Genomic DNA, 72,089 nt, shown 5'->3' on the forward strand with positions numbered 1-72,089 from the left:
AACACACAATATTCTAGATGCGAGTGTGGGACGGTAGAATCCTACCAACTGCGTGTCATATGTCTGCGTGTGCAGGTTTAAAATCAGTCGCGGGAAGAAGGTAGACGCAGCGGTTGAATGGCACCAACAAGTACCTGTTGGGCAATCCATAGATGTGTTGTGTGTGTGTGTGTGTGTGTGTGTGTGTGTGTGTGTGTGTGGTTTGAGGTTTTCGGGCACTAAACAGCATGGTCATCAGCACCCAAATGCATAGAAACAGGAACACATGCGGTGAAGGGACGAAGACGGACAGCGAACAAGGAGAACGGCTAAAAGACACAGACCTGATGCAGTTCCAAATCCTCACATATAAAGGCAAAACAAGAGCAGAAGAAACGCACTAAAAAAGGAAAGGAAACACAAGGAAAAGAGAACAAAAATCGAAGTGAAACAAGTAGGTAATCGTGACTGGCGGACCTCTTACCTAAAACCTGGATGAGCCAGTCACCCAGCAGCACATTAAAATCCTGTCCCTAAAATCTGACGCAACAAATTGGACAGGACACAAAACCATAAGACCTTAACCACAGTCGTTGCGTCGTCTTGCAAAATAGAGGGCAAATCCGGTGGCAAGGAAACCACCGCCCTCTGGTCAGAGAATAAAAGACAGTCAAGTAAAATGTGGCGGACAGTAATCTGGATGCCACAAGCACTGCAGATTGGGGGGTCCTCCCGCCAGAGTAAAAAACCATGCGTTAAGGGACTGAGCACAATGTGGAGGTGAGTGAGGAGAACCTCATCCCACCTGCATGACTGGTAGGACGTACGCCATGGCCGCATGGTGGCCTTGACCAGACGCAGCTTATTTTTGAGCATGTATGGAAGAACCATGGAATCTATATGCAACTTTGTGCTTATTGTGTCACTGACTATTGTTACGTGAAACAAGAACAGTTGAAAAAGTTCTCTTATAGACACCTGACACAGCCTTCGTAGACACAAGATGTATTTTCTGATTCATTTTAAGAAAGTCATGGTAGTCAAGCCAACTTTCTTTTAACTGTAACTAGTTTTGTTTCTAATGTTCGACGGTACGAGATACTTACAGAAAGATACATATGTATGTTGAAAGTGTGAATTATATTGCGCATGAAAGTTAAATACATCATTAACTGACAAAAAGGAAAGTTTGTATGTCTACTCAATTTATAAGCAGAAGGAGGGTACAAAGAGCTCGATTGCCTAGTATGCTGTATAGCACATCTCAATGACTGCCTGTTACACTACATGGACTAAAAAGCATGTCCTACCCAATTATAGTTTCACTGAACTTAACAAATGGGAACTTGTTCTCTTATGTACACTCCCATCCAAACCCTCCTGAATCTTGACTTCCTTAGTGTGCAACACCCCTCCCTCCCCCACCACAATTACACCATCCAGTCACATTAACGTAACCACCCACCAAATGGCTGAATAATCATCTTTTGTAGTAGAGACCACTTCGAGACATACAGGAATTTTGTCAATAATGTTCTTGAAGGTACTGACAGGGATTTGGGGCCATGCTGACTGTGGTGCCATGGCCAGCTCCACTAGGTTTATCAGTTGGGGATCCGTGATCTCATCCCATAGATTGTCGACTGGGTCTAAAGCTGGGGAGTTTGGTTGCCACGGGAGTATGGTTAACTCATCCTGGTGCTCTATGAACCACACACACATACACTGTGAGCTGTGGGACATGCCGCATTGTCGTGCTGGCAGATGCCAGCATGCCTAGGACATTGGGCGGACATGGTCCCCGAGGATAGATACATACTTTTGTTGATGCATTGTTCCTTCCGGAATGGTAAGATCACCCAGGGAATGCCAAGAAAACATTCCCCAAACCATAACACTCCCTTCTCCAACCTAGACCCTTATGACGATTGTTGAAGGGTGTACGCTTTCAGATGTTTCATGCCATAAATGCCAATGGACATCTGTCCGATGGAGCACAAAACACAATTCATCTGGAAGGGTGAGCTGTCGCCACTCAATGAATGTCCAGTTATGGTACTGGCATACAGATTCCAACCTTCATTGACATTGAACAGCAGTCAGCACGGATGCATGAACCAGGCATCTGCTGCTCAGGCCCATACACAGCTAAGTTCGTTGACCGATCATTGAGGAGACACCATTGGTACCCCCTTAGTTCATCTGGGTGGTCTTTTGCTCAAAAACTGCATGTCTATTCACATGACACATCTCCACAGCTGTTGTTCACCCGTTATCTATGACCCATGGCACACCACAGATGCCTCAACATCAACTCTAGATAGCACCATTTTGCATGGTATAGTTTAACCAAGGCAGCATGTGACCAGTTTACAAACTTAGCCATTTCGGAAATCCTTGGTCCAAAAGCCAATGGTCATGCCCTTTCGGGCATCAGATAAATTGCTTGTGAGTGGTTATCGCGTATTGACACTGAACATAGGCGGTAGTCACATTAATGAAACTGGACTGTGTATTATATTTTTATTTATTTACTCAAATTATTATGTCATTTCTTTTATTCCTTTTTTATCTACATTCTCACCTCCTCCTCTATTATGCCCCATCTCATTTACGATTCTTGTCCTCTTTCTGTATCCATCTTTATTTCTCACTCTGTCCTCCTCTAGTCTCTGGACTGAAACTGGCACACTACTTAACAATATTTTTGACCTATTTTCTCTGCCATTTGCCACTTAACTTTTGTTTCCCCTTGTCTTCACAACAGGTGGGTCTTCATCCTGTGATCTCAGTGACCTTCCTCTCCTTTCCAACCTTACCCAACTTATCCATTTTTCCTCCCCGAGGAAGGACCTAATAGTTTCAAAAGCTAGGAATAGTTTTTCCCACACTCTTAAATATGCCTGACAAGAGTACTGGAATTTCACCTTTTGAAGGTTCATTCACTTTTATTTTCAAGTGAGATGGAAGAATTTATTTTTAATTCCTTGACGTTAGTGACCAGTCTTCATGGCAGGTAACTACTCCTTAGATTACTCAAGGCTGCTCCACTATTAAGTTACAATTACGCAGTCTCTTAAATTGAGGAAATTTAAAAGTTTAAATCCTTGTGATGCTGCCTTGACCACTAGAACATTGTTTTAATATCATGTTATTCCTTTAATAGACCCAGCAGTTTCTTCCAAACTTTTGTTGATGTAGAAAGGGGAGGTTTTTATTCTCTTCTCGCTCTTGAGTATTATGAATGAGTGATCACAAACTTGTATCCTTTTAGTTTTCTTAACACAAATAGTATAACTTGTTTTCTCTGGATAGTTCAGTCACGTTCTCATGGTTGATTGGGTATTACTGCTATAACAGTCCATCCTTCCCACTAGAAGTTTATGAAGTACAAACTTTTGCATTCCCATGAGAATGCTGGAGTAGACAGCCAATCAAGCCAGAGGTCTGCAATCTGGATTAACTACGTAATACTGTTCTGCTCAACAGAAGTCCATCCACATAGAACACCTAAATGATCATTTCTTTAAGGCTGCAAGACAAAACATCAGTAAGAAACATCACACTAATACTACTTTTTTTACTGGCTCCTGTTTTGATAATGGTGTCGATTCAGAGAGGAAGAGTGTGTACATGTTTCTTCAGGTATGTCATGTCCAGTTGATTGAAGCAATTGAGGATTAGATCCCATTAAGGGGACCACACCCTGCCTATCTAACCCATGTTAATTTAGGCACTTATTTGACCCATTTCTGAAAAAAACTATTTGATGCAGGACCATAATATTTTTACTGTATGTTACATGATGCTAACAGAGTCAACTGTACTAAAATCAACGTGGCTTTTTATGTTATGCAGAGTCTCTGAAAATTTCATTCATTTATCTATGATAGTTTCTGATATAATGGGGCATATGTACTGAAAATTTTAGTTTGTGGGAAATTGACTTTAAAGAAAAAACTTTTGAAATTTGTTACTTACATTTAATTAAAACTGTCCTGCTGCATATGATGGCCCTTCTTTGGCCTCTAGGACGTCTTCCAGCTTCTTTTTCACCTTCCTGGATGTTTGCCTTGCTTTCTTGGCCATATTAGATGCAGACCTGTCTGCATTGGCTATCCTCATTTTATCGCAATGTTGCAGCCCAGTGATCATATTTTCACCAGGATTAATTCCCAGCTTTTTCAGTACCCAACACTTTCCATTATTACCACAATTGAATGTAATAACAGCATCATGAACTCCTAGTTTCATTCTTTTCATGCCTAAAAATACAGTTTTAGGCAGGTGGTTCCAAATTATGCTGTTAAAACATTCCTTTGGGTTCTGTCTCTGCCGATGCAGACATTTCCTTAGGTCAGGATGAGCCAAGTCTCTGAAAATAGGTTTAATTGCTGTAATAACAGCAGCAGGAAGAGAATGCTGGTGAGAATAAGATTCTCCAGTTGCCTGAGCCCTATTGTATTTGCACCACGAATTTTCTCCTGATGGACACAATCCATGACAAGACTTATCATCAGTAGAGGACTTATGGAAGAATATGGCCCGAACATCTCTCTTCATTGCCTCCAGATTTTCTTTATTCTCCTAATTTCCTGCCCATAGTACACCTGCAAGTTTTCTATTTCAGTTTTAGTTAACCAACCCTGTCTGGTCAACAATTTTCCATCTTCTAATTTTTTTCCTCTCATATCAACAGTTAGTTCTCTCAGCCTTGTTCCCCAATGTTTTTGAACATGGCTTACACATTCTATTTTGCTAATAATGGTATCTCCATATGGTTTAGAGTTCACCACATTGTTGTATGCCTTACTGTCACCATCGCCCAAATATTTGGTGTACTGTACGGCTCTTGTTTCTATGGAGCAATGAAATATTTGTTGTACTCCAGGAACTTCCACACTACCACTTGTTCCTCTAAAATTAGCCACACATTTGTGTTTTTTATGTTCACTGACTTTACAACATTTGCAATATTTAGACATTATCTCCACATCTAACACTTTACCAGTGTCTACACTCGTGACAGTCACTACTCCATTCAGAGAAGTATGTCCTTTTTTTCTGCCAACTTCCATCAAGTGCAACTGCAATATCCGAACATCCATCATTTTCTTCCACTGCTTCCCTAGCAGCCAGTTTCATGCTTTCCTCACTGATCTCACATACAGCTTTCTCTAATATTGCAGTCAGTTTTTCAAATTTATTTGGTGGTTGATGTAAGTTCATCACTGAACAAAATGTTCTCCCTGCAGCCATGCCCTTGCCAATGGATTGTAAGGCATAAACTAATCTAGTATTGATTTCATAATGGCCACTTGCATCTGGTTTTGAAGAACTCAAATGAAATCACAGCTGAGCATTTAGTGCAAATTAAATCCAAAGCAATTGCTAGGCCTTTTCTCCCACTGGCACTCCACATATTTTCACACTCTGTGACTCATCGCACTGTCTACATTGTACAAATTTAGAAATTACATCTGATAATATTTTCAAGTTTATAATAATGTTACTGCACGCCTTGTCACTTACAGTAAATTCGTTGTAACTATCTTGAAATGGTGAGAGCTTCTTTGATAATGCACTTGTTGAAGAATTACAATTAGAATTAGAAACATCATTGCCAGAGGACATAACCTCTTGTACAGAAAGCTTTCTAAACTTGTTTCCTCTAAATCGTCGTTTCTTGAAAATGCCTTTACGTTTCGTCATCTTCAATAAACACAACAAAACACATGTAAATAAGCACTGCAAACGTAAGTATAACAACTACTCGCAATCACACTTTGTCAAAATTGTGTTTGAAAGTGTGTTGTTTACAAACAGCAGAAACAAAAGAATACCAACTGTTGCATTCCAAGGATAGCCAACACACTCGGGAGTAAAAAAAACTCCCTAACGTGCAACATAGGGGATATAAAGATCTAAAATATATGCAGAAAAGTGGGTGACAGGAAAGTGGGCAAGTGGGTGTGGCACAAACACACGTGGTAGGAAAACGCTCTTTAAATGTTGGGAAAAAAATTTTTTTAGCAAAATCGTTTCCAGAGTACTTAAATAAAACCTTAATCTATCAAAATATGATGAAAACTGAAAATTGATTGTTTTCGACCTGAACCACGGTGTGATACCTTCAAGCTATTAAATTGTGGTACTATGTCCGCCTCCATAGCGTAGCGTTTCCGCCTATCACGCAGGGTTCGATTCCTGGCAGGGGACTGGGTGTTGTGTGCCTTTCATCATCACTGATCTGCAAGTCACCGAAGTGGCGTGAACTAAAAAGGACTTGCAATATAGCGGCCGGACTCTCCCAAATGGAGCCTCCCGGCCAACAATACCATATGGTCATTTCTTTTCATTTTGTGGTACTATGTTTCACTCATTGTTCCAAATGGCACTGACATTTTCTAAGAGATTGAGATTTTTCTGGCCAGTCAAGATGCAATACGCTGCTCAAGTGTACGTCACATCAGGAACCAGTCAACACAGCTGTTATCATCTTGGAAGATGGGAGCATTCTCAGAATACTACAAAAACATGGCCACTGAGAACGCTGAAATACACATCCTGATTCATATTCACAGTAACCTGAATGAGTTAGCCCAAAACATGATGTGAAACACATCCCCAAAACATTGCAAAACCATGTCCTGTGTGAACCACACTCCACACACTATGGGTTAAAAATCTCATTGGGTGGTTGGTGCACTTTGTCTTACATCATTTGTAAAGAGGCAAAATTGTGACTTGCTGGACCACATTACATGCCTCCAGTCATCTACTGTCCAGTTTCAGTGTTGGAACCTTTGAAGGCACATAGTTTTTGTGTGTTGCTTTGAGCAATGGCTTTTTGCAAAGTTTCAGACACTAAATGTCCACTGCATGTACTTCTCCTCACTATCTTCACTCTGAAACTGGTTGCAATGGATTTGCATTCACTGGCAGCAGCTATTCCCATCTGTTATCAATTGTCACTGTCAACATGTGACACTTGTCTCTGATCCCTGTTAATAAGTACAGTGCCTTTTTACAACCGCTGTTCTTACACGTTGTTAAATGACTACGAGTGGTACACCATTTCTTTTAAACATGGAGAGTCTGCGTTAATACACTAATACATCCGGCAATTTCCTTCAGAGTGTAGTCATTGGGATGTCCAAACACAATAGCTCCTTTCTGCGCGTGCGCGCACACACACACACACACACACACACACACACCACTTCACTGCCATGCCTTACATCAGCAAAGGAGGGCCCAGTGACTGCCTGGTACTAATTCTCCACCAACTACTGCACTTCATTGTACTCTTTCAAAGGTTCAACTAATATTCTGTCCAGTGGGCTTAGCTTTATCCTCACTATTTGAATTCTCATTCTCCGATGCACACGACATCAACATTCCACTGTCAACCAAAACAGCACTCACTGAAGACGTTCATAATTAAAAATACTAACAGCCAGGTGACACTGATCCCTCAGCATGGGAATCCTGCTGCCACAGAGAGCCATGTCACTCTTAGAGTGAAAACCCTAGGTACCTCCCTTCTTGGCTTCCCTGTTGATGCCAGGAAGGATAATTTTAATAGTAATAATACTGCTGTCAGCATGGATTTCAGCTCCACTGAGGCATTCAGACCTACGTACTGAAGCATTATCTTTTTTTGTGACCTCTAAAGAACTCTGTGGGAAAAGGATATTGAATTCCTAAGTGTATTTCGGTGAGTTTTTTTTTTTTTTTTTTTTTTTTTTTTTTTTTTTGTGAAATGACATTAGTAAAATGCAGATAAACACCTTTCTTCTTTTAAAATCAAAGTACACATGTTAAAAGAGAAGCGTCTAGAATGCATTAGAACTTTTACATTACATCGTTGATAACTTAACAGTAGATAACTCTTCAATTATCATATCATCATATTTCTATCTTTCTTCTGAATGGGCTCCGAGAGAGCGGATGTAGGTTTCAGTGTACTACAATTTGCTGGAAATATATAAATTGTTATTATACTTAATCATGTGTAATTATTTAAAGATCACATACCTTCTCCTTATCTCCTTGTAATGATGATAAATTTTATAGTATTTTTATGTTTTACAGCAAACGAATACTGGAAGCAGATTGATTATGATGAAACAACCGAACACTGTTCATGTTCATTCGTTAAATCTGCTTTAATTGAAGACAGAACCCTTCACTGATATCATTTTAATTATAGTTTTCTTTATTCATGTATCTTTCTGCATAAGAATTTCTCTCAATTGATTGGTCACACATCATCGAAAAATAAGCATCATCCAACATCCTCACTGGCCAGATACAATCCTATTTTATGAAATCTTATTAATGATGGTACACCTGCAAGCTGAGTAATTTTAATTTTCACATTACCAACTTGCTTGCACCATACAGTGTACCACCAAAAGATATTTACACCAACATCACTGGAATATGCCTTCTTGTTGTGACGATTAATTTACTTGAAATCTAGTATTACTCATATTTTGCAGAGTTGCTCATTGAGAAACCTTTCATTGAAATATCTCATTGCCCAAGAAAGGCAAGTTTCACTGCCCTGCACTGAAAGTACTTATGGTATGGCAGTTCTCCATGGAATGGTTCTCTCAAGAGCAAAACAGTTCTAACAGTATTTTTAATACCATCTGAGAAAACTAATAAGCTTGTTAAATCATATACCCATTTGGAAATTCCACAACCCAATATACTCCATCAACTTGTCAAAAATCCCAAACCCTACTTAAGGATCAAAAATTTTCTTCGGCAATATGCATTCTGATCAGCCACTGAATGAGTGTGTTGTTATAATCACACAATTAAACACAACTAACCTGCCTCTAATTTGTCCACAGCAACACTACACAAACTATCTCAATATTGGTAACAAAATATTCAAAAATAAAGTAAAATAAATAATCTGATCATTCTAAATTTTCCATTTAGCTATTAATATCATAAAACACTTAAACAGTCAATTTCTAACAAAATTCAAGAAATAAAGAATAACTACTGTGAAGGTAATTTAAGATACAAGAATGCCAACACACATTATCACATAGATAACTGCTTAATAAGGCCTTAACTTTTCTCCTAGTTGTTCCAAAAATGACAGTGTGTTTTTGACATTCCACAAACATAATGTGTGTGCATTGTCAACAAAGCAGCATTCATTACTACAAATGATTAGACAATGAAACAAGAAGAATACAGATAACATTTTTATTTACATAAAAGTGACTGTACATTTATATTTGACATTGTACTTTAACAAACATAAAAAATAGAGAGTGTTCAAGTAAAAAACACATGTCTTCATGGACATGCAGCATATAAAATGCAACAAAAAATATTCAACTATTAAGTTAAATAACATTGGATATGTAGATTGGAATTCCATCACAGAAATACAATAAAATCACATTTAATTTAATAATATTTACTATCAGTATAAAATTATATAAATATAATACAAAGTGTCTCTGATTTGTTTCTTTGCAGATGGATGCTGCAAGACCTGGAAAAAAAGATCACAAAAAATAAAATTTAACAATGTTTCAATTTCCCTCTCCCCTTACTCTCTTTTTTAAAATTCTAACTGGTATATTTATGGCAGGAATATGTGTGTGACAACTAAGTTATGCAAATCTGATAGGGAATGTAAGCTGCCATTAAACCATACAGCAAACTTATCAGACGAATCTTGAAAAGTGTATAAATTGTGCTGCTAGAGCTATCAGCAAATAAGTAACAGCAAAGCCAGAAAGAACACACCCAAAGTGATTACATGGACCATATCTGACTCTTACATCTGCAACAACAACATTTGTTTATTTATTTATTTATGTATTACCTATGTAAAAATCATTAAGAAAGAGACCAAGCATTGGCATCAAATGAGAGCTTCAGGTACTGACCTTTTAATCATCTGTCTCATACGAAGGAGACGATGGTGAATATGTTGGTGAAGTTGGAGAGTAGCCAGGAGCCCCTCCAGGTGAGTATGTTGGGGATGATGGACTGTAGTTGGGTGATGTAGGGGTGTATGTTGGACTGGTAGGTGAATACTTTGAGCTTGCAGCAGGTGAGTATTGAGGGCTTGTTGGTGAGTACAGAGGGCTTGTAGGTGAATAATTTGGAGATGACGGTGAGTACCGTGTGGATCCACTGGGAGTATGTTTTGGAGAACTTGGTGAGTATGAAGGTGAAGTGGAACTGTAAGCAGGAGAGCTTGGTGAATACTGAGGAGAAGCAGGTGTGAACTGAGGGGATGAGGCAAAAGAGGGTGATGTTGGTGAGTAGGATGGAGATGTTGGTGAATATTTGGGACTACTGGGGGAATAGCTGGGACTTGTTGGTGAATATCTGGGTGAGCTTGGTGAATACGAAGGGCTGGTAGGAGAATATGATGGTGAAGCAGGAGTGTAATTTGGAGAGCTAGGAGAGTAGCTTGGACTAGCAGGACTGTATGAGGGACTTGTGGGTGAATAGGATGGGCTGGTAGGAGAATATGAAGGAGACGTTGGGCTATAGGATGGAGAGGTGGGGCTGTACGAAGGAGATGTTGGACTGTAAGATGGTGAAGTTGGACTGTACGATGGTGAAGTTGGACTGTAGGAAGGAGAAGTTGGGCTGTAAGATGGTGATGTTGGGCTATAAGAAGGAGATGTTGGACTGTAAGATGGAGATGTTGGGCTGTAGGATGGTGATGTAGGGCTGTAGGAAGGAGAAGTGGGACTGTATGAAGGCGAAGTTGGAGAATAAGAAGGACTTGTTGGTGAATAGTGTGGAGAAGTGGGGCTGTATGAAGGGCTTGTTGGACTGTAATGTGGGCTGGAGGGTGTCAAGCTTGGTGATGTTGGAGCATAAGCTGGGCTGGAAGGAGCATATGTGGGAGATGCTGGACTAGGAAGGTATGGGCTCATTGCAGGTCCTGGTGATGATGGACTTCCTGGTGTTGGTGACCATGGAGAGAAGCCTGGTGACATGCCACTTGCATCACTTGCTCCTGATGGTGAGAAACAAGGACCTCCCGGGGTCATGCCACTGCCAAGAACTGTAAAGAATGAACAATAATTACAACAAATGTGTTTACAATGAAAAGTATCTCCAAAATAAAAATAAAATAAATGCTTCTTTAGTTTACTTTGGAAAAAATTCACATCACGCCGAAAGTTCAGAATAGTTGAAAGGTGAGATCAGTATTTGTTCAGTAACTATTACCACACTGTTTCCTCAAATTAAAAATTTCATTGGTCCTCTATTGTGGTGTGCTATTTACCATTTTTATATTTTCTCTTTATACCACAGTGATCACCAAAAAATCTGTTACCATGAAATTCCCCCAGCTGTCATACTTTTTGACTCAAACCATTCTTCGATTAATTAAATTCCATTTCCTCCTAAGAGTATGACTCTGTTTACATCTGAGACTTTAGGAATGATCAGCATTGCCTGGCTTAGTCCAAAGTATACCTTTTCCTTTCGGGATGCTTGAAAAAGATTGTTTACCTAAAACCAACGTAATGGGCTCCACAAAATGTGGTGTGTATTCTTTTGGACACGTCCAAAAGAAAAGACACCACGTACACAATTAACGTGATGATGACCAATTGATCACTTCAGTGCAGATGCACACCACACTTTAACTCTTACAGGGATCAGTGAAATGCCGTGAGTAATGAAGATGATGGGCAAGGGGCACAACATCAAGTAGTGTGTGGATAAATTGAGAATTTGGGTCTGACAGGAGGCATGTTAGGGTAGTCCGTGCAGTTGCGATGAACACTGTGTCCAGATAGTGGAGTGGACAGCACATCTGCCTAGTAAGCAGAAGACCTGGTTCAAATCCCATTCCCACAAAAATTTTCATGTTTCCCGTTGATTTAAATTAATCGCCACTAGCAGCTGATGTCATTAATTCCTTTCTATCTTTAATATTTTTAGAACCTCTATCATTCTCCACTTCAACCCATAATCTCTTATTATAACAAATTTTTTTGGCCTCTCCTGTCACTGCATTCCAGTTCCTAAGAAACGTAGTGACAACTTCTCCTCCATTATTAAAATTTCTTTGACCAGTTTGTACACTACTTCTGTCCTACCTCATGTAATATGAAGCAAACAGTGTGAATAAACACCATATATCTGGGCTCTGCCAACTCATCTCCTATTTGCATTTCCTGAGTAAAGGGCTCTGTGCTTTCCACTATAAAGAGTTACATTATTTAATGAATTGATTTCACAAATTCTTAATGAATTTGGTGTCAAATTTTCAGAACACATTTTGTGGGCATTACTTTAATTTACATGCAGAAGTCAACAGACCATTTAGGGGATAATCAGTTTACCAGATTTATTCAAGTGACTATTGGCCACCGACACTGTACCATAGTCTTCACAGTTCTTAATGCACAATTAACCTTTAAAGAAGAAATTTATGCCCAAGAAAAATACCTGGTGACCAGGCACTGTTGTATGCAGGTGTAGTTCCTTGGTTCCATGGGGTCATTTGTGGACTCATTGATGGCGTTGCTGCACTACCAAAGAACATTCCTGCTCCTCCCATCATGCCAGCTCCCACACTCATTGGTATTTCTATTCCTGCTTTGCATTTGTCAGCATCAAGCAACAAATCAAATGCACCTGTAACACAAGATTTTGACAAACTTTATTTCAACATTCATATTACAATAATATGCACCTTTTTATCTTACAATCTGAGTCTGGATGAATTATTGAATTTTGATATGATTAAAATAGAAAACTGATGTGAAAAAACACTTTTTTTGTGACTTGACAAAAGACTTCCAGATGAAACTTTTAAGTTACTGAAGAATGTAACAGCTGTGTTTTTGTTCAACCTTTCACCATGTGATGCATATATCTGCACAGGATATTTCTTAACTAAACATAAACACACTGTAATTAGTTAAATTATAAGTGGGAGTTCTACACACCTAAGAGCCTCGACATTTTCGTTCAAATATCTGAAAACTAACAGAAGTGTTTTATACTGTTTGAGGCAATTGCTAGTAGTACTAAAAAATAAATTCTCGTAACTCATAAATAGCAGATGTTTTCCAATGTCTACAGCCTTGTGGTGCTCACTGAATTACTGTGTTAGGAGATATGGAAGCACAGACCCTCAACATAATAATAATAATAATAATAATAATAATATTTTCTAGACTTCTCATTCTGCACTCCAAGGAGTAGAGCGAGCTGTTCCAGATCCACCCCATTAAAGGGTCGCAGTTCTCTTCAGCCAACTATCAGTTAAGTTGATAGTGGGGCAAACGGCGAATCCCATATGAGAATAAGTGGGAGGGGCTTACCAGTTACAGCATTCACCTTACAATCAGGGGAAACCTCAAAAACCTTAGTCGGAACTGGTGGATAGGAACATTATTAGTTTATTTATGGGACATCATCCTTCACTGAGGATGTTGTCCTAGCCAAAAATAAAGAAGTTGTATGTGTGTAAGGTGTGTACCAGGTGGTTACAATTAAACTTTCCCTCTTAAACACATTAAACACTGAAAGCAATTACCATATGAGTACCAAACTTGGTAGCATAAATGTCAAGGACATGGGGTAGAGAAATAATGCAGAATCAATTCAACTGAAACACTTTTTAAGTGTTGCTATGGTACATCATGCTAATCCATACCGGTACCATTACGGCGCCCATCAGTATCCAGAAGAGTTTGAAAGCACAGGATTGCAGAATGAAGCATATCCGTATGTGTGCTGGCTAACTCTATTGCTATGCCGCACTTCGGATCAGCGTGTGTGAATGTTCCCCTGGTAAACCCCGTCCTTCAGGTAGAAATTACAGAGAGTGAAATCAACTGATCGTGCCGGCCAAGCGTCTGGAAACAATCATCTAATAATTCGATGTTTCCAAATGTGTTTCAGAGAAGCAGGTGAACTTCACAAGCAATGATCGGTAGGAACCCATCTTGCATAAAAACTGTTGAGTGCAATGCGTGTCTCTCCTGTAGGGCGGACATGGCACACACCGGCGAAGCATATCACAGTAATACTGGTTACTCACAATGCACGTCTTTGGTCCTTGAGTGCCAACCTGGTGAAGATCCCCACACTCTGCACTTCTGTTGTGTTCACCTCATACATCAGAGAAAAATGAGCTTTGTCTGACCATAAGACGGTCCAGGGCCAGTCACTGTCAAGTTCAATTCTTGTGAGAAAGTGGAGAGTGAAGTCAACATGTCGAGAGTTCTGTGGTGCAAATTGCTGTACAATATGGATCTTGTATGGATACCATTTGAGAAAGGGTCAAAGCACCTTCCATATAGTGGACCACAGGGTGTTCCAACTTTTGTAACACCGCACGCATACTGCCTGACGATCAGGAATTGCGTGCAGCATTCTCTACCATAGCAACAGCGATTCCCTTTCGAACTACTTCATCATGCTCGCACAGCAGGTGGAGAAGGACCCTTCCAGGGGATGAGTTCTATTTTTCTTTGTTCTCGATTTGAAGTTTCCACTGGGGTACAGCTAATCATGGCCCTTCATTATCTAAGGAGGAAGTTAATCCTACCCCCCTTCCCCCCCCCCCCCCAAAATCCATTTTCTCTAACCATTCAGGAGTGAAACCGACCATGATGACAAAGATAAGTAAGACAAGGGGAAAGTGATTTGCCTTGCATGTTAGAAGCTCCTGAAAGGCCTTTATGGCCGAAAGCTTTAATTGTGTGAATCTTTTTGTTGTGCCTATTGCAACTCAGCATCTCCGCTATATGGTGAATAGCAACTTTCCTTCTCTGGTATTGTTACATTCCATCCTGGATTTTCCATTGTTTGCTTTTCAGAAATTAAGTAGAAGATGCTCTATAAATACTGTAAGCAGTGCATGCACTGAACGTAAGTGTTTTTGACTAAATACTATGAAACTGGATTTTTTTTTTAGTTTATACAGGTGTACCAAGTAATAAACCAGCTACTGAAGTTGTCAGGTGACACTGTAACAATTCTCAACGGGTATTGAAAACTGGAGCACAAATGAAGAGACATCCATGAGGAGAAATAGTATTTATGATGATCACCGAAATAATGATATCAAGGTGTTGCAACAGGAGAGATGTATTTTGACTGTGTCATAATCCTGAAATACCACCAAGAAACAAAAACAACCAAAATTGTTACATTACAACCAAATAATTCAAGCAGTGGACAAGTGTCATGTGACATTAGTACAAACTGATATATTCTGAAAGTTCATTTGTTTAAGCCCAGACACTGAATTCAGGTAAATGAACAGACCACAGTCATCAAATTTTAAAGAAGTACCACTGAGAAAGAATAAAATCAGAAGTCCTCCCATCAGAGGAGTCAAGATGTTTTAACATTTTCTCAAATGTGCTTGTTTTATGTCGATAATAAATCTCTTTATCTCAACAACAAACAAACACAGAGAAGATTACTACTGCGTGACACACACCTGGCAACACAAATGGGAGCACACTTTGGCCTCCAACTTGTCAGTGTTATGATTAATTACCCACCTCTCTTGTGAACCACAACAAACTCTCTATGAGACTGGCAGATTGGCACTGGAACCACTGTGTATCTGCGTTCCTCTTTATTCTTATCATAGAATATATCACAAATGTAAACAGAAGTACAACTATATTAACCCTGCTACCTTCCTTAGAAAAGCTATACACATATGCTCTTTCAGGTCATAACGATTGTATGATATTTAAAGGGCATGATGATCATAAATTGTTAAAAATTATTATAATTTTTACAATTAAAATAAATTTTACAGAATCGCGTGCCAACAATCTCTACGATGACATAAGCTCTGCCCTCAAAGAGCTGTTGGGGAACAGTTTTACTTAGCGCGTAAATTGTCAAGCACAGGAAAAATAAGAATAGAGTTTGGCTCAGAATGCCACAATTTGGGCAGTGGTATTCTGATGTGAGCTTTACAAACACGTTTGTTACAATTTGAACATTTCATTGCCGTCTTGTTGTTACAACTTGATGAACATAATTTGCATCTGGCGTGTATGCAGTTTCAGTTGCCACCATTGGAGACTGGTGCTGATGGAATTCCTGTTGGTGTTGTTCTAACAACAGCCACTCACTGTATATTTCAAAGCAGCATTTTTCTAGATTCAATGTAAGGAGTAGCTAGGAGTCTTCTCAATTCATTGAGAAATATTTTTCTTTTGTAAAGAATATCTTTTTCCACCACGAATTTATTTTTCTGTACAACACAAAAGCATTGTAGGCAGAAGTATATTGTAGAAGATGATCACTGGCCAGTGGTTGGATTTCCTCTTGCATGTGTATGTGCCAGTAAGTTGATCCATTGCGTCAACTGCTCCCTTACTTGCATTGTAGTCCAATGTTTTTGGTTTCTTGTCTTCTCTGTTGCTTATTTGCTCACTGTTGTGCACTGTGCTCATCAGAACAACCTGTTTGTTCTCTCTTGGAACACAAAATTCGACTACGGTACCCGTAACAAAAAAGAACTTTGAAGTGTGTACACCATCTTTGCTTGATATGTTATTAGGGAGTTCAGGCTACTGTCCCCAGTATTGTAAGATATCTTTTGATAAGTCCTTGGCCTGATGCATATTATGTGAAGAAACTGTCATACATGACATTTTGTCTTTTTAGCTCATGTGTCAGATCCACGACAATCCTCATACCTTTATTTTTCTTAGGCGCTTGCCCATGTAATTTTGCTTTATAGATTTGTGTCTTTGTAGCATAAGTAGTATGACTAACACACAGTGTCCACACTTTTACCCCATATTTTGAGGGTTTGCTCATTATATATTGTTGTTCTTCCACAGTTACATTTGTGCCTGGATTATATGGTTTCGAAAGTATTTCCAGCCACTTATCCCACAAAACTCTTATAGGTGCCAACTTGTCATTTACTGTATGTGCTCTTCAATCAGAATTGCCACCAAACTGTAACACGTGATATGCACCAGAACCGATTCAGCAACATTACAGCAGAAAAGATGGCTATACCTGCTTCTGGATCCAACAGTCTCTTTGCTGACTCATGTTAAGATTTATGTCCGCCGCTCGTGGTCACATGATGGTGTTCTCGCTTCCCATGCACGGTGTCCCAGGTTCATTTTCCCGGCGGGTCAGGTATTTTCACCTGCCCTGAGATGACTTGGTGTTGTGTCATCATCACCACCACCACCACCACCCATCCTCATCATGGTCGGAGGAAGGCAACGGCAAACCACCTACATTAGGACCTCGCCTAGTACAGTGGTGCGGGTCTCCTGCATCATTTCCCTATGCTCTGTCAAGAAGCATGGGATTTCATTTCCACTCTCGCCGGACCAGGAGTCAGTTATATAATTTTTGCACTAGATGCTCTTCCTGTTTGCGGAAAAGGTTCTAGACTCCACATGATCTTTCTGTCTTTAGACTGAATCAGTTAAACAGCTTAAACATTGTCATCTGAGGTATCAATTCCTGAAACGCCTTCTCCATCTGATGAATGATGTCATCACTGGTGCATTTTTTTTTCTTCAGAAATATTCTCCTTGCTACCAGATGCATTAACTAAAGCATTAACTAATGCTTCCAATTGCCCCATCAGAAGGGATTCACTGTCATGATAGCAACATAGAAATTGCTACGATACATACATGAATTGTGTCTGCACACAACAGTTAATAAAATGTAATTGTTAGCGAGACAATGTGCTATCAAAATTTGAACACAAACAGTGATTTGCACTGTTATGTAACCTTCACAGATTTCAACATTTATTTTGTCATTAAAAAAAAATTTAAAAAATACTTCAGGCACGTAGAAATAAACTTGACTATGGTATCTCCACATTCTGTGAATTTTTTAAGACCCCCAGGTAATACTAACCGGAGGAACCCAAGCATAACAAATTAAGTTCTAGCAAGGTTAAGAGAAGGATTTTTTTTTTTATTTGAGCTTTAAGGTATTTAGAATGTCTACAAAAACAAAGTCATCAAGTTTGGAGCAATACCTTTTAAATATTAAAAAGTTATGGAAGAACAAATTTATTTTCAGGTCATACTGACCCAAAGATAACAGCAGGGTTAAGTCAAGCCAGACACTGGGCATGCAGCTGATAAAATCAGCAATATACAGCATGCTGCACAGCCTAAAAGACTGAATTACTATTTAGTATGTCACAGCAATGAAGAGATGTACAATATAGATAGTTTTGGAAATTCAATTTTAATTTCTGTATAATCCTTATCCAATTGTGTGTTGCTCTGCACAAGATGTTCATTAACTTTTTAGTCTCTTCAACAAAAAACCAGTTTCTTTCAAATCTTACAACCCTCTTTCCTGGTGGAGCATCATTAAAAATCTAAAACTGCAGGAATCTTTCAGTATATCTCAGCTATTCATCTGTTACTACATAGTAAGTAGGCATTTGTTTTCCTTCCTTACCATGTTGTAAACACTCATCTAGAATTCTGTAAATTTCATTTTTAGATCAACACAGGAGATTAGATAGAACAACTGGATAGAACAACGTGTACTTCACTTTTATGAGTACTTTGCAAATAACATATACTCACAGACTAGGTGAGATTGTTTTATTATGTCATTATTTTATATCCAGATCAGCAAAAAACAACTCTCAATCCCATTTTTAATTAACCACAGAACACGGTCAATATCTATATGATTTGTCAACTTACCTGTGCCTAATCGCGGCAGCTGCCCCATAATAATATTTTCTGAGACACCTCTCATTGGATCAACTTCTGCATGTGAAGCAGCATCCATAAGCACGTCAACAGTTTCTTCAAAGGAACATCTCATTAGCGCTCCGGTATCCTGTCTGTTAATTCCGTGACGTGTGATAGCCATCAAATGACCTTTAGCTGTCATCACGTCACACAGAAGAGCAAGATGTCGATAGTTTACATAGAGACCATAGAACTGCAGAACTGTGTTCATTTCCTTCTCAACTGATTTACGCACAGCCTCTATACCCAGTACCTATTTTTTAAAAAAAAAAAAAAAATTATTTGTATGAACGTTCAAAAATGTACTTCCTCAAACTGCCTATACATAAAAACATTCACACACAAATAATAAAACATACTTACAGAGAAAATTTCACAGATGTCATTGGAGAAAGTCCTGACAGGATCTACATCTCTCTCACTGAGTACTTTCATCATACTTGTTCCATCAGTTTCCAGAAGCCACTCAGCAATGGCTTTGAACTCACCAGTTTCTGTAATTACAATCCTTTTCTTCGAATCAGTCTGAGGAAGATGCATGTACACTTTTCCAATAGCTTCAATACCCTGTAAAGAAAAACAGAAATTAAAGAACAAAAACCAAGGAAACAACTTTTTTTAAATTAACAGCATATGTATTTAGAAGTCGCTAATTCCATAAGAACTGTACTCATTGCCACAACAATTAGATTTGCCCAAATGATGAGACTGGAAAGCGGTAATCCAACCAAACCACCCGGTACCACTATCTCTACTTACTGTAATATGCTGAGCACAGTCAGTAAGAAGAAGATAAATATAATCTGCTGTTTTAACAATTTTCTTCTCTTTAGTAATAGACAGCTTTCAGTAATTTTGGAGAACACTTCTTGTGGAGAACAGTAGTTTTTCTTAGTACTTTAAAATGAACATAGACAGCCTCAACCACAAGAAACCTTTATTTTTGCAGTTACTGGCCATCTTCATCTTCAGACCTCATATCATGATGGCAGGTGGTGGTGGGGAATGGAACAGGTGTTAAAAACCCCACAAATATCACCTGCTCAGTAACAGACAGAAACCGGTAACCACAAAAATAAAGGTTTGTTGCAGTCAAGACTGTTATAATTATATCAAATTTTTAACTCTGTGCCAATTCATGCAAACATTCAATCATTAAGGATTAAAGTGATAGTGGTGAGCAATTGATCTCTGTGCCTGCAGGACACACAAAAGTTCCAGTAGTAGCTGCAATTATCATGCTTCGTGTGTTTCAAATACAAATTAGCAATAAAAACATAGTGGCTCAAAAAGATTACGTCCCCTTTTTGGGGATGGTATATTTTTTCCTCACTTCTACAAAGTGACATTTACTAATTTATGTTTCATAAATGAAACCATAATTGAAATATACACTCAAAGTACACATTATCGAACTCTCCTCCCCAGGAAAACACACATTCAGTGTAGTAAATGATAAATACTATAGTTCTGCCATTTAAAAATGCAGCAAACAGGTAATATTTTTCCTTTACACTTACCTGCAGAGTCATTTCTGACAGCATATTTGCCTCAATACATCTGAGGAACATATCATCTTCCATTTTATCAACGGTTTCTCCTTCCTCTTGAAACTTATTTTCATCACTATTCATAATTCTGATGCGGAGAACCAATTTTTCAGCATTGTCATCATTAAATATACAATTCAAATCGTCTCCAAAACCAGCATTTATTTTTTCTGCTATCTGTTCCATAGTCAGCTTTTTGTCTGTCAAAAAAGAAATAAAATTAATAAGCAATGTACATATGCTGACGTAGTTTGTTACAATCATCAAAAGGTGTCATCAGTTCCTTAATGGGCCACATGATTGGTTTCAAATGCACAGGACTTCTAATTACATTTTACATTGAATTCCCTGTGGAATTAGATCCTTTCCTAGCTCACATTTATTGAGAATTTCTTAAACAGAGAATGGTTTCATGCCAGCGTCTAGGAACAGGGTGAGAGGTAGGATGCACAGAATTCCAGACCAATACTCTAGATGTATACATGGACAAAAATTTCCACGATTTTCCCCCTGATTTCCCAATTAACAAAACCCTTTTCCCTGGGTGAAAATATACTATATCTCATGTGAAAGAACATTTTTTCCACTTTAAGTCACTACATACTTTGCCCCGGAGCTGTAAAACTTGCCAATGCTTTCAATGGTAGGTTTTATTCACCAACATCAAACTCCCGGTACTTTAGGGGAAAAAAACATGTTTCGGAAAGATATTTGAAGCACAGCGACAGGTGTACTATATATTTTCATATATTATGAGAGAGTAAATGCAAATTCCACCAAATAGAGCAAGGTAGCTTCCGAAGCAATGAAATCGAGATTGTGATGTGCTTTTGTCAGCCAATCCTAGATCAGCCACATGATCTCACCAGCCAGTGACAGCAGATATTCAGAGCATAGGACTTGTGATGTAACCAGCCAATAGCAACATTAAAGTTGCGTCAACCCACAATTAGAAAATTTTAATGATTTAAATTAAGAAACACACAGTATACCTACAAGGAAAGCTAAGCTTTCACATGTAATACTACTGGTCATCAAAAATTTCTTGATTTCTTTGCTGAGGGTCACAAGCAGTATTATAAATTTCAACACTGTGCACCGAACATTTTGTGGGTTACTTGATCAAATACATGTTCCATCGAGCACTTCAACTTTCTCTTAGAAAAGGTAATGGCATGTAAAATGGCTCAAGGTCTCACCCCACCCTATTTTTCCCAACGATAATTACACTTTTTGCCATTGTTACTGCACAATTTGTGTTCTATGAGAGAATTAAAATAAATATAAAAAACTAACCTTGAAGCTTGGTCTCTTTAGTGTGTGTTACAGTTTAAGATATATCAAACACAAATGTGCCAGTAAAATTTAAAATAATGGCACAAATGGCTGATCATCTGGGCCCAAAATTTTTCTCAGTGGCTGGTCCTCAAAATGTTAAGTTTTGTATGAGAGTCAAACACTCCACAATTTTTAAGAAGTTCACTGCACATTCTCACACATAACGTAACTTATCTTGCTTAACAGAATTTACTTTGAAAGTAACACTTCTCAAACCACTATTCACAATATTTTCCCACGAGCTGTTAGAAATGTAAACAGTTGTGACATCACACTCATTGAAAGCAATTCGTTGTTACAAAGTGTTGCATAATCTTCATCCTAAAGCATTTTGACACATTTTTCTGTTGGCAGACATTTGTGTGTGCACTATATTTTGTTGTTGTCAATGGCACATTTTCTTTGCAACTTAAGTTTTATTTTGGTGTTATTCTCTTGTTTATGTTTTATTGCTGCAGTAACGGGATGAAGTAAAAGTCTTTGTTAGAGAATCAGTTCTTACCAGTTAATTTTTTTAACAGAGAACTAAAGCAATGAAAAATTCCTGAAATTCTAAAAAAGTCCCAGGTTTTTCCCAGATTTACCGGGGCATATAAACCTTGATATCACTGATGTCCATCCATTGCAGAACCTTAGAATGTGTTACAGTCTAAGCTCAAACATTAAGAAGTTCCTGGAGATAACAAGTTTCTCGAGAAATAGCATGGATTCAGGAAAAACCACTCATTCAAAACACAGCCACCTTTTTTCATATGCAACATCTTGTTAATAACAGATGCAAGTACACACGTAGATAATGCAGTTCTACATTTCAGAAATGTACCACATTACTGACTACTAACTAAGAAACAAACATACGGAGAGTGTGTTCACTATTATTTTATTGGGTTTAGGAATATTTGACCAATAGAATGCTATAAATTATACTGGACTTTGGATGTTCCAAAGAAACTAAAGTAAAATCAGCTGTGACCCCAGGACATCTAATGTTTCCAATACACATGAAAAATTTATCAGATGGGATCAGCAGCACAGTGAAAATGTTCACCGGGGGAGGGGGGCGGGGGGGGGGGGGGGGGACTTTGTGAATGTTCAAAATGTAACCATATGTACAAATTAATTCGTGATGTGAAATTCAAGCGATTTGTTTTGCATTATTATGATCTATTGTGCAAAATGATCCATGAAACATGCAACTAATTAGCTCTTGCTAATAGCTACTGGAAAGTAATGTCACAGGACAATTGTAAAAAAACTGAAGAAAGACTTGGACAAAATTTGAACCGGGTGTAATGAATAGCAGCTCTCTTGAAAAATGGATGAATGAAAGCAAATGCGTATAACAAAGTTAAAGAACCAAACAGTATGAGATTACAAGATTAGTGGTGAATGTCTTGAGCACATCATTTTGTGTAAGTATTTAGGGGTAATACTTAGAAGCATTATGTAATGGTATGATTATTAGATTTTTTTTGAAAGGGTTCTGGGAAGAAAGAACGTATCTTCAAAGGTAAGGTCATACAAGACACTAGTACAACCAATTTTAGAGTACTGTTCCCATGTTTGGAGTCCTTATCAAGTAGGCATGATACCAGACATCAAACTAATTCAAAATGCACTGCTAGAATTTTAACAAGTTGGTAAAGCCCAACTGAAAATGTAACAAGAAATGCTCGGCCAACTAAAATAAGAATCCTTAGAAGATAGGCAAAATATTCTAGCATTCGCAGCACAGTAGAATTATACGTTATAATATCTTTGTATGACTCCTCCTCTTTGGTATAAATAAATGTTCTTGTTGCTGTGAAAGCACATAGTGTGTCTTGAGCCCTTGTCTGATGTATATGCAGATAGATGCAAAAGTAAGTCATCACAGCATATCGTATCAGCAAGGCATGATGGTGAATGCAGGCCTCTGCCTACTGCAGAGGCATGCTTAATGCTTTGGCATCATGGTGTGGTAGTGCCATGGAAGTCGAGGAGAAAAAAATGGCAAGAATGTAAATTATGGACCAACTGAAGAATCTTTACGAGAACTATTATTTGCTCTCTAATATAAAAAGCATCACATATACATGTCACGGCAACCCAAAATTAGTAGGAAGGTAAGTCGACACGCATAAAATGGAGTGACAGATCATACGTGGAGTGCATCATCACAATTAACCAACCACAGAGTTTCGCTTCTGAAAAGAGAGTGAACTCAACAAATCAAATATTATTCAATTCATCATCGTGATTGGAGCATTCTCAGCTGAGACACTGCTCTCTGACTTTACACACAAGGCTCGTTTGGAGGACATGCTGTCAATTATTATACTGCTAGATGACCAAATACTTGTAAATGACCTTTTTTCAGAGAAGGATTACAATGCTGATATAATGGTGTTTGAGGAGTATACAGATAAAGCGAAGTGTGCCCTAATCATCATATTGAATGGTATCTAAAGGAAACACACTGAACCCATGTCATCTTCAAACAGAAATAATGTGGTCCCCTGGCCAACACAGTTATTACAGCAGTCACATTACCATCCACTCAATTACAGCCCTTCTCAGCAGATGTGGAGAACTGGCCTCGATTTTGGGAACAATCAGTCAATGGCAAACTCTCTTTGTCCATTACTAGTAAGAACGTCTTCCTTCAAAGCTCTCTCTAAGATGAAACTAAGATGCTTGTCAAGGGCATCGCCATAGCCACATTAACTTATTGAGGATACAAAAAAATTCTTCAGGGCTGCAACAGAGCACACCTAGATTATTTGGCAGTGAATTTGCCTATTCATTTCATATCTAACCTAAATTTAACATTCATAGAATGTATCCGAAAAATACAGCACTGAAATCATTGGTGGAAGACATCAATGCCTATGGCAGACTCTTGTACTGTGCATCTTCCCAGAAGAAATTTGTCATTGTTGGCTAATCCATGTAAAAAGACAATTTATTTGAAGAATGTTTTAAAGTTAATGGAGTTTCTACTGTCCACTCACTGCTCATATGATTCGCAGACAAGAACAACCAAATTCAAATATGCTACCCTCCGCTTCAGCTCCTAATATACAACCTAAACAGACTTGCTGTTAATGCAATACAGTAATTAGTAGCTCTCAGAACTGTATTGCATGTTCTGCACACAACAGGGTCACTGATGTCATGACTGTCAAAACATACTAGAGGTACAGGAGTGCTTCAATATTCAATATTCAGAAGTTGTGTAAATGCTGTTTTCTTTGCTTCAAGCAAGGCCATGCTTTTAAAAACTGCATCAAGAAAGGCAGTGGTTTCTGACATTCTGTAAAGGCAACCATCAAAAATCTATTTATGACCAAGAAACGTCTATCTTTTCTACAGTGCCAAACGAGGTCTAGTTCAGTGGTTCAAGACACTGGTTTTGAAGAGTGGAATTAATGAGGTAAGTTAAAATCGTATTTGATTATTCCAGATGAGACAAACCATTTGCAACATATGAGGAAGCAATATGATGATGACCAGTCATGGGCAATGTAAGGCTCAGAGTAGATGTTTGGCTCATTACAGTCACAGAGATTGAGCCATGTACGTCAGCTTTAGTGCTCTGCAGTGGCTTGCCTGTGTAATATACATCAACTGCTAGTGATCTTACAGCCAAATTTACCTGACATTGGTTAGTCATTGCAAATAATAAATGACAAAATGCAACTGGTTTCATTAAATAACATAAATGATATCAGGTAACATTGCAATTAAATGATGTGGTCGACCAAGAAGATTTTAATTGAAATGATTTGTTTATTCACTCAGTAGCTCTCTGAAATAATTACAAGATGTCGTCGTACATAAATTACTTAAATAATTAGTAATAAAATAAATCATACAGTGAAGCCCCAACATACGAATATTTTGAGAGTCCCAACAATTGTTAAAGTACAGGATGCGGCAAATGAAAGTGGCCTGGATGAGGGGGATATGACTGGATGCAAATGTATGCATATAACCACACTCCATGACGCACACACCACATTGCACACCCGCCATGTTATCCACACCAGTTCTGAGTGTAGTGCACGCCGTCTCGGTTGGAGTGGAGCAGTGCAAAGGGGACATGGTATTCACAGTGGAGCAGCAGGTGTTCGTTGTGGAAAGTTACAAGACAACAAACTCATGGGAACAGTGTGATCAGTTGTTTACTGAAAAGTTTAGTGATATCAAAGTGCCAGAAAAGCTTGCCATGCAATGCTTAGTCCAAAAATGGCGTCAGGCAGGATCTGCTTTGAACAAGTCGAAAATAATTCTGAAATATGTCCGCATACCAGAAAATGTGGCTACAGTTCATCAGAAAATGCTTCAGAGTCCTACCAAATCAACCCGATGCCTGTCTCAAGAGACCAGCACATTACTTCGATCATGCAGATGAATACTCCACCTTGACCTGCACATGCATCCCTACCAAGTGTCTGTTGTTCATGCATAAAAACCAGCAGATGCTCCTCAGTGCCCCCAGTTTTACGAGTGGCTCTTCACTGAGATAACAATGAATGGCTTGGACATGGATTTGTTCTTTATGTCTGATGAAGCCTGGTTTCACCTGACTGGTTACATCTACTCATGGTATCACATGTTCTGGGCAGCATAGACTCTGCATAACTTCCACAAAACACCACTGCATGATCAGCAAGTTGGGGTATGGTGTGCTCTGTCTGCATGCCATATTATTGGTTGCACCTTCTTTCATCAGATGCCAATTGAAGCTCATTACATTGCCAACATTTTGTAACCATTTGTGGCAGCATTAATGGAGGAGGAAAAGACCTACAGTTACTTCCAACAGGATGGGCAAATGCCCATACAGGCGGCCAAACCTTGGAGCACATTAACACAGTCTTCACACCTGACAAAGTTGTTAGCAGAGGTCAGTCTGGTCGCAGCCTTGGCTAGCTACCCAGGTCACCTGATCTGTCAAGTGTGCAATTATTTTGTGTGGGGAGCCCTTATGTCTAAGGTATCTTGTAACAATCCTCATAATCTTCAAGAACTGTAACGAAACCTTTCGGATGAAATATCAGCAATTCCAGCAGTCCAGCTTCGATCTGCCTTCAGTAAGTTACTGACCAGGGCCCAAAACAGCCAAGAGATGAATGTTGGTCACTTTCAACTTCAGCTAAAGTCATGTTAGTACTGGATTTCCTTTCCTCTGCTGCATTTCTTTGTACCCTGGAACTCTGTTCTCCAGGCCGTTTCCAGCTGGTGGCCGGACCGCCACCACCATGGCCAAACAATACTTTCGTGCTCTCAAGATTTTAAGATCTTAACTTAGGTGGCTGGGTCTTTCCCAGTTTGTGTGTTATGTTAAAATGAGCAATGTAAACAAACAACGCACAGGCTTAATTTACCTGCAGACAGTATGCAATTATGTTGCAGAACTCACAGGTGAGGAAAACCTTATACGTTGTATTCTGGACGCTGGGAGCCAGTCCACCTTTGTTAACAGATCATTCGATTGCCAGTCTGAATTTACAAGTGATTGTCACTCGGCCCCTGATGGTTGACCAACTAGAGTCCATGGTTACCATATCTTAGCCACACAGACTCATCCGTCTGAATTTAAGAGGTACAAAGAATGACGAGCAAATAATTATCAAAGCCTAATCGACAGTCCACATTACTTCAGCACCCACTCAACTGTGGCATGAGATGCCATAATTATGAAATAAGCATGTAACCTACCACTGCCCATTTTACAAATGCATGAATGTTTCCACAAATATGCTTCTGGGAGTCTATCAATATTGGCCAACTGTTCATGACAGATTGCCCATGTGAATATCTCCGCCTTAACGTCCTCGAGATTCAGCTGATTACTTAGCAGAAATAAACCAAGTGCTTCAAAAATCCACACCATCATTAATGTTATTGATCTCGTAGCATGAGAGCCAACGAATTATATCATAAGGAGTTTCTGGAATTTGGAGTAGATGGGTATTAGCTCTGAACACAAACCTTCAATGAGGGTGAGTGATCCCACGATTTTGTAAGAGTTAAATACACTTCGCACTTTCCAGTATGGGCGACAAGTAGTTGTTCTCCCAATAAGTCCATATTCATTCTTCCTAAAAACTTCCCAAATCCTTTAAGATGATCAGCTACCTTGCAAAAGTGTCTACTAAAATGCAATGACCTATGAGACGTTTACAACACTCAGTCGTTAAAATAGTGAAAAAGCTATTTTTGCTAGATCTGCTAATTAAGAAGATGCACCACCACTTAATGCTGGTTTAGAAATTGGTCCTAACATTCTACCACAAGTAATGGCTGTGCTACCACAATACCGCCTATGACGTTTCGCCATTACAGCTAATATCACTAAAGCTTTCCTTCAGCTAGATCTGCACTCCTATGACAGAGATATCATGAGTTTCCTATTCTATAAGACTCCTATCAATCCATTCTGACACTGGAAACGACTGTTTACTGCTCCAAATGTCTTCCTTTTGGTCTTACAAAAGTCCCTTTCCACTCTCTGGAAACTGGCAACCGCTTACAACTCACAATGCCCCATGGCTGCAGCCTTAATACATGAGGATACGGACATGTATGATGATTCGGCTGGAACCAAAGGACAAGATGGATTCGCGTCTGTCTACAATGAGATGATCTTGTTGATACAACAAATACAGATCCCATTGTTAAAATGGACAACAAATTCACCACACTTGACAGAAATGTGGAAGACCCAAGAACAAGTTATCAAAAAACTCTACAGTACTGGGTGTATCATTTCTTGATAAGCTGAGATTCACTTTCATCAAAGTCAAGCTAAAGACAGTTTCTTCCGTAATATGGTTAACAATTAGTTTTCCATTAATAATAATTGTAATGATTATTTTTCTTCAAATTATGTTTTTGACCATGTTGTCATTTTCACTGCTGAATAACTTTTTATGCCAAAGATTTCCGTGAAAATCTTATTTGTAAACAATTTTACTGGCTATTTAATGTGGAAGGAAAGTAACATCCATTAACTGACCTGTCATTCTCTTACGATCAAGCTCTATACGGAGTAGCCACGGTGATATCCTAGTAGGGTCAAAGTCTGGCATTTCATAGTAGATATTTACAAATTCTTGGTCTTCTGCAATGACTGTGTTTTGCGGATCAGGATCATAATAGATAGCAGTATTTGCAGTCACCTGTAAGAAAAAAAGGCATTTAATCAATTATTACCATCATTGCAGATAAACATGAAAATAATGATGCAAAAAAGTATTTTAACTTTTTTAATGTATGTTACATTTGTTCATACACTTCACCTGTAACTTATTTATTCCACAATAATCTTTCTCATTTATTCCATGAAAATCATCTAACTGGCTTGATGCACTATAGTCATAAACAATACTGAGGAATAGCTGACTAATACGACAATGGAGTACAAATGAGTAAAGTCAGCACTACCTATACAGTGGATACGTTAAGGCTGAACAAGTGCACAAAGATATTTAACATAGTTGTTCTGCTTATGAAGTTATATTATTAGTTTCCCAGAGTTATGGACCCCAGTTGAGCCACAGGGCTGGGACAAGAGTCATGTACGTTCTTTGAAGAAAAAGACATGTCTGATAGCTGGGCTACCAACTTATGATTTCTTGTACTGGCCTACCAAAATCTCATTACCTCCAATATTACGAAAGTGATGTTTTCACTGATTCCTTTGTTAGCTGACGAGCAATTACCAAACAAAGACGCAATCCTCCTACAAGACATCAACACTCACAAAGTAAATGCCTTTCATAAATAATATTTATGTATTTGAAACATACCAAAATTCACAAATTGTCTTGCCTGTGTGCCATCAAAAAGCACTGGCAGATTTCTATTAAGTCATAAAAGTTATAAAGTAGTATTACTTTTCACCACTTTCATAATTCATGCACCAGCCTAACTAAATTTAAATTGTATTATCGAACAATAAACTCCAGGTGTCTAACTGTGCCTGTCTAGAACTTTGTGTGTCTTCTTTACGGTAAGTAACACACTGTATTTTCCTACATTGTTAAATTGTATTATCTTATTGAAACATTCATTCTTCACCACCGACAGGCTGTTAAACTCCCCTTTCATATTCACAGACTTATTATATAATCACTATAACAAAATCTCAGGTTATGATGGATGGTTTCATACCTTCCTCAATGTAGTGTGTTCCAAACGACAAAGAACGTTCTTTGCTTTTTCTGCATCTCTTGCAGCTGCACCTGTTAAGAATACTGTCAATGATGGAGCCTTTGGTTTCTTACTGATGTTAATGATTTCCTTCAATCTTGGTACACCTAGGGTTACATTCTTGGAAGATACACCAGCAAAGTGAAATGTGTTCAGTGTCATTTGTGTGGCTGGTTCTCCAAGTGACTGGGCAGCCAAAGCTCCCACCATTTCACCAGGACTACACTGTGAACATATTACAATCAAATTATCTTATAAAGAGATTAAATACACATAACCCAGTACAAATTCACAAAACTATGGTTCATATTGAACAAGTATACTTTACAATTCTGTAACTTATATTTAGTTATTGTGCTGGCATTACACAAAAACAAATCCTTCAATTTAGATACGAATGGAGGAAGTAGTTCAATATTTCTGAGAAAACAGTAATATTTGAGTTGCATTTAATCACTTTTGGTAACTGTATATCCCCTTTAAAATAATAATAATAATAATAATAATAATAATAATAATAATAGACACATTGATTATGTCTGGCTTTGTAGCTTTCCAAGTACTATGGAAACCAAAGTGATATGCAAACAGAGTAATAGACATTATTTTAGCTCATAGTGGCAATTGACTGTTCTATGCAGCATTTTAGAAGACACAAGCTGGCATTGTCCCCATCATATACCCATTTTAATTCTACAACTACATGAATAGTGATGATGCCTCACATGAAGTATAGTAACAGTGAAGACAGTCAATTTGACCGTGAAGAGACTAAATCGAATACGTAAGTACAGGTAACTGGAATTGCATGTCAAAAAGTTAAGCTTAAATTTAAAAGACGATGAACGTGCTGATACTTCATGAAGACAAATTAACAACATCTTTGGGCCTGGAAAATTATGGATGCATTAACATTATAGCACACTTCCAGGTACAATCTCCTAAATAAATGAAATTGCATGCTTTGGTATTAGTGAAATTAACCGATACTTGATACAGTTAAGTAAAAAACTAAATACAATATTTAATTGCCGACATCCTCTGACAAGTAGCAAGATAAAACAGAGTTAAACAGTTGCATTAAGTTCAAACTATGTTCCAAATTATTTTTGGACCTGAATGGCAAAGCAGGTGGTTCATTTTTATTGACAAAAAAAAAAAGAGTACCATCTATGAACTTTTTCCTCGTTCTTTTTATACGGTACATGGTACATAATGAGACTAGCGCAACTTATCAGCCTTGAATAGTGTCTCAGGTAAAAGACTCACTCTCTTGTGTAAAATATCAGGACATTAGTTTGGAAAGGGAGTATCTGTTTAACTTTATCATCAGGAAGAATAGAACAAATGAACATAGGATACTTACAAAATTAAGTAAAATCATGTACACCAAAATATATTGTGATGGAATGAAACAAATATGCAAATTTCTGAACAATAGGAAATTGTAACGTTTGTACTGCTGTTTCATACATACCTGTGCCTGTTGAAATCTTGTCTCTATTTCACCAATTAGCCACTCAAATGCTTCAGTAGATAATCTGTATTCTTCTGAAACACTCTTTGTACAGAGTATAGACCTCACTAAGCACTGAAATAGTAAAGTAGCATTCTCATTTGCTTGTTTACTCAGATGATCCTCTCCTGCTACAATGACACACTTCTTCAAAAGGTCATTAACACCTGCAGAAAATCAACATGATTCATTTTATATGAAGAATTAATTTCCTTTACATAACGAAGTGAAAACTCAATAAGTAAACCAAATAATCTGTTTAGCAAACATTTGCAAAACAGGGAAAAAAAACAAGTAATTGATGATAATGGCAGAGTGATACGTATGAAGGAAAAAAGAACTTTCTGCTCCAATTTTTGATGTACCTAATTCCATATTTTTCTTAAATATGCAGCGTATGACTTAGTAATTTATAGGAAATCATTATATTAGAAAAGTAGGCCGGCAGCCATTGTGGGACCTGTATGAAAATAATTCTCTGAATATGGTAGCAGTCAAAGTAAAGAAAAATTGTTATGACGTAGCATTTGTTTGGTAATTTCAATAGCAAATTTCTCCAACAAAATGTGTCTCCACACTTCAAGATACTGTAATTTAAAGGAAAACACAGGATGACATAAGAAAGTACGTGAAAACAGAAAAGAAAACTAGGAGAAGCACAAAAGGAAGGTTTCCTCAATGTAATTTTAGCTGACTGGTACATGACCTGTTAAACATAAGGTTTTTTTCCCAGCAAAGAGGTTACCTGTGATCACTAATAATTTCAACTACTGATTGAGAGAAAAAAATCCAAAAAGCCAACAGAATTCACTAGAACTTGGAAAAAGCTTGAGTCATAACCAAGAAAAAAAATTATTTCTGCCAGGAAAATTTCTTTCTTACAAGCAAAAGTAATTTTATAATATATCTTTTTCATAAAAACAAAGTTTTCTACACACATGCATATGACAATGTCAGAATGGGTGTCAGATGTCTTACAATGGAAAGTGGTATCATTTTGGAATGTAATACTGGGGCCTGAAAATATAGCACCTATTTTTGGCAAAATCAGAATCAATTTTGGCTGAAAATGGGATTAGTTTTGGCATAAGAAGCCTCTGTGTGTGCAGGGAAACAAGCCTCATCTCTCTCTCGCAGGGTACCCAGTCCAAACTGTGTTCTGTGTTTGTTTAAGCAGAAATGACATGGTCATACAGATCGCTGATCCCTTCTGGTATGGCGAGGGTCCTAACTGAATTCTGATGGACCATGATTAGTACCTTCACTCTTTTCAAAATATAAAAACAAGCAACACATAACACAAATCATTTTCCAACACCTACTGCACAACTGCTTGCCGAGGTCTGCAGTGCCGAAAATAAGATAGCTGAGGCCCAAACTTTAGCAGTATTTGACACCACTGCAGTTTGAAACATCCATTACCTACAATAAATTTACAATATTTATATGCAGAAAATAAAGCTATTTCAAATTACCTCTGAAAAAAAAAAAAAAACAGTTGTTCATCTGGATGCAATTTGTTATGAAATAGCATTTATAAGATAATTTCAAGTTTTGAGGCAAAATTCACACCTATATTTGCATTCACTGCAAATGTGAATTTTTCTGGTCTTTTTACTGCCACATACATTCCACAAGAGTGTCAATCTCAAAATATCTGGATCATGATACTGTGTAACAATAGCAGCCATGTATTGTGAGTCAACAAACTTTTGACGTTGTGTAGTACTCAAAACTACACCGAAGAAACCACTATGATGTCTGCAGAGTTGCTATGGAGTTCGTACTCCAAAATACCACAGAGAAGTGTAGTGGAGAAATGCATGCCTACCATCAGGCTGTGGTGAGAAGGCTCAAGCCAAGAAATGGAGAAAATTATATTACACTGCAAATGGTTCAGAACGAAATAGATGATTCACACGAAAGGTGTGTCGTCTTCTGCAGAGATAAAACCAGATATAAATTTTTAACTAAACAACAGCCACACTGTCTCTTCAGGAAGACTCTCTTCATATCCAATAATGCTGCATAACTTTCCTGCACTCATTATTTAAGCACTGTTCTTTGACATAACAGTAAATGAAAATGCACCTGTAATTTTTTTAACACATTCTTCAATCAGGCGGATGACTGACAAGTTGTAGAGCATCCAATCACACATCTGCACAAAGTACGGCACAATTAACATAATGTGCATGAATAGGAAAAAGAAACCTGTAATGTTTGAATACTCCATTAGTAGCGTAACGCTTGACAGAGTCATGTCGATTAATCTTTGGGCGTAACATTGCAGAGCGACATGAAGTGGGACAAGCATGTAATGGCAGTTGTGGGGAAGGCAGATAGTCTGTCTTCGGTTCACTGGTAGAATTTTGGGAAGATGCGGTTCATCTGTAAAGGAGACCACTTATAAAACACTAATATGACCTATTCTTGACTACTGCTTGAGCGTTTGGGATCCCTATCAGGTCGGATTGAGGGAGGACATAGAAGCAATTCAGAGGCGGGCTGCTAGATTTGTTACTGGTAGGATTGATCATCACGCGAGTGTTACAGAAATGCTTCAGGAACTCGGGTGGGAGTCTCTAGAGGAAAGGAGGCGTTCTTTTCGTGAATCGCTACTGAGGAAATTTAGAGAACCAGCATTTGAGGCTGACTGCAGTACAATTTTACTGTCGCCAACTTACATTTCGCGGAAAGACCACAAAGATAAGAGAGATTGGGGCTCGTACAGAGGCATATAGGCAGTCATTTTTCCCTCGTTCTGTTTGGGAGTGGAACAGGGAGAGAAGATTGTAGTTGTGGTATGAGGTACCCTCCGCCACGCACCATATGGTGGATTGTGGAGTATGTATGTAGATGTCAATACTTTACCAAACATACTGACATAAAAATGTCTTGCTTGCAATGATATCAACAACGGAAGTTCTTTGTGATTGTTTGAGTTCGTTGTATAATGGTGATTCATGTTGCATAACATACATTGTAAAGAAGCTCATACCAGATTAGTTTTAAAATAACAACTTTTTTTTTTAGATTCTGAACTTGCAGAGGAAAATTGCTGTGATAAAATTACATTCAATAAAAATGAATAACGAGTTCCAAACGTCTCTGCAATCAATGTGACAACATTCTCACTCTTTTAATCTACGAATGAAACCATTAAAATAAAGTGTTACTCGTGAAAAATGAAAATAGAACAAAACATTCCATCTTTTACAAAAATGATCCCAACATAATCAAATACAATAAGTGTAGAAAGACCATTACTTCAATGCTTCATTTAAGGTTGACTTAAGTACATTCTTTGTTTTTGTTTTTACCTTCAATAACTCTGAGTGGACTTAGATCTGTAGGGGCACGTTCATTTATATGGAAAATTTTCTTCACATTCCATATCATACGCTGCAAGTTGCATGGCAACACAACTTTGCTTTCTCCACTTGGGAATATCTGCCTAAGAGCCTCACGATCTCTGCACAGCTGCTCCCATTCCTTCTCAAGTTCAGATATTACTTCACTGCTGCCCATTAATTCTCGCAGGACATCTTCATGGAATATACGACGCAGGTGCCTATAAAATTAATCAAATGAAAACACTGCAAAGACAGTATAGAGAATACATATTTCTATCAGATTTATTAGTAAAAAGAACAGCCTCGTCTTATCAACATTAATTGTACTTACTCCTATCCTACAGCATTTTTACACAGGCCAAAATGTTCTGTAAACTAAGTAATGTTATTAACTAAACAAATTATAAAATATCACATGCCAAGCAAATAAATCTTTTCCTTGGTGAAGAATGTAGTTAAAACTGCAAGGAGATAGAACGGTAATACTTACCTTCTACTATTCTACCTAATAGAAATGTTAGCTCCTTTCCCAGGGAAGATAGTGGGATGATTAGAAAAGGTGAGAAAGATTGAACAGGTCACTCATAATCTGAATACAATATTTTTTCTACTTTTGATATGCTGCAATAGTATGTGAACACAGGTCTTAAATAATGCCAGGGGGCAAAGATAGCCACTCACCTTACAGTTGAGGCATTAAGTTGCTGAAACAACCCCCCCCCCAAAAAAAAAAAAACTCTCTCTCTCTCTCTCTCTCTCTCTCTGTGTCTGTGTGTGTGTGTGTGTGTGTGTGTGTGTGTGTGTGTGTGTGTGTGTATGTGTGCGCGCGCGCGCGCGCGCACTCAATAATATGATGAGTGGTTATCTTTATTCCTTGCATTATTGGCATTCCACACAGGACTTTCCTGTGTCACAACAACATAGGCATCACTCTAAGTACTCATACATATGGTATTAATAGGTCAGGAAACAAACACTAACTGCCTTTGAAGAGAGTAGACTTTGTTGAAATATGTGTTTTCACTAAAGATCCACCATTAGGATTATCAAAGTAATAACTATTACTTCAAATCCATAATCTACAAGTTAGGACTCTGGTAAGTATGATTTCATTTAAATCTCATAATCCATCTATTATTGCTTTTGACTAAACCACTGATAAAAAATATAAAAAAAATTAAAAGTCCTAACTTGTTTATGACCAGCAAAGAGAATATTTAAAATATAACATGACTCTAATAATCCAAGAGCATTGCACTTTTTAATTCTGAATGCAAATCAAAACTATTATCACAAAATTCTTGTTTTTAAGGCATTCTGACATACTCCACATAAAAAAGTCATATTGAGCAGCAGACAAGGAAGCAGAGCTATCTTACCGTTCATTTGTTGGGTCAAACTTGAACTTCTTTTCGAATGTTTTATTTGAGAGTTTGATGGTTGGGAGATTCTGAAATTCCACAGTCTCGCCACACAACCCATCTTCCCCATAACGCAACTGAATGAGCTGACCCACAGAATTACGTACTGTTCCATCATAATGCACCATTACACTTTCCATAGCCTTTATCAGACGACGCTGGATGTATCCTAATAAAACAACAAAAATCATTAACACACGAAGATTGGTTTGTGACTGCAATATTTAATCATTTATGTGCTTTCATAAACTTATTTAAAAAATAACAGCAAGTGAAACATTGTCGATTTTCAGGCAAGAAACAGACTTTTTGACAAACTGCAAAATTACCTGTTTCAGCAGTTTTCACAGCTGTATCAATAAGACCTTCTCGACCACCCATAGCATGAAAGAAAAATTCTGAGGGTGTGAGACCGGCCAGATATGAGTTTTCAACAAAACCTCTGGATTCAGGACCATAGTCATCTTTAATAAAATGTGGTAATGTTCGTTTACGAAAACCAAATGGTATTCGCTTTCCTTCAACGTTTTGTTGTCCCACACAAGCAATGACCTGCACATTACAAAGAACAATTACTTCATTTCAGAATGTACTGTTTTCATTCATCATCTGAAAGCATGCAATTAGTGTTACCTGAGAGATGTTGATGTTTGACCCTTTGGAACCTGAAACCACCATAGCTTTTAAGTTATTGTACTCTGTCAGAGACTTCTTGGCAGAACCACCAGTTTTGTCTCGAGCATCATTCAGTATTCTGTTCACCTATAAATCAGAGAAAATGTAAGTTAAAAAAAGATAGTCAATATTTACATATTTTGATGGTTCAATCCTGCATTTCAAAGTGTGAATACATTTTGTAAACCATTGTACAACAAAAGTACCTGATTCTCGAAAGTCTGTCGCAGAGTATTACCAGGAGTTGGTTCAAGCTCCATGTTGTGAGCCTTATGAATAACTTCTATTACATCTTCCTTAGCTTTTTTGATCGCTTTCTGGATTTCTGTGTAAGTCTGAGGATCAGCAATGGTGTCTCCAATACCAATTGAGTGACCTATCAAGTAAAAAATCAGTGTTTTAAAAGTATGACACAAACAAAATAGTCTAAGACATGCTTTTGACAAGGTGGAAAACTTATACGATAAAGGTAAGACTACAGCACAACTAGAATGCAATCAAAATAAGTTCCTGGTCTTGAGTGTTCCACATAAAATATTCATCCTCCATATACAGTAAGTACCTCTTAGCATCTCGATTTGAAATTAGTTTCCTCTATACTTCTGCACTTTCTTTCCTTCTCATTCACTAGAGCCTCTAGGGTGCAAGACGACAAAGCACAAGATTTACTGAGTATTTTTAGTATGTCTAGTTTTCAATTTCTCTTGGGAAAACAGATGAGTAACGCTCTTTCATATTTGAGAAAATCCTATTAGTTGTGGAAAATTGTTTCCAGAAGGTGTTTGATTGGTTTTAGTCCACCTTGTATATCAGTATGTAATATCTGGCACTTCTAAATCATCCTTCAGATGGTAAAATTCAATACAGGGTGGCTGTCAGATAGCCTCAATGAGAAATGAGTAGTACTTTTCCTCTGTGTAACTTACATAATGAAATAGTAAATTATGGAAAAAAAACTTATATTTTTATGTATTACATGCATCAAACACAATTTTAACTGCCAAAATAACTGTACAATTGGAGTGACATAACTATTAATATTTGATATAAATATTTCAAAATAATCACTGCTCTTAGATGATACTAAAAACTTCTTTTGCAACGCGTAAAAAGAAAAGTATTTGTCACACTTTAATGTTACATTTGCGAGTGATGCATTTTAGAGTTTAAATCTCCATCAACAAGTGAACTGGTTCCACTTTTTCATGTGGGATCTATATCAAACAGTAGCACTTATAGCTCAACTATAATGCTTGCATTCAAAATCTATCATCTTCACACTAATATATCACCTTGAGCTATAAGTGTTATTTAAGATAAAGTCTGTTAAACATTCACTAAATAGTTACCTTCCAATAGCAGCCAGTTGTTCACAACAGTCTGAATATTTCCATAAAATTGACCACACACTTCATGACCCAATTCAAGGAAACAAATATGCAGTAGAGAACCAGCTGAGGTTCCCAGTGTTTTCTTACACAGAATGCCCATCACAAGTTCACCATGCTCCACCATTACCTAGGAGGAAAAATCAATGATGTTAAATGAAATTCATGTTTAATTCAGCTGGGTTATCTTCATGTGTGTCCACTGAAGTTAACATTCTCAATTTAGAGGCCATATGTTGCCTTATCGAGCAATACTACCAGCAAATTTTGTACCAGGAGTGAAAAGGGGAGGGAGGGGGAGAGGGAGAGAGGGGGGGAGAGGGAGAGAGAGTGGGGGGATGGGGAGAGAGGGGGGAGGGAGGGAGAGGGATAGAGGGAGAGGGATAGAGGGAGAGAGGGATAGAGGGAGAGGGATAGAGGGATAGAGGGAGAGGGATAGAGGGAGAGGGGGGAGGGAGAGGGATAGAGGGGGGAGGGAGAGGGATAGAGGGTGAGGGAGACGGGAGGGAGAGGGGGAGGGAGAGGGAGAGGGGGAGGGAGAGGGAGAGGGGGAGGGAGAGAGGGAGGGAGAGGGAGGGACAGGGGGAGGGGGAGGGGGAGGGGGAGGGAGAGGGGGAGGGGGAGGGAGAGGGGGAGGGGGAGGGAGAGGGGGATGGGAGGGGAGGGAGAGGGGGAGGGAGAGGGGGAGGGAGAGGGGGAGGGAGAGGGAGGGAGAGGGGGGAGGGAGAGGGAGAGGGGGGAGTGGGAGGGAGAGGGGGAGGGGGAGGGAGAGGGGGAGGGGGAGGGGGAGGGGGGAGGGGGAGGGAGAGGGGGAGGGGGAGGGGGGAGAGGGAGGGAGAGAGGGGGAGGGGGGAGGGGGAGGGAGAGAGGGGGAGGGGAGAGAGGGAGGGAGAGAGGGGGAGGGGGAGAGAGGGAGGGAGAGAGGGGGAGGGGGAGAGAGGGAGGGAGAGAGGGGGAGGGGGAGAGAGGGAGGGAGATGGGGGAGAGGGGGAGGGAGAGGGGGAGGGAGAGGGGGAGGGAAAGGGGGGAGGGAGAGGGAGAGGGGGGAGGGAGAGGGAGAGGGGGAGGGAGAGGGAGAGGGGGGAGGGAGAGGGAGAGGGGGGAGGGAGAGGGGGGAGGGAGAGGGAGAGGGGGAGGGAGAGGGGGAGGGGGGAGAGGGGGAGAGGGAGAGGAGGGGAGAGGGGGAGAGGAGAGAGGGGGAGAGGGGGAGAGGGGGAGAGGGGGAGAGGGGGAGAGGGGGAGAGGGGGGAGGGGGAGAGGGGGGAGGGGGAGAGGGGGGAGGGGGAGAGGGGGGAGGGGGAGAGGGGGGAGGGGGAGAGGGGGGAGGGGGAGAGGGGGGAGGGGGAGAGGGGGAGAGGGGGAGGGGGAGAGGGGGGAGGGGGAGAGGGGGGAGGGGGAGAGGGGGGAGGGGGAGAGGGGGGAGGGGGAGAGGGGGGAGGGGAGAGGGGGGAGGGGGAGAGGGGGGAGGGGGAGAGGGGGAGAGGGGGAGGGGGGAGGGGAGGGAATCATTTCTGCCCTTATGCAAATACTTCTATCTTACCTTTGTGTCACCTGGAGATATCCATTTGTAGGGCCCATCATCTTCTTCATCAGGATGTGTGGAATGAGTACGAATCATGTTCACATTACCAGGAATTATGAGAGAAAACAACTGCTTGCCTGCAAAACCGGGAAGTAAATACATTAATTCAACATTTTAAAGCTTAATTTCACTGTCACAGATATATGTAATACCACCATGAGTGAAGATGTGTGGCCATATATTATGGTAAAAATGTAAATTTCATATGGTGTAAACATAGCGTTGACTTTTTATTTCACAGTAAACTAAGAACTCTTCATTAGATGACACAAAATAGTGTAGATAAGGGTACAGAAATTCCCATATTAACAAACTGAATCATTATGGAAACTGTACAGCAATTTAAAAGCTGTTAGTTCAACAAAGAACTAGGTCTAGTTTCCTTCAAATTTCCCCTATGACAAGAGTAGTAATGATAAATTTTCACGTGATAGAGTTTCCAAAATAATGCAGCACCTCACACACAGCAAGTATCACATTTAACTCCTCATAAAATTACAAAAAATACATTGAACGATACTATTTCTCCAAGATGCATCATGTGAAAGATTAACTGAACTAGAAACGTGATTGACTGTAGAAAAAAATTTCATGTAAATCAAAAATCATTGTAGTATTTTGTTGTTTACCAATGCGCTAAGTTCTGTGTCTATGATAGTTTTGTGTAATAACACTCACTAAATGAAGAAAATTTACTATTCAACAGACCAGACAGTTTTTCATGATATTAAGGCAGATACATTTTCAGTTTTGCCATGACATTGCTGCATCTTTCAATTTACATCCCTTATAAACATGCCCTGTTCACAGGGTATATATATATGTCAAAAGCAAAAAGCCACAAGTTAACATCGATTGCACTGTTGTGTGTTAATATTTTGTAAAATGAAAAGTATCACGTAAAATGAAAAGTATCATTAAAAATTCAAGGACTTAAAGACTAGGTGTTTTAAAAACAATGCCTCACACTTAGAATGCCAACAGAAATGCCTAAATGATAGCAAAACTTTTTAGAAGGTTACTCAGAAGACATAACAACATTACTGTAGCAGACGAGCAAAGATTTCTTATACTACTGACAGATAGACTCCACAACAGAAGGTAACTAAATTTCTCAGTATCTTGCAGTAAGTACTGGGAGATGAAGAAGCTTGCACAGGATAGAGTAGCATGGAGAGCTGCATCAAACCAGTCTCAGGACTGAAGACCACCACCACAACAACAACAACAACAACAACAACAACAACATCTTGTGTTTATCCTGCAAACTGCATGACAGATGATACTCTAGACCAATTCATAATGCATCCTATGAGAACAAGTTAAGGTGGTTATATAGAGATTAATTTTATTACCAGAGAGAAAGGAAGTAATGAAAAGGAAACATATTACAGACTAAGGATAAGTTTATTGTTACCTATAATGCTGGGACTCAACCTACTGCACTGAGAATGATTTGAAAATGCTCACTTTCGTACAGCATTGGTTACTGCAGGAGACAGTGCTCTTCCTGAAGAAGAATAGAAGGTTACCACAGATGTCTCAATAACTATGACATTTCAGGAATGTTGACTGTCAGGACAGTCCACATTTCATACTTCAGCTGAAACAGTTTATGGTAGTGGTGGCAGAGATGATGATGATGATGATTATGATGATGCACCTGCAATAAGTTTTGTTGTGGCTGTGGAAGAGCTTGATTCTGTTCGTCACTATTCTTCCTCAGTTCAATTAAATTTTCCCAATGTCAAGCAGTCGTTGCGGCAAATTCTGTCAGTACATTATGTTGGAAGGAATGAGCAAACAACTTTTACCGATTTTTTTAAAACAATGAATAATATTTAACTTTACATGTAATCACATTCGTCCCATGACATTAGTTGAATAAAACAACTTTCAAATAAAAATTAGGTTTTCTCTCTGGACACTTTCTTTGAAGCAAGACACCTGTTGGTGATTTTATACACAGACTGAAAATGTGAAGTAGTTTCATTCCTATTAGCCTATTTTATGTTCCTAGGAAATGATGAGCTAGTGATCAGAAATTATTTATATGACATAAAAATGCCATTTAGTATAATTGAGTCAAACTATTTAAGGAAAACACCTATTACGGAAAAATATATATGGACCCTACAGCTTAAGTTAAGAGGAGGATATACTGATTTAACTAAAAAATATTAAATAGTGGGCTGTGGTATATGCCATAAAGTACAAGTTCACTCACTCAACCCATAAAAACTGTGCCACACTGACCGTTGAATTTCCATACAAGTTTAAATTTCTTGTACACATCAGAATGGGTTAAAAATATATTACTTATATACACTACTGTATAAAGATAAGTCAGTGTTTAATGTTGTTACTAAAAATCTCTAGATTTTCTTGACCAATTTACTTCAAATTTTTACATGATACCATAACATACCTACAGGCATCCAAAAATCTCTATGGGCCCAAAATTCCTCAATAGGAAAATTTAGACAATATCACTATTCTCACTGGTAGCCAAAAAAATCTTGAGGAACTGGAAAGAATTCTAACTTACAATTAAACCCTAATGTATCTGGTACATAAGACGTTATTTGAAATTTGTGGCAAAATCCTCCTCATTCTTGGATGGCTGCACCTCTGTCATTTAGAGTGCAGCAAAGCTCTTAAAATTCTAAAAGCAAAGAGTCCCAGCCCAGACAATATTCTTCTGGAACTCATACACAGAGAACTACACCTCTCACAACCAGGAAATTCAGCCTAATTCTTTTAATGTGGGGAAAAGAAATAGTACGAACTGACACAAAAAGCATAATTATCATTTGTAAGAAAGGCAACCCTAGCATTTGCAGTAACGGTTGTGTCATTTCCCTGCTCTCCATTCCAGAATAAATCTTTGCTAAAACTCTGCTGAATAGGCTTTGTACCATCTCTGACAGAACTCACTCTTAATCTTGCTGTGCCTTTTGCTCCTCCAAAAGTACCACTGGCATGAGCTACTGTGCCAGGCTGTTGCAAAAAAAAAATGTTAACATGCCACAACCTAACAAAGGACTTTTAAAGAACGTCAGCTGCCTTAAACAATTAAAATAACTGAATGAAGCACTTCAAGGTGATTTAATGATCAACTTCTAGATAAATTTGACACCTCCAAGAAATTCCAATTATAAATTAGTTTAAACTAAAAATTGAGCTCACAACAGATTTCATTAAAAATGATTAACCAAACTCATCTAGATAAGAGTTGCAATACTGATCTGACAAGGCTTCTCCAACTCATATAACTAAAGTGCTGTAACCATTGTCAAATGCTTTCAGAGAGTATTTGACCGATATGGCCCGCTGTAAACATACTGAAACCCTAGTTCTTGCACAATCTGCCACTCGAATCACTCTCTCAGACAATGACAGCATCACGGCTGATGCTCATCTGAAACAGAAGGACCTGGTGTGAAAGATGCCCAAAAGATTCTGTGGCAGTATGAACTGTGATTTCCATATCCTTCCATTTCCTTGACAGACAGTGATGTGCTTGTTTCAGTTATAAATCAATAAAATATTTCTCCGGAACATGCACATCTCTAACCTCACCCAGAAAGTGGGAGGACATGGACACAGTAAACAGTCTGTACTGTCACAATATCTTTGGACATCTCTCCCATCAAGTCTTTCTCAACTGTCTCTTCAAGTAAATACCAAGAAGATGCTATCTAGAACAGAATGGTCTTCTAAGCCACCAGTGGTACCTACGTAAGATATTTCTATAACTGCTAGAGAGAAAACTCAGAAATGAGTGGTGCCCAGTAATCATGACAATTTACATCAAACACAAAATCTCTACAGCCATGATTATGTACCTGAACAGTTACAATGACAAAGGACATTAATATTACTTCATGACCTTTAGTGATGCAGAAACCGTTATTAAGCATTACTATTAATACAGCTGAGCATCTTCACTGAGAATGGTAAAACTTACTTCAGCATTACATCCAGATGGCAAGCAACTGCAAAACCATCAACTCAATCACTGATAATGATAAAAGGGAAACATAGTTAAACACTTCAGTATTCCGTATCACTATCCGCTATTACAAAGTTTACCCAGGTAACAAATGAGATAATGTAATTTAACAATTTGTGAAATCACAAACTATTACATTATCAAATAATTAATTTTTCGTGTTTCCTTCAAGTGGTTTACCCTTTCTTCACTTTGCATTATTTTACATGTTACATAATAAATGTAATGTTTATTTGGATATATTTATTGACTATCCCAGATTAACTGAACCCCCAACATGAAAATTATATGCTTTTTTCAACGGTGATCTCACATAATGATCTCTCTGATTACGGTCAATGAAAGTTTTGTAAAATGTTTAAACACAAAAGCACAGTTTGATAATTTTATTTACTGACCTGTCCAGAGAGGTTTAGGCTTTAGAATGGCTGGTTGTGGCATCTTTCCATCCCAAATTGGAAGAAACATAAGAAGATTCATCATTTGTTCCTGAAAGTTGAATCATGGTAATTTAATTACAGTAATACAAAATCTCACTAAAAGATAAAAAACTCAAAGAACTGAGGTAGTAATTTCAAATATTGCAGGAGAAACTGAAGCGAGATTCAGGTTTAACACCCTGATGTCACTGATATCTTTGGATATCAATACTAGTAATTTTCGACATACATTTGAGAAGAAACTTGCAAGAGGAGGAACAGACATACTGTTTTCAAAATCAGGCAAAACATACTATTTCATGCATAAAGAAATACCAAGTTGGTATAGTATGTTCACTTTCTAAACAACCACAGTGTGTTTACTGTCAAGAATCACTGCTTCAATGTAAGTCGAAATACTAAATGTCTCTGGAACAAGAGTCATCTGTTTTCGCTTGCTACCAGCCTTAGTTCTAATAATCTCATAGCCATATTATTTCCAGATTAATTTTGCTGTGTTATGACTTACATGTTGCAAATCAATTTATTACTTCCAAAATGAATAAGTCTACTGCCACTTCATTGATGGTGATCGCCTTCAATTCCTCCCACTCATATTCATAGAATGAGCAGTGATTTGCAGCCAAGCTCGCAAAATGATAACAAGTGTTATTAAATACTGTGGCATGGATAAACAGCAGAACAAACTGCTACACCTGCTCACTCAGCCAAGAAAGTGAGCTGTTATCAAACCGGAACAAGCATGGCCAACATAAAGAGACTGCTGAAGTTCACTAACACTCATATTAGTGATTCTCTAGGAAAGAAGTGGTTAATTTCAATCATTCTTTTATTCGACAGTCTTAGTCCTAGTCCATGAGCATTACTGCAATTTGTGAATTCGACTAATGCGAGATCACTTGATATAGAAGTACAACTATGTATTGCATGGATTATGTGATACACTATTACCTCATAGAGAACAATGCTGTCTTTGCTTCTACAGAGTATCTTTCTTTTCTTTCCTTAGGAGACCTGTTCGTACAGTACGTGTGAAATAGATGACTTCAGCAAGCATGTGATATGAGATACGATGTGTGATTTTTGTGCTGTACAGAAAGTTATAGCAAGTGTTACAAAACCGTTGCCTGCGTTACAACGAAAGATTGGTTGGAGGTGGGGTGCCAGCTCTCTGTGGAAACTATTAAAATCAATAGATCACGTGGAGAAGCATTCAGAATAAATGAACAGTGTTAACAGTTTGCGAAGAAATTGCAGACCTGGCATTTGTAAAGCCATGTGGAAATAAAAGGGATTCATGGTGCAGATGAAACTCCATTGGATAGCAACCTGAAACTTGGAAAATGCTGGCAAGATAGAAATAATAGTTGGCATCACAGTTCCTCCTACCCTTATTGGATAATCTGCATTTCAGGTCTGCTAGAGAAATACTGCTGATGAGTTTAACTAATAAGTTGAAATATTAATAACTGTAAGACTGAGAAGTTGAAGATAACATGAATTAAAAAACCTACATGAAGTTATGTAGTTAATCACTTATAACAAGTTGACAATATGCTCCACAAATATAAAAATCATTCAAACTAAATAAAATGTTTCAACAACCTTAGAAACAAAATCTAAACAGTATTATTAAGCATTGATCTACTTGCAGTATTTCTTCAGAAGCTCCTATCCTGTTATAAAAATGTTTATAAATTCTCATTTTACAATACCTTTTCAAGGAAAACATCTCTCTTTGTCATCTTCCTCACAGCTGTGAGTGTGTCCTGCACAATACCCATAACTGGTTTGTTTGCTTGAGGAGTAATGATTTGCCTAGGTGTGATGTGGAGATTTTCAATCTCTGCTCTTGTCTCCATTGACTGTGGCACATGCAGATTCATTTCATCACCATCGAAATCAGCATTGTATGGTGATGTGCAACTATAAAGAAACAATGATTTTACTTTTTCGGACTCTGAGGAAATAGAACTAAACAATAAACACCAAATTAGATACCTAATGCAGACACCTTAAGCCAATATGTCACACACTACACAGGGTAGTCAGGAAATGTCTGAAACGCTTGTAGGGATGTTGCAGGGCTGGTTGTACTGAGACTGAAATGTTAAGAAAAAAATTTGATATGTGCACTGTTTCTGAGTTATTCAGTGCTGAAGTTAGCAGATAAGGTCGTTGTGCATTCAAGTTTCGGTTAACCAAACAAAGTACTTCTTGGGCAACACTGCCTCTGGTAGGCTGCTTGAATGTGAGCACATGATGCCCCATTGGCTAATTTTAATGCTAAATAACACGGAAACAGTGCAATGTGTTGAATTTTTTTCTTAACATTTGTGTGTCTGTACGATCTGACCTGCAACATCACTACAAGTGTTTCAGAAATTTTTGGCCACCCTCTATACTCTTTATTTACTATTAGTAAGTTACAAATCTTACTTATTTAAACATTCATAATAATGAACAATCATCAACTGAAGCAATTGTTATTTATAATAAATAAAAGAGAACTGAGAAATCATTTGTAGCATCCACACTGGTCAAAAAAACCATAACCAAACTAATAACTATGGCACAGAAACAAATCTTACGGGAAAATTTACTGTCTCACTGTTGTGATAACATAAATGACATATATATAATATTTTTAAAGGTTGGCTTAAACACTGTCCTCACCTGAGATTCATACGGAATGTTGACCATGGTAAAACTTTAACACGATGTCCCATCATTGACATTTTGTGAAGAGTTGGTTGCCGATTAAAAATCACCAAGTCTCCATCACGGACATGTCGTTCTACTTTATATCCACACTGCAAATGCAGATCTGAAGATTTTGGATGGAAACGCAAATCAATACGCTCTCCATTGTCACGGACGATGTATTTTGCACCAGGATACTGTGAATTTCCTCTACGTACCAATTCTTGCATCCTGTAGAAAGTTAAATGCTTAACAGTAACACAAATAACATTTATGTTCCCTAACAGTGATTATTTCGGGTAAGATATGGGCTTCCTGAAATAGTACTTTAACTCCAAGTTATTGGACAGAAGAGTTACACCAAACCCTACTCATTATTGCGTAGTTTTTAAATCCTTTCTATTAAAGTAAATGATATAATTATTAGCATTGCTAACTAAAAATTAATAACTTATTTGAAATTCGCAAGGAAAAACAATGTTATGTGAGAAGTAAAAGTTTTCTTGGAGCGCAATATAGAAACACGTGACAGAGTTGCATAAAATATCCTTTGTCATAGTAGCTGCACACCAAGCACCACCAGGTGATTTTAATATGTTCATAAATGATCATGAATCTCAACTGGCCTATTTAAGAGAACAAAAGAAGGATGTAATGGTTGTTGGTAATTTTAATACATATTTTCTTATGAATTTTTCCAATAAGCATTTACTGCTTTCAGTATCACTGTCATCAACTTATTTCCTACAGTAAACTTCCCAACTTGGGCACATAATTGCTCAGAAACAACCATTTACAATATCTGCATGTTGTTGTTGTGGTCTTCAGTCCTGAGACTGGTTTGATGCAGCTCTCCATGCTACTCTATCCTGTGCAAGCTGCTTCATCTCCCAGTACCTACTGCAACCTACATCCTTCTGAATCTGCTTAGTGTATTCATCTCTTGGTCTCCCCCTACGATTTTTACCCTCCAATACTAAATTGGTGATCCCTTGATGCCTCAGAACATGTCCTACCAACCGATCCCTTCTTCTGGTCAAGTTGTGCCACAAACTCCTCTTCTCCCCAATCCTATTCAGTACCTCCTCATTAGTTATGTGATCAACCCATCTAATCTTCAGCATTCTTCTGTAGCACCACATTTCGAAAGCTTCTATTCTCTTCTTGTCCAAACTATTTACCGTCCATGTTTCACTTCCATACATGGCTACACTCCATACAAATACTTTCACAGATGACTTCGTGACACTTAAATCTATACTCGATGTTAACAAATTCCTCTTCTTCAGAAACGCTTTCCTTGCCATTGCCAGTCTACATTTTATATCCTCTCTACTTCGACCATCATCAGTTATTTTGCTCCCCAAATAGCAAAACTCCTTTACTACTTTAAGTGTCTCATTTCCTAATCTAATACCCTCAACATCACCCGACTTAATTTGACTACATTCCATTATCCTCGTTTTGCTTTTGTTGATGTTCATCTGATATCCTCCCTTCAAGACACCATCCATTCCGTTCAACTGCTCTTCCAAGTCCTTTGCTGTCTCTGACAGAATTACAATGTCATCGGCGAACCTCAAAGTTTTTATTTCTTCTCCATCGATTTTAATACCTACTCCGAATTTTTCTTTTGTTTCCTTTACTGCTTGCTCAATATACAGATTGAATAACATCAGGGAGAGGCTACAACCCTGTCTCACTCCTTTCCCAACCACTGCTTCCCTTTCATGTTCCTCGACTCTTATAACTTCCATCTGGTTTATGGACAAATTGTAAATAGCCTTTCGCTCCCTGTATTTTACCCCTGCCACCTACAGAATTTGAAAGAGAGTATTCCAGTCAACATTGTCAAAAGCTTTCTCTAAGTCCACAAATGCTAGAAACGTAGGTTTGCCTTTCCTTAATCTTTCTTCTAAGATAAGTCTTAAGGTCAGTATTGCCTCATGTGTTCCAGTATTTCTACGGAATCCAAACTGATCTTCCCTGAGGTCGGCTTCTACTAGTTTTTCCATTCGTCTGTAAAGAATTCGTGTTAGTATTTTGCAGCTGTTGCTTATTAAACTGATAGTTCGGTAATTCTCGCATCTATCAACACATATGGTAGAGTTTTGTCAGGACTGGCTCTCCCAAGGCCGTCAGTAGTTCCAATGGAATGTTGTCCACTCCGGTGGCCTTGTTTCGACTCAGGTCTTTCAGTGCTCTGTCAAACTCTTCACGCAGTATCGTATCTCCCATTTCATCTTCATCTACATCCTCTTCCATTTCCATAATATTGTCCTCAAGCACATCGCCCTTGTATAGACCCTCTATATACTCCTTCCACCTTTCTGCTTTCCCTTCTTTGCTTAGTACTGGGTTTCCATCTGAACTCTTGATGTTCATACAAGTGGTTCTCTTATCTCCAAAGGTCTCTTTAATTTTCCTGTAGGCAGTATCTCTCTTACCCTTAGTGAGATAAGCCTCTACATCCTTACATTTGTCCTCTAGCCATCCCTGCTTAGCCATTTTGCACTTCCTGTCGATCTCATTTTTGAGATATTTGTATTCCTTTTTGCCTGCTTCATTTACTGCATTTTTATATTTTCTCCTTTCATCAATTAAATTCAATATTTCTTCTGTTACCCAAGGATTTCTACTAGCCCTCGTCTTTTTACCTACTTGATCCTCTGCTGCCTTCACTACTTCATCCCTCAAAGCTACCCATTCTTCTTCTACTGTATTTCTTTCCCCCATTCCTGTCAATTGTTCCCTTATGCTCTCCCTGAAACTCTCTACAACCTCTGGTTCTTTCAGTTTATCCAGGTCCCATCTCCTTAAATTCCCACCTTTTTGCAGTTTCTTCAGTTTTAATCTACAGGTCATAACCAATAGATTGTGGTCAGAGTCCACATCTGCCCCTGGAAATGTCTTACAATTTAAAACCTGGTTCCTAAATCTCTGTCTTACCATTATATAATCTATCTGATACCTTTTAGTATCTCCAGGGTTCTTCCATGTATACAACCTTCTATCATGATTCTTAAACCAAGTGTTAGCTATGATTAAGTTGTGCTCTGTGCAAAATTCTACCAGGCGGCTTCCTCTTTCATTTCTTAGCCCCAATCCATATTCACCTACTATGTTTCCTTCTCTCCCTTTTCCTACACTCGAATTCCAGTCACCCATGACTATTAAATTTTCGTCTCCCTTCACTATCTGAATAATTTCTTTTATTTCCTCATACATTTCTTCAATTTCTTCGTCATCTGCTGAGCTAGTTGGCATATAAACTTGTACTACTGTAGTAGGTGTGGGCTTCGTATCTATCTTGGCCACAATAATGCGTTCACTATGCTATTTGTAGTAGCTTACCCGCATTCCTATTTTCCTATTCATATCTGCATAGGAACATCTAATTAACAAAATTATGTTACAAAAAGTCAAAGACCTCCATGACTTGACATACATTCCCTTCATTAAACATTAATACTGATAAGGTCAACAATACCACTAAATCTGAATTCTCAAGGGTAATCAGCAAGACAAAAACTGTTTATTTTAGAAAACCTAAAGTTGGGTATAGATAAATCTGTGTTAAAGGTAACAAGAAGGAGAGCTGCAGAAATCACAAATTTGTCACTTTACTAGTGAAGTTGAATACATACTTTTAGTTAAAAATGGCCTGAGGAATGATAAAATATTAACAAATAATAATAATAACACATATGTCTGCCATTTACCACTTTAACAAATCAAACTCATATCATAACAGCAAAACACTGACTTACTTGTCAATGTTAAAAGGAGTTACTATTTCAGGAAATGTCATGTTCTGTGCGATGGACCTCGGAACACCAACTTGATCAATACGAAGATTTGGGTCAGGAGTAATTACAGTTCTTGCTGAAAAATCCACTCGTTTACCCATCAAATTTCCTCGAATTCTCCCTTCTTTTCCTTTTAACCGAGCTTTTATGGCTTTCAGAGGTTTTCCGGACTTCTGCATTGCACTAGAAACATAAAGATAATTTTGTAAAACCAGAACAAATAGTTTTCATAAATAAAAATTTCAATCCTTAATAAACCATAAAATTAAGACACCGGAATAATTCAGCACTATTAAAATAAGATTGTAAAAGAGTAGGGTCAACTCTACAAACAATGAATTATAAAATTATTGCACAATTTGAGTTTGTATCTTCAAAAAATTCTGCAATTCCACTGCAACCAATGGAAAGCTACCCACTATGCCACTGCTAAGCATATTTGAATACCCAAGATGTATGGAGAGAAATAATCTGCTTATGTATTAAATATAACCTACACTCTGATGCATAGGCACAGAACTCGCTACTGTCACAATTCTATATAAAATTTGTGGAATTTTCAAAATTGTTGTAATAAGTGAAGGAAAGCTACAATAACAGCTAACATAAATGCAAAAGCAAGACATGTGGTACATGTGTGTTTCAACCTAAAAAACTCTCAGGCAATTAAATGTTGTGTACATAACAAGGCAATAATCAAAGTGGACTCCAAGCCACAGTCATCACAAAGTATCAAGCATTATTGGTGGAACTCTGCAAAATACAAGTTTTAGCACCACAATGTCAATCTGAACAACTGCAAGGTAAGATTCTGGTTTTCTCCAATCAAGACAGCACTGACATCTGGATCATTGCAAGCGCTTGTATCATCCTAAACAAAATTATTTTTTTGAGAACTCTACTCCATAATAATTACAACTGGACGAGAGCCTTGGTTCAAATGGAAAATACACTTTCCAATCTATGAGTACAGAGAATAACGCTAGGCTTTAGGCTTGTATGATGATACATTGCAAAAGTTAAAGGTGTTTTTCCCTTAGCTTACATTCATTTCATCTTTGACATTTTAATAAATTACATTCTAAACAAATACGTACCATTGTACCACCATGGCAAAATTTAATCAATCAACTTCGTACTTCATTGTTTAGAGTGGTTCATTTCTTACTTAACTGTGCATGTCACCTTATTAAAACACACTTCATAATGAACTGCACTTATCAACTTTTACCCATTCAACATCTAATGAAGAATACAGCTTACCGTGGTAGACCAGGCATATCATTATCGACTAGTGTGGCAACATGGAACTGCAACATTTTGATGTTTTCTGATATCACATGTGCTGCAGCTCCAGCCTGTTCATTTCGCATCAGTTCATTGTTGGATTTTATAATATCAGCGAGCTTGTGTGTGAGATCATCCTGGAAAACAAAGGCACACAAAATTATTAACCATTTACAGAACTGCATACAGTAACTCAAAGTATGCAGAATAAGTCAAACAAAGTAGATATTACACTTTGATTTTACGAAAGAGTTCTGCGCAATTAATGAAAGCAAAGCATTAGCATCAATAAAAAATTGTTCACCACCCTCCCCCCCCCCCCCCAACACACACACAGAGACAGAGAGACAGAGAGAGAGAGAGAGAGAGAGAGAGAGAGAGAGAGAGAGAGAGAGAGAGAGAATCAACTTGCTATTATAATGACTCTTTGTTCCTGAGAATGCACTCAGCATTCAACCAACACACCTGGTTTCTCGCAGAACCATACATAACAACAGCAGGGCGCACTGAAAGTGGTGGCACAGGAAGTACTGTACATATCATCCAATCAGGCCTTGCAAATTTTGGATCCATTCCAAGAATGAAGCATTCTTCATCTGTTATGTGTTTCAGGATTTCCCAGACTCTCTCTGCACTTAAGCTGATTTTTTTCTCTTGTGAATCTTCATTGACATGCTTCCATTCGGCAGTCAAATCAAGTCCAGCACGACGAATACTTGGCTGGTATCGGCCACAACCTCCGTGACCTTGCTTACGAGGCTGACAACAAAAGAATTTCATAATTTTGGTGGATCACAGAAGTTTCTGTAAGAATGAAATATGGTATAGTTGTACCTGTTGATTGTTGGGATCATCAGGGTTATCTTTATTCAAATCCATCTCATCACCACCTTCGCAAATGTTCTTTCCCTTGCACAGGTCATATACATAAGTAAGTCGCTTTCTTGGCTGACCTTTTGATTTCATAACAACTTCCTTAATCTTTGGATTAGTCTGAAATGATGAGAAATATTGATTTGTTACATTGTCAGCATAATAATGAGTGCATAAGCCACAAATACGACACTGTTATTATATCATTAATTCATAAACAGCTTACTCAATCAATGAGAGAAGCAAAGTCATAAACTCGGGAACAATTTTGTTGAGAAAATTTAATGTATAAGAAATACAATCTTCCTAAAAAAAATTATTTTCTATGCTCTACAGAAACTTAACAGTGCTCCTTTTATTACAATGCTACCTCTATGATTTGAACACTTTAAAGGACATACATATAAATAGTATTTTATTATTCTACCTTGAATCAAAAGACTGAAATAAAATATACATAAATACTACTGTCTTACCGGACTGACGAGAAGCTTTGAACAATAAAAACAAACGCAACGCAGAATCTTTATAGTTTTAGTAAGGAAACCAACATGGAACACTGGCTTTGCGAGATCTATGTGGCCAAAGTGTCCAGGACACTCAGTTTGGTTTCCTGCAACAAAAAAACAATTAGTCACTCAGAATTAAACCAAGTATAAAAATTATTGCTTTGGTACAACTACAGTGATTTCACCTGCACAGGTCTGACATCGGGAATTTCTGTCCATCACACCCTGTCGTGGATCCATCAGCCCACCGAGCTTTGGTCGACCACCTTCATACGTTTCCGAGTAGCGGATACCGCCCTCTGTGACTGACATACGTCGCTGAAAAGACATATAATGACATATTAAATGCCCATTTAAAATTCAGTACCACAAAGCTCTGTGCAGTAGAGGACACAACCAAATCTTCAGCACAGAAAAATATGATATCAGCATATCTTCACCCAGAAAACTACACATTAAAAAGTGGTATATGATACTCACAGCTGCAAGCTATTATTGCATTTTAATGTCACTTGTCTCACGAGGACCTTACTTTCCCTTCAACTTCAGTAATAACACAAACATGAATTTTTAAAATCTTGGAAAACCCACACAGTAATACATTTGCATAAGGATAGAAGGAAATTTTTTTCTAAGTTTGTAAGTACAACTACTGAGACAGAAGGAGGATGCAATATAATACATGAAATATAGAAAAGGAACAAAGGTCAGACAGGACACATGCTTATGTGGAAAAAGGTAATCTGTGTTCTTTCCATATGAGCCATCCTGGCATTTGCCTTACATGACTTAGGGCCACAAAAAGCTAAATTTGGATGGTTGGAGAGATATTTGAACTCTGATCCTTTAAAATATTAGTTCCACATATTAACCACTGCACCATCTCACTCACAGGGAGGCGAGTGATCTGAATACTGCAAGAGACTCAACTATCGCTTTCTAGCATATAAAGTAACTATAGGTATAGAAATGAATTAACATGGTCACTATCCATAACACATGAGGCACTAGGCGAACAGCAAGCACAAAAAGGGATAAAAAGTTGCTTAGCTTTCATATAGTTTCCCATCACAGTGAGATCTTTTTAAAACACCTCTCCACTGCTTAACATTACAACTATTTGGCGAGTTATGACCTACTCTTCCACGGTCTATATGAAACATTCCTGTAACACATTAAGTTATTGAACAATAAACAATCCTAGAAATTAAACAATTTATAGCACAATTCCACAACAGTAAAGAAGGTAGGAAGGAAAATTAGGTATCAACATCCCAGTGACAACAAAGGTCATTATTCATGGAACACAGGCTCACACTGGAGCAGTAAGTTTGTTGTGTCCTAGTTTGAACAACCAGAAAAAGCCACATTTCACACTCAACAGATAAATTTAGTGCTGAAATGTTGCTTGTCACAACCTTTTGAAGTATTACCAAATAACTCATAGGTCAATTTTGCGTTAAATCAATTTCCAACTGAATTTTACCAATTTTATTATTTTAATACCACTTTCCCCTCATACACCTTATGGATTAGGACATTTTGATGTAGAGCCCATGTCCCTATCAATCATCCAATTCAGACAGCAATGTACATCATCACCCTTTTATATAAACTGAAGACTAATTAAATTCCTTTCTCACTACAATATTGCAAAACCATGTAATCGGAAAATTGAGTGCAATTTCATGTACACAAGGTTTTTATCCCCTGCTCCACCTCCCCTTTTCTCTCTCTGTCAATAAGAACAAACGTGACAAATGTTCATCCTTATTTAATAGCTTAAATAATTTCCAGTACTACAGGAATTTATTCAATGGTCTTCAAACTTACATTCATAAGTGCCTACTTGCAAGTCAGAAGGATAGGTATTATGTGATTACATACAACTGGGAGAAATTATTCATTGTTAAAAAGAATAGGTGCTAAAACTGCTACACTTTCACATCTTCATACTGCTGGTTCTTTCTTTACCAAGTACACATTATCTGTAGTATTGTAAATCGAGCAATCAAAGACAGACAAGGATAACAGGAAGCAAAATAATTTATTCTTTTACTAATATGCATTACAATATTTACAAAAATTCATGTAGAACTGCCAATATTTCGATGAAGTTGCTGGTGTTGGAGAAACTATGAACAAGTACATTGGGGTTCCGTACACAAAATAATTTAACAATTTCCTATGCCTAATGGCTTCTTCAAATTCACGTGGCAAAAATATCACTCAGTGGTTCTACTCATACACCACTGATTTTTCTATATTCCCAAACAAACGGAAACTCAGCCGACGCAAACACTGAACCTGAAGCTTTGATGGAAATCAAGTATGGTGTTGTTAAGTTTCTGGTGGGGATAAAACTCCCACTGCAGCTTTCCTCGCACATTATTTTATTTTAATAGAAAATACATCGAGAATGCAATATTTCCCACTCAAAAATATTACTATTGCCCGAATGGATTGTAGACCATCCATAAAACAATACGTCTAATGTAGAATAAGCCACACCATTTTCGAAGAAGCAAAATGGCATCTCCTGCAAGGCTTTATGCTAAATTACTGGAAGATAGTTCTGCATACAAAACTAAACTGCATATCACTAATTCCCAAGATCCTACTAAATCTACCCACGAATTTACCAAATTTATCAAGGACTTTCTTCCTTTTTCTCCTTTTGTGCTGACAAAACACACGCAACACTACAAGAATTTCATTATCTGTCCAGATATTAAGAACCTAACACAATCCTGTTCGGGTAATGTTTCTTACAACTACTAATGAAAACTTCAAATTACGCAACACAATCAGGGTACAAAAATTTTGAAAATATGGCACTTTAAATCAAACATTTTCAGACACACAATAGCTGATCCGACTATTGTTTACTAACAATTTCATCTGGAGAAAGGATGCCAAACTGCACACGTTTGACATAACGCACAGGCGCCTTAGAATCATTCGTCGACATCTTGACTGCCTTGTCCCAACTTGTTCCACTGATGGCAATTCCGAGGTTTTTCCCTACTACATCTCAAAGATATTGCAACCAAAGACAATTCCATAAATTTACCCTCGTTGTACCACACAAGTTGAGTACAAGTATCTCTGGTGAGAGGAATCAGGAGGAGTCTTCATCTCTATCTAGGGCCGGTTTAACGACCAAGTGACAAAAGCCGCCGCATGAGACGCCTAGCTGAGAGAGGCGCCAGTGAGGCTACAGCTATGAGATCTCTAAGCAAAACGTTTCACAATTAGCAGAGGCCGCTGAAGTCACTCAAAAGTGCAAGAGTAGTATAAAGAGCGTATCATAATTCAGGTCAATTCATACTGGTCGTCACGCCACGACCCACAAAAGTATTTCACAAAGCATTTCAGTTGGCAGCATTCACATAGGCCATCAATGGACGCTCACGTCACGCCACATGATCTCAAGGTTTCTCGGGAAGAGAATTTTGATGTCGTCTCTAACATCGGAAACTAAACTGTTTTCACAGCACACACACACACACACAAATATATATATATATATATATATATATATATATATATATATATATATATATATATATATATATATATATATATATATATATATTGGTAGTGGATTTTGTGCTTTTGTGTATTTAATCTTCAATTTCCTTATATTGTGCTTTTTTCGCGGTAAACTGCAAATATTCCGTTGCGACTTGGATATTTTTTTCATTGAGTGATCTTCCAAAAGCAGGGTCAGATATCTGAAAGCTACAAATGATTTAGTTTCTACAATACAAAACGGAGCTGACGGCCACTTTATACATAAATAAGGAAATAAGTTGATGAAGCAATTTTCATTAAATAAAATTTTAAGTGGAAAAGACAGCTATAATGAGGGAGAAAAATACAGTCGCTAATGACATTGTTAGTTGCATATATTTAGATTTTCGTGATGTATCTGCGGTCCCTGAACTGCAATGCATGCTTGAATGGACAGAGGCCATAGCCGACTGTTTTTGTAGTTGCAGCTGTGTCTCGCCGAAGTACATTGTATATTTCGACGTTTCCAGACTTTATTATACTGTAGTAAATCGTTAGCTTTTCAAATTCGTTTATATCGTCAACAGAAAGTTAATTTGGACGTTATTAGGAAGAAAATTGTGGGAATCGCTGTTGACTTGTATGCTATGTACTCATATACTCCTCAAAAGAACAATCGCTCAAAATGGGTCAAAACTAGATTACTGGAAGCAGCATTCCAGATATGTGGATCTGATTCAGAATCGTGGGCATTCCTCTGAAAATTGTGAAGCTTCGATATGCTAGGAAGAGTGTATTCTTGATCCTCTGTAAAGTACAGTAATTCGCAATACCAGTACAATAATGGATGTAGCACAGCTATGAATAATACAGTAATGAACATAGTACGAGCAGCTTCTTATTGGCACTCACCATAGTCTTAGTTTCTACAGTTCATAGCCCCACCATTTTTCTACTTCTTTCAGAGGCTTGCACATTTTTGAGCTCTTTTCTGAAACTTGATTTCAAATTTTATAGTTGAAATTTCATTTCATGTTGGCCTACAATTGAAACAGCATCTAGAAATATTCATATACCCGTCGGAAAATTTCCGTGGCTCGTCGCTAAAATCCGCTTGTGTGTGGTTAACTTGTAACTCCAACATCCAGGATTACACATACCTTATTTCTGTGCAAATTTTAGGTCCACACGCTATAATCTGTCAGCACACGTGTCATGTGCACATACATTACTGCAGACGGTTCCTTGTGTGTGAACCAGCTATGAATTATCCTCACATGCCTTCTTCCAAAGTAGTCATTACACTAGCAAAAGTATTGATAAGTGGCAACAATTTGAGGATGAACAGCTGATTCAGTATTGTGTGAGAAATAAATGCTGTGTATGTTTTGACTACAGCTCTTGTCAGATGTGTAACATCTGATAGATTGCTTCTATATATGACCAAAGACTGTTGATCTTTCTATAGAAGCTACTTTCCTTACTGATTTAACCACACAATAAACTGCATAGACATAAAGTATTGGTGGAAACCGGTATCTTGTCTCAAGTATATGTATATTATTAATAATTAAATAACACTCTTAAGATGCCACACGTAATACTGTGTCCCGAGATGCTCAAGCAGTTATCAAGAGAATGATACAGCGTGATATCTCGGTTCTCAACACATACAGCCACAAACAAATAAGTTGTGAGAAACGCTAAATCGTTTCCAACAGATCTGTGGTCTTTGTGATACATTTGGAAGAGGACATAATTACATTTACTTACTGTAAAGATTCATAAGGAAATTAGGAGAGGTGCTCATAAGTCTGACTAAGTACCCTTGAAGGTCCGACTACAAGAATTTCTCCCAACTGGCTTCATTATGTGACAAAACCAGCTAAATATGACTACGGGAAACATCAAGTGGAAAGAAAACTGAAGCCAGAGGGAGATCTTCACATGAGAAATGAAGAGTAGATTGTAGAAAATGTTACTGAAGGTTTTGCAGAGGAATATGAAGATGTAGGTAGGATCACAGGAAGTGAAAAGTGATACCACAGTGTAATTCATTACATCTCTACAGGTTATTAAGGATTCCAATATTTCAAAACTAGTTAAAGAACGAAAGATATAAACATATTCAATCCCTACACATGAAAGCTGAACATAAAAATAATTTTAAAAAAAACAACATACCCGAGTAAGCTGATACTAAGTTTTCTTATACATGATTCCACTTTTTATCTGATGATTACTCTCATTAAGATACTGCGTTGGTGAAACAAGGTAATGTGAAAATATAATAATTAAAAGAACACCATTCAAAACAATATCTTAACAGCACACATTTAAAACTCTTACTTAAAGGAGAATTGTGTTTACATTGCACAACTTTTCCTTAATTCCTAGAAACTAAGGCAGTCTTTGATCACAAGTCTCTCAAGAAAACAAAATTAAGTAAAGAAAATCATGATCAGAGAGTGTTTTAGTTTCTATAAATTCTTAAACATTGGATTACTGTAACTTTGAAGGTGGTCATGTCACTCCACATTTTCTAGCATTCCTTAATTTTTAAATTTTACTTTTTGTAATTTCCTCTGGATGTACAGGTACAGGGCTATACAAATTATCAATTTATCAGTTTATCAAAACAGCTCTAATCACAAGTACCTTATTTGTTAAAGTAAATGAGGACTGCATCCTACTGTATACACTAAGAACTCAGGTAATCAAACTCATTTTGTTTAATGAATGTATAATAATACTATGAACCACTTGATGTACCAAAAATTTAATAAATGATTTCAAATTGTCATTATTTCTTACACTTTTTGGTTAGAAAAACGTTTTCTTTAACGTGTAATGTGATGCATATTGTATTTGCTACTCTATATTTGACAGCTGCATAACTTTTTATTTTCATATATGATATCATTATTTCTTTCATTAAGTAAAATTGCATTCTTCTTTATTTAAATGAGAATAAACTTATTGATTTGTCGTTGTACATATGCGTTAAGTGTGGTATCACACTTATGTATGTGCATATGATAAGTCCTGCTATATACTGGCGTTCTTCACAATTTTTCGTTTTTGTGTTTCAAAATTTTCCATACTTGTTAAAATTCTGCTTGTAGCAATTTAAAGGGCAAGAATATCAGTGATTCATTTTTGTTTTCATTTAATCAACTTACAGTTGCACACTTTAGAAAGTAAAACAACTTTTTCTTTAACATGCATTGACACGTGAATTCTGGGAGTCTAGCCATCTATTTGATAGCTGCACGATGTTGCATGTGAAGGCTCAGGCATATCTATAGAGACCAATGCTTCTGCAGCTTCTGAGTATAACTCAGACAGATTCCCTTCAAATGTAACATAAATTTTATTCCTGTGTTCCACGGGATTATTGGCAATTTCCATTTGAGATCTGGAATGAATTTTATTTAAACAAAGGAGGAAAATGCAGTACTCTGCATACCACTGTTAAAAGCATTGAAAAGGAAAGAAGAAAGATTATCGTTTGATATCCCATCAAAATTGAGGTCTTTAGTGATGTAGCCCATATTAATAAGAAAATTGTCTGTGCCCTTTCGAAGGAAACAGAGCGATTTAAGGAAATTCCAAAAACCGAAATTTGGATGGGCAGAGGCGGATTTAAACTGTTGTTCTCCTGAATATGAGTCCAGTATGTATTTTACAAGTATTACCCAATGCTTTAGAATACATGGTTCATGAACAGCTTACTAATTATTTAACATCAAATAAACTTTAAGATAAATACCAGTCAATTTCTGGAAAAACCACAGCACAACGACTCCTCTTATAAAAGTAACTGGTGAACTGAAACGAACTACAGATGAACAACAGGCGATTATCATGTGCTCTTTGGATTTCAGGAAAGCTTCCAACACTGTCAGCTCTGACATTCTATCTCCTAAACGCACAAGCCAAAATTTGTTCTTCAAGTGCTGTACAGTGGTACAACACTTACCTTACATCTCGCCGACAGGGTGTAATGATTGGAAAAATAGGTCACAGTGGTGGGATGTAATATCAGAGTTCCCACAAAGATCAACACTGCGCACATTATTCTTCTCATTATATGTTAATGATATGTCAAGCCTTCTCTTCCTCTGCAAATATCACCAATATGCTGATGTAACTCGGTTGTAGCTATGTGTGAATCCAACATACCTGTGCACAGCATCTACCATGTAGATGCTGATTTACTTGGCCTGTTAGTGTATGTGCAGAGCATGGGTCTGTAACCTAAACCATATAAAAGGCAAAAAACCAAGTGCTCACAAAGGACTTATTACCTCCCTGCTCAGATAAATACTTCCACTATTAATCCTAAATGACACAGAAACAACCTTTTCTTCTTCTGCAAAGAACTTGGGAATAATTGTGGACAATCGTTTAAAGTGGCCTGAGTACACAAATGCAGTCTGTAAGAAGGTAACCATGACATTTCTCTCGCTATAGTAATATAGAAACTATTTCCTTTTAAACTTAAAAAAAGCTCATAGAGACACTAATACTCCCCCTACTTGACTATGATGATACCATTATCAAAGTACTTTCATATGATGGCTCACGCAGGCTCGAAGTGGTGATGAATACTTACGTAATATACATTTGTGATGTATGCTATTTTGGCCGTATTACACCAGCCTACAAACAACTGTGATGGCTACATGACAATAAGCATAGAGACTATCACAATCTATGTTTGCTCTATCGCGTTCTCAGTCGTTGTACTCTGTCTTGTTTGTTTTCGACTTTTACTGTATTATCTGAACAGCACAGTAGAAATACTCTTACCCAGCAAAGTGAAATTCTCTCTGTACTGTCACATAGCACTGCCATGCTTTCTGAACTATTTTCTTTATCAGGAACCTGACATTGGAACAACTTTCCTAAAAAAATATCAGAGAAATTAAATTCCTTCCACACTCCAAAAGACATCCAATGATCCGTTTCGATTGCAGAAGCCATCTCTCACACATTCTAAACTGCTCCATCTCGTCCATCCCCCTGAACTTCCCCTATCCCTTGTCACAAGAGTTCTCTCCTTTTCCTTTATCATTTCTGGTTCTAGCTATAGTGAGGGTTGGAACGTGTATCAGAAAGATAGGTTAGACACCGTAGGAGGTGGTGTCTTCATTGCAGTTGACAAAAATATTGTGTCTACTGAGGTCGAAGTAGAGCGTGATTGTGAAGTTATCTGGTCACGTTTAACAGGGCTAGGAGAAATAAAGTTAATTGTTGGGTGTTATTACCAGCCACCAGGTTCCACCGTGACACTTCTAGAATCATTCAAAGGGACTCTACACTCTGTATCGCAGAAGTAGCCAGATCATGCTATATTAGTCAGAGGCGACTTACACCTATGTAATATAGAGTGGGATGTCTATGGATTCATTACAGGTGGTACAAACAAGCCGTCGTGTGAATTACTTTTGAACACATTATCCGAAAACTGTCTTGAGCATCTCAATCGACAGCCAATGCGTAATGGAAATGTTTTAGATCTGGTAGCCATGAACAGACCAGACCTCAACGACGGTGTCAGTGTTGAGACAGGGATTAGTGATCATGATGTTGTCATTATGTCTATGGTTACGAAAGTTAAAAAGTCGGTCAAGAAGGCTAGGAGAGTATTCTTACTAGAAAGAGTAGATAAGCAGTTGTTAGCATCCCACATAGTAAATGAATCGACTTCATTTACTTCCGGTACGATGGACGTGGAAGAATTATGGGCAAATTTTAAACACATTGTAAATCACACTTGGAGAAGTATGTGCCGAAAAAATGGGTTACGGACGGAAAAGACTCACCGTGGTTTAACAGTGCAATTTGGACAATGCTCAGGAGGCAAAGACAGTTGCACTCGCGGTACAAGAAAGATCGGGAGAATGAGGAAGGGAAAAGTTAGTAGAGATTGGTGGTGCTGTAAAAAGAACGATGCACGAAGCATACAGCCACTACCACCGCCATACATTAGCAAAAGATCTTGCTGAAAACCCAAGGAAATTCTGGTCTTACGCAAAATCGGTAAGCGGGTCGAAGGCTTCCATCCAGCCATCCACTGATCAGTCTGGCCGGGACACGGAAGACAGCAAAAAGAAAACTGAACATTTAAATTGAGCATTTGAAAAATTTTTCACACAGGAGGATCGTACAAACATGCCGCCGTTTGAGTCTCGTACAGATTCCCGTATGGAGGACATAGTGATAGACATCCCTGGGGTTGTGAAGCAGCTGAATGGGTTGAAAATAAATAAATCACCAGGTCCTGATGGGATTCCAATTCGGTTTTACAGAGAGTACTCTACTACATTGGCTCCTTACTTAGCTTGCATTTATCGTGAATCTCTTGCCCAACGTAAAGTCCCGAACGACTGGAAAAAAGTGCATGTGACGCCTGTATATAAGAAGGGTAGAAAGATGGATACTCAAAATTACAGACCAATATCCTTAACATCGGTTTGTTGCAGGATTCTCGAACATATTCTCAGTTAGAATATAATGAATTGCCTTGAGTTGCTGTCCATGCATCAGCACGGCTTTAGAAAGCATCGCTCCTGCGAAACGCAACTCGCCCTTTTTTCACATGATATCTTGCGAACCACGGATGAGGGGTATAAGATGGATGCCATATTCCTTGACTTGCAGAAAGCGTTTGACTCGATGCCCCACTGAAGACTCTTAACTAAGGTACGAGCATATGGGATTGGTTCCCAAATATGTGAGTGGCTCGAAGACTTCTTAAGTAATAGAACCCAGTACGTTGTCCTCTATGGTGAGTGTTCATCGGAGTGCCCCAGGGAAGTGTGTTAGGTCCGCTATTGTTTTCTATCTACATAAATGATCTTTTCGATAGGGTGGATAGCAATGTGCAGCTGTTTGCTGATGATGCTGTGGTGTACGGGAAGGTGTCGTCGTTGAGTGACTGTAGGAGGATACAAGATGACTTGGACACGATTTGTGATTGGTGTAAAGAATGGCAGCTAACTCTAAATATAGATAAATGTAAATTAATGCAGATGAATAGGAAAAAGAATCCTGTAATGTTTGAATACTCCATTAGTAGTGTAGCGCTTGACACAGTCACGTCGATTAAATATTTGGGCGTAACATTGTAGAGCGATATGAAGTGGGACAAGCATGTAATGGCAGTTGTGGGGAAGGTGGACAGTCGTCTTCGGTTCATTGGTAGAATTTTGGGAAGATGTGGTTCATCTGTAAAGAAGACCGCTTATAAAACCCTAATACGATCTATTCTTGAGTACTGCTCGAGCGTTTGGGATCCCTATCAGGTCGGATTAAGTGAGGACATAGAAGCAATTCAGAGGTGGGCTGCTAGATTTGTTGATGGTAGGTTTGATCATCATGCGATTATTACGGAAATGCTTCAGGAACTCGGGTGGGAGTTTCTGGAGGTAAGGAGGCGTTCTTTTCGTGAATCGCTACTGAGGAAATTTGCAGAACCAGCATTTGAGGCTGACTGCAGTACAGTTTTGCTGCCACCAACTTATATTTCACGGAAAGATCACAAAGATAAGATAAGAGAGATTAGGGCTCGCACAGAGGCATATAGGTAGTCATTTTTCCATCGTTCTGTTTGGGAGTGGAACAGGGAGAGAAGATGGTAGTTGTGGCACAAGGTACCCTCCGCCACGCACCGTATGGTGGATTGCGGAGTATGTATGTAGATGTAGATATTAAACATAGCTTCAAATGTGCTATGCTAATGTAGCTATATCATCATTAGTATTACCATTGGTGTCAATTAATACTGTTATTATTATTAATATTATTATTAGGAATTATTTGTAATATCTTTGGTATTTGTTGTCCCTGGTCACATCCAGAGAAGGAGTTAAGCTCCTAATCTGGTCATGCTAAATAAAAAATAAATAAATAATAAAACCTTTGTGCCATCTTGCTTAGTAGAGAGTGTGGTAGAGTGTACTTCACACTGTACCAAATATTAGGATTTTTTCGATATCAGTCGCATATTGAGTGTGGGGAGAATGGCTGCTCAAATGCCTTTGTGCATGCAACAATTAGTTTAATTTCGTTTATTTTTGTCCATAGATTAAATTTTATAATTATTTTAGACACATCATGCTGGAAGTTTTGTACAGGATGAACAAAATTGGTTTTAATTTTACTGTTGTCACAGAAGAAAATTAAGTAACAATATTGATAACAGTTAAGTGTTAGTAACTAGATATTGGAAATGCAGTAAAAATAAAGAGAAAATCAAATTTTTAGCAATAACAGTTATAAGTGCTAATAAAGCAAATCAATTAGCACACTATCTTGCAAACATAAAATCAAAAGAAAAACTATATATGCATACCATACTATAGAAAAAACACTAATACATAACCACAAACTGAAGAATTATTTGTAAATCACATGTGCACTAATATGCAGTAGTTTTCTTCTTAGTCTACACGGTTTCCCAGGAGGAAGGTCAACATTCAAGAGTAAGTTTATTCGAATTAAAAGATTTCATATAGACAATGACCTATTCTGAATGATTTCCTAGGTGGATCACATTTAATGCTCATTTGATTTTGGGCTAGTGGTGTTCACATAGCGCAAAAGTATGAATAAAGTTGGATGGTGTTACCTGTACTGAGAGCAGGCATTGGCATTTCAATAATGATTTTAACTTAACATTACAACCACTAATGCACTTATATTCAGTTATGATGTCTGTGAAAAGGAATTTCTACAACAAATGTGTTATAGACTTAAGTGACATTTTATATTCAAAAAAACAATACTCCAGTGCATTGTGAAATTAAATCTATACTTCACTTCCAGAAATAAAACAGTCTTGCAGCATGTTAAAGAGTGTGCTTTATCACAAACCTATGTCAGTTTCCTTAAAAGATAATCATATTACTGTATTTGCAATCATTTTTGTCTCTGTGAGAAAATACCTTTATAATTCTCATTACCTGAGTCATTCCAGACTGCAATATGATTCTTAATAGACCAGTTTGGAAGGTACGTTGCACCAGTCGATACCAAAACTCTTACTTCATTTAGGACATGTTACGGTATGAGTTAGATTTACCACATCTACCGTTATTGGGCCTTTTTTCTTCGAGGAAATATGTGATTCTGGTTTTGTAACTGCTACCGTGATGGATGAGAGGTACGCCGATATGTAACAGAATCGCATCATCCCCAGCCTGGCTGATAAATACCTGCTGGAATGTACGATGTTTATGCAGGATGGCGCGCCATCCCTTATTGCTAGATGCGTGAAAGATCTCTTGCGCGCGTCGTTGGGTGATGATCGTGTGCTCAGCCGCCACTTTCGTCATGCTTGGCCTCCCAGGTCCCCAGACCTCGGTCCGTGCCATTATTGGCTTTGGCGTTACCTGAAATCGCAAGTGTATTGCGATCGACCAATGTCTCTAGGGATGCTGAAAGACAACATCCGACACCAATGTCCCATCATAACTCTGAACATGCTTTACAATGCTGTTCACAAGATTAATCCTCGACTACAGCTATTGTTGAGGAATGATGGGGGACATATTGAGCATTTCCTGTAAAGAACTTCATCTTTGCTTCGTCTTACTTTGTTATGCTAATTATTACTATTGTGATCAGATGAAGCGCCATCTGTCAGACATTTTTTGAACTTTTGTAATTTTTTGGGTCTAATAAAACCCCATGTCATTCCAAGCATGTGTGTCAATTTGTACCTCTCTATCTCATTATTCCGTGCTTTATTCAGTTTTCAAATTTATACTGACTTTTTGATCACCCAGTACTTGAGGACAATATTATGGAAATGGAAGAATGTAGATGAAGGGAGATATGATACTGCGTGAAGAGTATGACAGAGCACTGAAAGACCTAAGTTGAAACAAAGCCTCGGGAGTAGACAACATTCTATTAGAACTACTGACAGCCTTGGGAGAGACAGTCCTGACAAAACTCTACCATCTGGTGAGCAAAATGTATGAGACAGGCGAAATACCATCAGATTTCAAGAAGAATATAATAATTCCAATCCCAAAGATAGTAGGTGTTGACCGATGTGAAAATTACCGAACTATCAGTTTAATAAGTCAAGGCTGCAAAATAGTAATGCGAATTCTTATTATATTCTCTACCTGATGTTTATCTTTGTTGTGTTACCAGTCACCTATATAGAGGTATGTTGTTCTATGTAAGTGTTCTGGTTGACAGAAAAAGTGATTCGAATTGCTGTTTTTCCAGAACTGTGTGATACATGATGGATTGTAAATGACGATTATCTTCTTTGATGAGAGAAGAGAGACTGTATATTGTGCTGAGAGAAGAGAGGCTGTATAAAGGAGGTGAAACGTTTTAAAAAATGATATACATGTTTCATTTGGTCTGTATATTCCTCGTAATATCAAAATATTCATTACCACGTAAATATAACGAAATAATAGGCAACCAGCTACATAAAAGAAATTTAATTTCTTTAATGGTTTCTTTACTTAAGAGTGACAAACAATAAGGCTCTTACAGCAAAATGCCATTGGCCTAAAAAATATACAAGAGCAATAAGTAATACAATAGTGAATCCATTAACACAACAAGAGCTCATAGGAGCAGTATGATGCATTTTTAAAGCTTCTGCTATAGTAGTTCATCGTGGCTGCTGTTTCCCTCATTAGGGAATGTACAGAGGCACTCAGACGAGCAACAAAACTTGTTCTCACATGAGTGAACAAATTCACTGAAATTGATGGTGGGATATTCGAAGATTTGTTGTGAACTGTACAATAGCTGTAATGTGATGTGAATGATGATACTTAGATGAATGTGTTAAAAATACGTATTTGGCAACCAACAGTTCGTAAAATGGATGTTATAATGTTTACTAAATGTTGTACATGTGCACATGTTTAAATCTGACTATGTACTTAATAATACAGAAAATAAATAACAATGTACATTAAATGTGCTTTGTCTCAGAAACAATTAGGAATAGGGCATATGTCCATATGAAGTTTTTGCTTCAAATGATCGCCCCTGCATATCCCTGAATACTGACAATTCCTCCTCAGACACCACATGTACACAATCTCTTGTTCTGTATTTTCAGCACTACACCTGATTTTCTTTTTTTCCTTCCTCAGGGAGTTACTTTGTATGTAAAGAAGAAGTATTTTACAACATTCCCGATTTTTAATTAAGCTTTTTGCGATAAATTTCCCCGAAAGTATTGCTGTAACAAGATCCAGACATGAGATGTTCCTTCGATTGCCTTTTAAACTTGTTCAGTTCCTTTTTATGCTAAGAGGCAGTCTAATCCTTTCTTTCCAGCTCCTATGGAAGTGACATCTAGGGAACCTGTGCTATTTATTTTTAAGGCCAGTTGACACTGGTCATCACACCATGGTCTTCTGTCAGCATGTGTACATGTTGTTATCATGTCCTAACCCCCCCCTCCCCATAGCCAAAGCAAATTTCATAAAGTATGTTCTTGAACACATTTGTGAGGCAAACTGCAGAGAAGTGTAACGGCATTTCAAATCATCAATATTTATTTGCGAACAAAAAATATACAAACACATCAGATAATGCCTATAAAGGAATAAATAGAACCTGTTTCCCTTTCCATTATAGTTTTCTTTTTTTTACAAAACTAATAACGTCATTAGCAATTGTACATTCCTCCTTAATTACTCTTGAATTCTTCGCTTAAATTTTACTTAAGAAGTGAAACTTGCTTAATCAACTTACATTCTTCTTTATTCATAGTGTGGTCAGCAGCGCTGTTCTTTTACTGTAAAACCTAAATCGCTTGTTGCTTTCAGAAAGTTGACCTCGTTTGTGGAAGAACACTCAACGGGAAAAAACAGCAGACAATGTCACTGTCAAAACTTTATTTACGAAAAACTTTGATGTGACGCGACGTGCCGATCTGTTGACGGCCTATGTGACTGCTGCCATTTGAAATGCCTTGTGGAATATTTTGGTGTGACATGACAGGACGTGAAGGCCAGTGTGAATTCACTTTGTGGTTATTATTATTATTAGTCGAATTAATTACAATATTATCAAATTTCATTTTCATAAATTTTGAAGTGTGTGAATAGTCTTTCAGTCTTAATTTACAAATCTTGTAAATTGTTTGTCAGTAGTAGCGTTAACTTACGTCGATTTTTGCGTTCTCTATGCAATTGAGATTTACGCAATTTTGTTATATGCTTCTTCTTCCGCCATAAGTACTTCTCATTTTTGACCGTGAATACAATATTGATTTTTATCGGACTTCCTCTTCAGATGCAGGCTGCTACAGTGACATGACGTTAGCATAATGCGCGGGAGGAAATAAAAACTCGTGGTTGTACGCTAATAAGAATCTTCACACTTCATATTTTCATTAAAATTATTATTCAGTTATCACATATTGTACTACACACTTCTCTCAAAAAATATGTCTTCTCCCTACGACGACTAAAGACAGAGTCTATAAAATAATTGAGAAAACAATTAAACAAAGTTCCCATCATTTGTCATTCGCCTTCCGGTGTAACAAAATACATTTTTTCCGACGCATACAGCGGTCGCGCTAGCGTTTATTATCATTGGTTTTTAACTTTTGTCGTAGTGTCTTAGAGCTTTTTCTTATGTATCTATACGACTTCTGTTCTTCACACGCTTCTTCAAACTATGTAAGTAGGTTTTCCAGGATAGTTGACATCTTTCTTTAAACATCTGCCAAATTCAAGTGTTTCAGCTTTTCTATGAACCACTTCTGCGAGTCAAGCAAAACTGTGAACAGTCATGCTGTTCTTCTTTGAATATGTTCAGTACACCCTGGTGATCCAACAAATTTTAGCAATATTCTAAGAAAGGTCCCACAAATGTTTTGTAAGTAGTCTCCTTTGATCCTGACTGTATTTTCAAGCATCACAACTGACATGTCACAAATTTTTAGCTATTGGAAAAGGAGTGTAACGGTCATTTAGCACCCTAACAGAATGTAATGGAACATCTATACATTTCAAAGAATAAAATTTACACAGGCCCTTAACAGAACAGAAAATTATGGGACAGGACGAGACATCAGAGTCATCGCCGCTCAGGAAGAAAGTTTCGATGTTGACATTTTGGACAGGGGGCAGAGGCTCGTCGTTTACTGTCATCGGAAGTTAACTCACTTTCAACATAATCCATTTTTAATCATAGTACTGGATTTTGTGTTTCTGAGTCTTCTTAGTTATACTATTACTATTTTGCTTTATTTGTGTGACGCAATGCAAATGTTCCAGGACGAATTGGATATTCTGCGACAAAAGAAACAAGGTAAATTAAAACGAAAAAACATTTTGATTTTACAATACTTGGAGAACATGATTGATGAGGCAGTTTTCATTGAATAAAATTTTTTATAATGAAAACGTGAGCTTGATTGAAGGAGAAAATTTCAACTTCTTCGACATTATTTGATATTTAGAACTAAGTCCAATGAATTAGGTAAACAGGTTATATGTATTATGTCGATGATATGAAATGTTTGGACAACACTTTTTGTTGTTCCTTTTCTTAGCCGATTCCTATACAAAGTTTATAAAGAACATACAGTCTGAAGTTTGTTTAATTGTGATACTATATTTCGACATTTATGTCTTGGGTGGTATCTCATAACATTAATTCATCGTTCACCGCTGTGCCAAGAGAAGAGATATTGAGATCATATTCCATATAGTGTGAGTCCACCATAATGTGACAGTAGTGGCACTTGCATGCTATTCTGTTGATGTCTAGTATGACTTGGGCATTGGTCACAAATATTTTTGGTTTTGTATGACACCTGATGCACAACAACTTTGCAGTACAACAAAACTGTTGAATACAAGGGTAAAACTGTAGCAAACTTCTCAATTTTTTCCTCTTCCTTTTCGACCAGCACACAATAATATTAAACATTTTAGTGTGTTTATTTGGTGTATTTCATATATATGAAACAAATATTTTACAGAAAAAACCTCTTTAAATGGCATGTCAACGGTAAGAATTAATGAAAAATTATCAGAAACACACATCAAATGGGAAAAAAAACCTGCTGCAGATCACATATCAACTTGCTATACTCGGAGGACATATCTATATGCAAATACACTCCTGGAAATGGAAAAAGGAACACATTGACACTGGCGTGTCAGACCCACCATACTTGCTCCGGACACTGCGAGAGGGCTGTACAAGCAATGATCACACGCACGGCACAGCGGACACACCAGGAACCGCGGTGTTGGCCGTCGAATGGCGCTAGCTGCGCAGCATTTGTGCACCGCCGCCGTCAGTGTCAGCCAGTTTGCCGTGGCATACGGAGCTCCATCGCAGTCTTTAACACTGGTAGCATGCCATGACAGCGTGGACGTGAACCGTATGTGCAGTTGACGGACTTTGAGCGAGGGCGTATAGTGGGCATGCGGGAGGCCGGGTGGACGTACCGCCCAATTGCTCAACACGTGGGGCGTGAGGTCTCCACAGTACATCGATGTTGTCGCCAGTGGTCGGCGGAAGGTGCACGTGCCCGTCGACCTGGGACCGGACCGCAGCGACGCACGGATGCACGCCAAGACCGTAGGATCCTACGCAGTGCCGTAGGGGACCGCACTGCCACTTCCCAGCAAATTAGGGACACTGTTGCTCCTGGGGTATCGGCGAGGACCATTCGCAACCGTCTCCATGAAGCTGGGCTACGGTCCCGCACACCGTTAGGCCGTCTTCCGCTCACGCCCCAACATCGTGCAGCCCGCCTCCAGTGGTGTCGCGACAGGCGTGAATGGAGGGACGAATGGAGACGTGTCGTCTTCAGCGATGAGAGTCGCTTCTGCCTTGGTGCCAATGATGGTCGTATGCGTGTTTGGCGCCGTGCAGGTGAGCGCCACAATCAGGACTGCATACGACCGAGGCACACAGGGCCAACACCCGGCATCATGGTGTGGGGAGCGATCTCCTACACTGGCCGTACACCACTGGTGATCGTCGAGGGGACACTGAATAGTGCACGGTACATCCAAACCGTCATCGAACCCATCGTTCTACCATTCCTAGACCGGTAAGGGAACTTGCTGTTCCAACAGGACAATGCACATCCGCATGTATCCCGTGCCACCCAACGTGCTCTAGAAGGTGTAAG

General features: G+C 38.1%; 1 protein-coding gene across 1 annotated transcript; it reads right to left on the reverse strand.

The window, feature by feature from the left end:
- Positions 1–9,199: 9,199 nt before the first annotated feature.
- On the reverse strand, positions 9,200–56,429 carry LOC126236197 (DNA-directed RNA polymerase II subunit RPB1). Its single transcript, XM_049945306.1, has 26 exons — positions 56,304–56,429; positions 53,596–53,728; positions 53,378–53,514; positions 52,863–53,021; positions 52,494–52,787; positions 52,005–52,165; positions 50,703–50,924; positions 46,906–47,163; positions 45,945–46,155; positions 44,188–44,278; positions 39,733–39,851; positions 38,154–38,322; positions 37,011–37,180; positions 36,763–36,891; positions 36,459–36,681; positions 36,088–36,298; positions 34,676–34,926; positions 31,314–31,519; positions 29,798–30,061; positions 28,641–28,803; positions 20,267–20,496; positions 19,110–19,313; positions 18,696–18,999; positions 12,448–12,636; positions 9,909–11,047; positions 9,200–9,508 (listed from the first exon to the last, which is right to left on the reverse strand). Exons 1-25 carry the CDS (start codon positions 56,379–56,381, stop codon positions 9,912–9,914), a joined length of 5,712 nt encoding a protein of 1,903 aa, XP_049801263.1. The 5' UTR covers positions 56,382–56,429; the 3' UTR covers positions 9,200–9,508; positions 9,909–9,911.
- Between the last annotated feature and the right edge of the window lie 15,660 nt (positions 56,430–72,089).

This window comes from Schistocerca nitens, chromosome 2 (assembly GCF_023898315.1).
Source record: "Schistocerca nitens isolate TAMUIC-IGC-003100 chromosome 2, iqSchNite1.1, whole genome shotgun sequence".
Classification (NCBI taxonomy): Eukaryota; Metazoa; Arthropoda; class Insecta; order Orthoptera; family Acrididae; genus Schistocerca; species Schistocerca nitens.

Excerpts from the sequence above, each read along its gene's own strand:
- LOC126236197 (XM_049945306.1), bottom strand. The coding sequence starts at position 56,381 with ATGTCGACGAATGATTCTAAGGCGCCTGTGCGTTATGTCAAACGTGTG. Across the intron at positions 53,515-53,595 it reads CCGATGTCAGACCTGTGCAG|GAAACCAAACTGAGTGTCCT; the intron begins GTGAAATCACTG and ends TTTTTGTTGCAG. Across the intron at positions 36,682-36,762 it reads CAAACATCAACATCTCTCAG|GTCATTGCTTGTGTGGGACA; the intron begins GTAACACTAATT and ends TGTAATGTGCAG.